Here is a 72,089-nt window from a genome sequence, read left to right as displayed (position 1 = left end):
GCGAGGGACAGGAGGTGATCTCCATAAAAAAAAGAGCCGACTCGAGTACCGAGAAAGTAAGGAATCGCCATAGTTAGACTCCCAAGCTTCACCATTGTCGTTGAAGAAGTTGTTGGAGAGAGAGAAGTTAAAGTGAGAAAATGAAAGGGGAAGGGGGGGAGAAAAAGGTATGTAAGTAATTTTATAATAGGTGGTCAACTTTTGACTTTTTGATCGGTTAAACTGTTGACGTGTCATGTTGACTTCATGTTGACCGATCATTTTTACCTGTTGTATACCAAAGTGGGAGGTCACATATAAGTTCGTACATATTAGTGAGACAAATTGAAGGTTGTACACCAAAGTGTGAAATGAGACAAAGGTTGTACACCATTGATGAAATTTACCCTAAATATTAATATACTTAATAGTTATTAGTTAATACATAATAGATGTGACATAAATATAATATGTAATAAACATAATATATAAATATAAACATAAACATAAGCACAAGCATATAAATATAAATATAGTAGTTGTGATATAAATATAATATATAAACCGACTTTTTCTGATTTTTCGCCTAACCCGACTTGTCCGACTTTTCTGTCTTATCCGATTTGTCTGATTTATTCCGATTTGAACCGCCTATGCGGAAGAAAATTAGGCTCCCAACTTATTTTGACCATTTATATAAAATTGGGCGGTGTTGTAAAAATCAACGATATATCGGTTGACTAGTCACCGACTTGACCGATTTGTACAATACTGTTTGAGAAGGACTAAGGATATGTTGCTCATGTATGAAGGTGGAGAACTTAAAATTGAAGGATTTTCAGATGCTAGTCATCTAATAGATGAGAATGATTACAAATCCCAAACAGAATACATGTTTATCCTAAATGGGGGTTCAGTCAGTTGGAAGAGTTCCAAATAAGGAAGCGTTGCTTTCTCATCGACCGAATCAGAGTACATCGCAGCTAGAGAAGCAGCAAAAGAGGTGGTTTTGATTAGGAAGTTCGTGATAGAACAAGGAGTGGTGTCTGACATTATGAATCTCATTACTCTGTACTGTGATAATGATAAGTGCATAATTCAACAATAAATAACCCCGTTTTTGTGCTTTATTATTATCGTGTTTTGTTATTTTTGCGGGTTTTATTGTTTGTTTTTGGTATTTCCATCTCTACAGGCCAATGATGACTAAAGGGAGATGAATTGGGCTTAATTTGGGCCAAGCTGATGTCGGGTCGTGATCCGGAGCTGATTGGGCAAATATTGGTCAGAGTCAGAGTTAGTCTTGCACAAGACTAAGGCAGTTACGGGCTGACAGTTTCCTGGTTCGAATAGGATTGCTTTCCTGATCCGGATTGGACAATTTGAGGACAAGATTTTCAGCTAAAGCACGAAATTGTAGGAGACAAATGAGGAGGCAATTAATTTCAAATTGGAAGAAAGATTGGGGAGCTAATTGGAAGGAATTCTAATTCCTTATTTTGAGGAATCGTGATAGACTTAAGTAGGGCAGATTTTCCAAGTCTAGGACATCAGTTTTTCATTTATTTTTCCAGCAGAAGAACACATACGTTCCATGGCTATTGATAGCTAATTTCTTAATTTCGGTTAAGGGTTAATTCAAGGGATTTTTCTCCGTTATCGTGAGATCGTTATATTTCACTTTTCTCAATTTATTAAACCGTTTATTTGTTCATCATGTTTAGAGAATTATTCTCAATTGATTGTTTGTTCTATGAATGATAACCGCGGGTTGTTTGTCGAATCAAATAATCGTATGGCTGATTTGGTTTATTAGAGTTTCACCTAAGATAGCCAAACAAAGTAGCTATTGACTTTTTAAATCAAGCTAGCTTCGTGTTTGGAAGAACGAACTCAAGTTTGACAAACCTGAGTTTGTATTCCGCGTGACATTAACACGAATCAAGCTGGGTTTATCTGAGTCAAATGAACAGATAAGTTAGTTTATAATCGCCGATGCTAAGAGACGATTAACTAAGATCAGGTTCTTCTAACTTCTAAAGCTGTCAATAAATTAAATCTTAGGCGCTGAGATAGGATTGTTTATTGATTAGGAACGAGTTATTTGCCGTGCTTGACTAGTTCGTTATTAAGGAAGAATACTCAAACTGATCCGGTGAAAACATGAGAATATAATCTTATCTGTCAATGATCGTTAACGTATGAATTATCCTGCGATTCCCCTTAACCGAATTCATCAAAATATTATTCACAATCCGTCTTTAATTTCTGTTTTGTTTTTGTTACGATCTTTTACTTATTGCATTTAAATTTAACAAGCTTCACAATTCTAAACCCCCCGTTTAATTATTTGGTTAGGTCGTAAGAGATATGAGTCAATATTATTCCCTTGGGTTCGACCTCTACTTGCTCTATTACAATTTATTCGTTTAGGGAAAGTTGGGATTATTTTTGGTGGATTCGGCACTCATCAGATAACAATGGAGCCATTACACAAGCAAAGGAACCATGGTCTCATAATGGATCCAAGCATTATCTCAAGCGACATCACTTCATCAGAGAGATTATAGACATGAGAGATGTGAGAATAGAAAGAGTACCCACAAAGGACAATGTTGCAGATCCGTTGATGAAGGCCTTAACCCAAAGAGTTCATGATCGTCATTTTAATTCTTTTGGGATTAGTTTCAGAAACAATTGGCTTTAGTCCAAGTGGGAGATGTTGGGGTTTAGTGTCCTATAGACAATTGTTGTAGGATATAAACTATTTGTAAATGAATTGTTGATTATCGTTTGTTTTTATAAGATATAGTATGTTTAACTATATAAAGGCATTAATCTTTTATCAGAACTAATTAAGTTAATTAAAAGAAATCCCAAGTTTATTTAAGTGATCATAAAGTGTTCACACAAGCATGAAGTGAGACTAAACTTTATAATAAACCAATAAAACTTAAAACAACCCCACGTTAAATAATATATTTATGAGATTAACATAGTGCTGTTGAGACTTATACGTAATAATGTCTTCTATTGTGAATAGAGAGCTGATCTCACAAGCTTTAGATATGGAGATATCTAGACAATTACATGGATCCGGTGAAGGAGTTCATTAGGATTAGGGACCTGACTTGAGATAACATGATGGATGGATTTATCCGAATGTCACCTATTTCATCTCAAATGGTATTAGTAGGTATAAGTAATCATCAGACTCAAAAAAATAAAATTAATTAGTGATTCTAGTTTCTAGAGTGTGGTGCTTTGACTCTGTTCAAATACGATCCACTACAGAGGGAATAAAGTAATAGTAGGATAGTTAATGTTAGATGGAGCATTCGTCACTCTTGATAGATAAGAGATATATCCATGGCCTCTTGTGTAGAATTAACTGAAAATCCTTGCAAAGTGACTGGGTTAAGAGTAGAAATGAAGATTTCACTTAACCTATCTATTTAGAGTTAATTCTACTTGAACAAGTAAAACAAACATCTCATTATATGTAACTTGACATATTCCATAGTTACAGATGCGTCTAAGGCTATAGCTGATGAAGGATCGCATTACACTGGACCTAATACGGAAAGGTAAATATCAGTATCAACCTGGCTTCTTATCGCTCTGGGGGAATGTTTACGGTTCTGCTAGTAATAGTTATCGAACTCATTCCGTTATATATTTAGTTAAAATTAATCAGGTTGAATTAATTTCAATAAATATATATAGCTAGCAGCGGTAAAAACCTAATGGGTTTTACATGGGACATGGAATCGGATGACGAAAATGTAATTGGGGGAGATGAAGTGTATGTCCAAATTTTATGTGTATTAAGAATGAAATAGTTTAATTGATAATTATAATTAGATTATGGTTATAATTAAATTATTTGATTATGTGATAATATTAATTAGAAGGTTTCATGTGATTAAATATCTAACATAAATAAATTTCTAATTTTTTTTTTGGTAGGAAAAGAAAGAAAACAAAGAAAAACAAAGAAAGCCGCCTAGTCCGGGATCAGCCTGGGAAAACTGACCCTCCCTAAATCATCCAGGATCAGAGACGAAATGGATATCGGAGGAGAAGAAAAGGTTGAAAGACCCAACATCCTTGAATGACCTTCAACCGCAAGACGGTCTGCTACACGATTTTGCTCCCTATAAATATGAGTGAAGCTAAGAAAATCAAAGGAGGAGCCAATCCTTCTAATACCTTTGATTAAATTTTGGCTACTCAGGCAAAACGCATTGTTTTCTGGAATCATTTTGACCGCTTCAAAGTTATCAGACTCCACCAGAAGGTTCTTCACCCCCAGATTTTTAGCTAGCTTCAGACCAGAAAAAAAACCCCCAAAGCTCAGCCGAGAAAGATGAACCTAAACCCAAATTCTGAGAGAAACCAGAAACCCAATCACCACCATCATCTCTCAGAACCCCTCCTGCGGAAATTTTCCCGTCCTTTAGACAAGAACCATTAGTGTTAAGCTTAAGCACACCTTTTCTAGGCTTAACCCAGCCTAAGAGATGGGCCTCCTTCCTCTAAATAGCCCTAGCCAAGGGATCCTCAACGAAGCTATCCCCCAAGGTGCAAATTTTCTCGGAAAAGTAATCCAAGACATTAGGCAAAACAACCTTTTCTCCTCCAAAAATCTCTTCATTTCTCCATTTCCAAATCTGATGGCATACCACCACAAAAAAGAGAACACCCTGATTCAACTCAGCCAAAAGATTCTCATTAATCCCATCCACAAACCAATCATGCTCAGAGTGGGCTAAAAAAGAAGATAGCACATTTCTAGGGAGAACTTTCCTCCAAACCTCTTTACTTTTCTCACAGTCTCTAAGAGCATGGCATAAAGTTTCTTCATTACCTCTGCATCTACCACAGGCTCCAGACTCCATCAAATGCCTCCTTTTCCTATCAGAATTAGTAAGCAACCTATTTTTAACTCCTAGCCACAGGAAGCTTCTAATATGGTACGGTACTTTCAAGGCCCAAATCATCTTCCACACCCCTTGGGTGCGAAGTGTCCAATTCCTAACAGAAAGCCTGAAAAGCCGATTTGCAAGAATAGGCCCCGTTGTTCGTAAAAGACCAACAGTAACTATCCTTGTCTTCCAAATTACTACTAATCTGAACTCCTCTAATTCTCAGGAGCAATTCCAGAATAAGGTAAGAATCAAATTTTGACCAGATCCAATCACCCTCAGAATCCACCACATCTGCAATCCTCCAGTTCTGAACTTCTAAAGGCAGAAGAGACTCACAAACTTCCAGAAGAGACTTCTTACCAATCCAAATATCATTCCAAAAGATGATGGATCTACCATTCCCTACATTCCACACAATCCCTGAACAAAACTCAGCAAAAACCGCACTAATGCCTTTCCAAAGAAAGGAACAATTAACCACTATATCCTTAGGCCCCCCCCAAAGACCTTATCCTTTTGATATTTCCCGCATAAAAGTTGAACCCAACGAGCAGAAGGAGTTTGCCACATACGCCACAAAAGTTTCATTAATAAAACTTTATTATTATCTCTGGCTTTCCTAATACCCAGACCTCCCCTATCTTTAGGTTGACAAACCTCATTCCAAGGAACAAGGTGAATCTTCCTCCCTTCCTCAGCTTCTTCCCACGGGAAACGACGATTAATTTTATCAAGGTCCTTGAGAACAGGCTCAGGGAGATGACAAGCCTGCATAATGTGATTGGGGAGTCGCACAATTGACAGATTGAACCTAAGTAAGGTGCCCAGCGAGAGATAGAGACTTAGCTTTCCAAGTGGCACACTTCTATTGGCTTTATCCAAAGTATCCTTAAAAGAAACTTTCGACACTCTCTCACTGTGGAGGGGCCCCAGATACTTCCCAAGAGAACTAGTCAGAGAGGAATTCCAGACAACTCACCCAACCTTTTGCAGGCTCTTTGGTTTATATTCTTAGAGCACATCATCCTGGATGTCTGGATATTGAGCTTCTGACTAGAGGCAGAACATATACACTCAAGAATCTCCATAATAACACTTAATTGCTCCTCATTCCCTTCCAGAAAGATCAGAACATCATCTGCAAAGAACAAATGAGTAACCTGGGGACATAACTTATTGATGGCCACCGGGTGGAAATTCCCCTTCTCAACAGCATCTTGGATCAGGTGAGACAATCTCTCTATAGCAATAACAAATAAGAAAGGGCTCATTGATCAACACTTGTCCCCTTGATGGATACCTCGGAAAGGAGAAAATTCCTCAGACATATCCCCATTGATCAACACTTGAAAAACAGGATAAGAGATACACACCTTAATTAACCTCCTCCAATAATCCGGGATCCTTGCTCTCTCCATACTCTCAAGAAGGAAACTCCAGTAAATGCGATCATAGGCTTTCTCCAGAGCCAGCTTAAGAGCCACAATACCTTTCTTCCCCCTTTTGCTTTTCATAGTGTGGACCATCTCTTGGGCAATAACCACATTATCCATCATTATTATCTATTTATATTAAGATAAAAATAAAGAGATATATATATATATATATAGTAATCCATCAAGCACTTATTACTGAGACATAATAAACGCTTCAGGGAAAAACGGTACATTAATGGAGGAAGTCATAATGACATCATTACTGTTAGAAGTAACGATGACATTAAAATGATTGAAGAAGCCCTAAGGACATTGCAAAAAACTCTTTGAGGGGGAGGGCTCCTAATATAGTATCAAATAATGCTATGGGCTTAAACAAATAAGCCCAAACCCATTATTTGTTATATCCGGCGAGCCCATCCATCAAGAAGGTCCTTTCCGGAATAAATGCAGGTAAGGAGTTTCGAAACTCAAGAAATACGCTCAATTCAATACATTGTGGAATTATAGGTTCCGAACTAATGATGAGCTAACACGTGTACCAAGGCACAAAGAAAGATACAAACGATTGTCTATAAATAGCATGGAAATCATAATCTCATGTACATAATTATATACTACTCATTTCTACAAAATAGCTTTCAAGTTATGTATTTTTCATACTGACTTAAGCATTTGAGAGAGTTTGCGAGTCTCCGGCCCCCTGTTTGACAGTTTTTTTCCTTCTCAAATAATGGTGAAACCATATTTTTTAAGGCTTAATACATCATTTGCTCTCTGAGCTTATGAAAAAAGATTGATTGGCCTTTTGAACTTTCAAAGTGTCCTATTAGTTCCATCAACTTTTATAAAATGTTCAGTTAATGCCCTGAACTTGCACAAAATATAATCAATTGATCACTCGATTGTAAAAAAGTAAGTTAAATGTGAAGGATGATGTGGCACTTTGACTAGGTTTTTGACTAGGAGCAAAACCGTACTAAAAATAAATTGCAATTGAACAGGGGTGGTTGCAAAACAACACTCTTCTTTCCGTCGTTCCAACGTCGTCGCGGTCAATGCCCTCAACAAATCTCTTCTTCCACTCTTCTGCTCTTCTCCATTGCACGATACTTAAACTCATTATCACTTTTCTTGGACTGAGATTTCCCAATTTTCCAAGTCGTCGGTACAAAAACAGACATGAGACTATATGATTGTTCTTCTTCATATAAGGATTTGTGCCCGCACGGTCTGCAATCTTCATCAACGATAACACTAACGGGGTAAAATCGGACGCTCCTTTTAACTCCATCGCGACATTTCTCCGATTTACTTAAGCATGATCTTGAAAATAATGAAGTTGAAGAACAAATCGATGTCTATCCTGAATTAAACTTCCACTCTTGGTCTATGGAAGGAGGATTTTTGGATTTTTTTTGAATTTGTATTAGGGAAGATTGAATTGATGAAATTGGAAAGCTTACCACCGAGGGAAATTGGTTGTTTTAACTTCTTGAGATCGTTGTGGATCTTTAATGCTCTTGATTTTGACTTGAATATACTCTCATTGATCTTAGGAGTTTCGCCAGTAGAAGAAGTGTAAAGATAATCACCAAACAGACTAGTCTCTGTTTTGTGTGTGGCGGAGCAGACGCGGTTGTTCTAACAGGCTTAGGCCTAATTGGTAGAGCAGAAGAACATGATTTTGATTTTGAAGTGTAGATGGAATCTGTATCAGAGGATGAGAAACCGCCGGAGCTAGAATCGGAAGAGAAATAAGTGGAGCTGAAGAAGATAGCATCATATTCTAGATCATAACGCGATTTGGGAATGTTGTGTTGTGTGGTGAAGTTGTAATCAATCCATTTGTCAAAATTTAAATTAGGAAGGTTGGTTTTATTAGGCATTGTGTGTGTAGAATTTGGGATCGTGATGGTTATTAGTGCCGATTTCAGAGATAGAACGGTTGATGGGAAAGATGAGTTATTATGCATCATTTGATTTGGAGAAGAGACTACAAAGATGGATAAAATCCCTAATACGGTTTCGCCCTTGGTAAAAAACTTAGTCAAAGTGCCACATCATCTCAAAGTAACGGTGTTAGCAAAAAAATCCATTTTTTTTTCTAACGATGTTTAACGCATACCTCTGTTTGTAAAAAAAACCACAGGTTCGCGTTTGCAAATCAGTAAAACCATAAGCATTTTTTTTTTGTACTTATCCCTAAAAAAATGATATTTATATATTATATATATATAATTAATTTAAATATATTTTTATAAATTATATATATATATATATATATATATCATATAAAAAAGTCAATTTAAAGTGATTTAATATACTCATTATACTCATTATAGAGATTAATATATTGGCTCTCTATTTGGCGATGACTAAAGCGATAAAAGAAAGGGAACGTACGGAGGATAAATCGACGGCACGGTTGGGCGGCGTAGGCGGCCAGTCGTCGTAGGGGAGGTTGGATCGCACGGGAGGGATGGCGAGGGCGTCGGATCTCGCACCGGATGGTAAAGGGGATGAGGGATTGGGCGGTTCTCTAAGGAGGAGGCGGGAGAACGGGGTGCGGCTGCGTGATCGATCCAGGGAGAGTGGGCGGCTGGGACTCCAGGGGGGTGAAGGGCCGGATCTGGCAGGAGAGACCATCGGCGAGGGGGTTAGGGAAGTTACCGGATCTGGGGTTGAGCCTGGGGAAGAAGGGCGTTTAGGAGAGTATTCACCGGGGCTGCGGAATCCATCCATGGCCACACAGGTCGTGCTTGCCATGCGGGCTTCGCTCCCAGTGCCTGGCTCTTCCACGATGCAGATCGCGCAGGCCGCCCTTGTCGAGCAGGCCGCTCCTGCCGCGTGGCCGCGCAAGCCATTCGGGCCCCATAGGACGTGCAAACCAATTTCGTTTCGCATGCCGCACAATCTACACAGGTTGTGCATGCCGTGCAGGCCGAGCAAAGCCGCGGGAAAACCAATTTCAGGCCTTGCTTCCGGGGAATTGGGCAATCTGCGCCCAGGGGATGGTGCGAATGAGGGATTTGTTGCCATAGGGATACCAGCAGTTTCTATGGAAGGTCAAGTTAGGGATCGGGCTTGGACCCCCTGCCCTAGTGCTATCCCAGGCCCGAAACAAATTACGAATTCAATGGATAGTCGTGTTTTTAAGAATGGTTGGGGAAATTCCTCTTGGAGGGATAAGGTGTTGGGGGTGATTGAGATGAACCCATGATGGAGGAGGATAATATCGAGGATGAGTCTGAGGATTTCTTTTCCGACTCCGATATTGAGGATGGAGAGCCAGAGGACCCGCTGTGTCCTAGGATCCGTCTTTCATCTAAAGACAAGCGCGTCCTAAGATTTAAGTGGAAATTGGCGTTAATTGTCACTGTTCTGGGGAAAATGATTAGCTTCAATTATTTGCCTAGAGGATCCAGGCTCAATGGGCGAAGAAAGGAAAGGTCACCATTACAGACCTTGAAAATGACTATTATGTCATTAAATTTACAAGGGCTGGGGATTTAAATGTTGTTGTTAATGGTGGACCTTATATTATCTCCAATCATGTTTTGCGCTGAGACCATGGGTCCCAAATTTCAATCCTCATGATTGCTCTGTAAACAGGATCCTTACTTGGGTTAGGTTCCTAGGCTTACCTATTGAATACTACAGTGATAGATTCTTGAATAAGATTGGTAGCCTAGTCGGGAAAGTCCACCATGTTGATAAGACTATCGGTGGGGCAGTAAGGGGCAAGTTTGTTAGGGTTTGTATTGACATTGATCTCGCTAAGCCTCTTCTGTCCAAATTCTGTGTTCAAGATAAGGTCTTTCATATTGAATATGAAGGTATACACAATATCTGCTATGAGTGTGGCATGTTTGGCCATACCTTTGATGGATGTCCTAAAAAGAGGAAGGTGGTGGAGGAGATGGTGGAACCTATCATAGGCAGAGCTGAGGAGAGTCAAGGTGATCGAAGGAATTTTGGCCCATGGATGCTTGCCAAAAGGTCGGTTAGAAGGAAGCCACGTGCTAATGCTGCTAGGAGTCATTCTCCAGATACCAGTAAAGAGATGACATCTCTCCATATTGCTCCTAAGATCAAGGTCAGGCCCCCTGATATCAAGAGGGGTGGTGATGCTGGTGTGGATTCAGCATCCGATTCGGGGTCAAGGTTCGGTGTCTTGTCTATGGTGGAAGGATAGGACTCGGATCCTTCCAATGAGCATATGGATTTAAGCATGCCTGGACTGGAATCGACCGAGCCTGCCTCCATTCTAGGTGATTCTATTAATCCTCTCTTTGTCTCTAAAGCTGATGCCAAAGGGAGTTCCCAGACATTCCTCTCAGCAGGGAAAGTGTTGAATAATGAGGTTAGTAATTTGAATCCTCTTGTTGATGTTCCAATTGGAAAAGCTATGGGAATTAATAAGTTGAATATGAAGAAACCCAAAGCTAAACCTAAAAAGAACCATAATGGGTTGGATTCTTGGATAAAAGGGGGCCTTCTGGCACCTCTTCTAGGCTCTCTGGAGCCCCAAATAAATTCCTGATCTAGGGTATGGGCTTGTGTCAGTAGTCTTCCTTTCTGATGGACTTTTTTGTTTGGAATGTTAGAGGTGCGGCGAGCAAGGCAACCCGCATCCATGTTAATGATCTTATTAAACAATTTAATCCTTCTTGTTTTTCTCTTCTGGAGACTAAGGTTAGTGGTTCCAAAGTAGATGAGGTGGTTAGAAAGTTTAAGAATTGGAGTTGTGTCAGATCGGAGGCTACTGGTCGGGTAGGGGGGGATTTGGCTCTTTTGGAAGCCAGGTCAAGTCAATATTGACATTGTTAGTATGGATAGTCAATTCATCCATAGTAAGGTGTGTTACCCTAGTAATAAACCTTTCTTTGTCACCTTTGTTTATGTCGATCTGTTTTGACTAACCGGAGAAGCCTGTGGGAGATCCTGCACTCTATTAGTTCTAGCATGGTGGATGCTTGGTTGGTGGCTGGGGACTTTAATGACATTTCCCTTATGAGTGATCAGAGAGGAGGGGGTAATCATTATATGAACCGGTGCCTTAATCACAAGCAGATATGGATTTATGCGGGCTGTCGGACCTGGGAGCCGCTGGTCACAAGTTTACCTAGAAAAGGAATAGTGTGTTTGTTCGGTTGGACAAGGTTTACGCTAATGTTGTTGCAATCTATAGATTTCCCGAGGTCAATGTGCTTAATCTCCCTTTCCGTCATTCTGACCATTGCCCTATCCTCATTAAGATGGTTAAATGTAATCGGCTTAAAGGGAATAGACCTTTTAGGTATCTTGTTGCTTGGGATTCACATCCCGAGTTTAAGAATTTTGTTAAAAACAATTGGCAACCTCACTCTGATGTTCTCCTTGCCACTGAGGGGTCCAAGAGGAATGTGGTAGGATGGAATAAAAACATCTTTGGCCACATTATCAGAAGGAAAAACAAACTTTTGATAAGGATGGAAGGCATTCAACGTTGTTTGGAGGTCCGATTCGACCACAGTCTGAATGGTCATCTTAGATCTCTCCAAAACGAGTTGGAAGCAGTGCTCAGACAGGAAGAGCTTCATTGGTTCCAGAAATCTAGGAAGGCTTAGATAAAGGACGGGGACCGGAACACCAGGTTCTTCCACCTTTCAACGATTATTAGGAGACAGAGGAATAGGATCGATGCTATCAAAGACTCTAATGGTGATTGGACATTTGAGGAGGAAGACATTCGACGCCTTGCCCTTGATTTCTACAAAGAGCTTTTTAAAGAGGTAGCGGTGGACTTGAATAGTGCCCACTCTGGGATCTCCTTTCCTAGGTTGGGGGAGGATGCTATTAAGGAAGCTTTCCATCCTATTGACCTGAAAGAAATTGATCTGGCTTTCTCCAGTATTGGTTCTACTAATGCTCCAGGGATCGATGGTATCCCTGCTAGTTTCTACCATAAACACTGGGATACTGTGAAAGAGGGTATTTACAGTTTTGTGTTAGGTGTTTTTGGTGGTTCTAATGATATTAGGCTGATTAATAAAAACCCTCCTAGTTCTGATCCCTAAAGTTGATAAGCCTTCCTCCTTTCTTCAGATGAGGCCTATCAGTCTTTGCAATGTGATGTACAAAGCTATCACTAAGATTGTGGCTAATAGAATCCGGCGGATCCTTCTGAATATTATAAGCCAGAATCAAGGGAGCTTTGTTCCTGGCAGGAAAATGATGGATAATGTTGTTATTGCCCAGGAGGTGGTCCATCCCATGAAGATGAAGAAAGGTAGGAAAGGGATCGTGGCTCTCAAACTAGATCTGGAGAAAGCTTATGATCGACTAAACTAGAGCTTTCTTCTAGATAGTTTAATGAAAGCTGGTATCCCGGAGAACTGGAGGAAATTAATTGAGAATTGCATCTCCTCTCCTGTTTTCCAGGTTATGATCAATGGAGACATGTCTGATGAGTTCTCTCCCTCCAGGGGAATTCGCCAAGGAGATCCTATGAGCCCCTTCCTTTTTGTTATTGCTATGGAAAGACTGCCGCACCTGATCCAAGAGGCAGTGAGCAAGGGGATTCTCCACCCTGTTTCCATCAACAAACATTGTCCTCCTATTACCCATTTGTTCTTCGCTGATGATGTGATGCTTTTCGTGGAAGGTAATGAGGAGCAAATTAGTGTGGTGATGGATATCCTTAATTGCTTCTGTGATGCTTCTAGACAGAAGATTAATATCCAAAAATCTCGGTTGCTTTGTTCTAAGAACATGGACAATGGCTTGTGTATAAGGCTTAGTGATCTCTCCGACATCCCCCTGACTCACTCTTTGGGGAAGTATATTGGGGTCCCTCTTCACAGCGACAGGGTCTCCAAAGCCTCTTTTAAAGATACTTTGGACAAAACTAACAGTTTGTGTGCTAGTTGGAAAGCTAATTCTCTTTCCCCAGCAGGCCATCTTACTTTAATCCAGTCTGTCAACTGCACGGCTCCGAACCATATCATGCAAGCCTATAGACTCCCTGAGCCAGTTCTCAACGAGCTTGATAAGATTAACCGGCGTTTCCTTTGGGGAGAGTCTGGAGAAGGGAAAAAGATTCACCTGGTCCCTTGGAAGGAGGTCTGCCAGCCGAAAAGCAGGGGGGTCTTGGTATAAGGCAAGCTAAGGACAACAATAAAGTCCTTTTTATGAAGCTTCTCTGGAGAATGTGGCAATGCCCATCCTCTCTTTGGGTTCGTCTTCTTTGTGGCAAGTATCGGAAAGACAAAAATTTTGGTGGCCCTAAGGTGAGAGTTGTCAGCTGTTCCTTCCTCTGGAAAGGGCTTAACACTGTGTTTGCTGAGTTCTGCATGGGGATTGGCCTGGAGGTGGGTAATGGTAAGTCCTTTAGTTTCTAGTATGACACTTGGATTGGTGACAAACCGCTTATAGAAGTGTGTAGTCCCCCCCCCCCCGCCTAGTAACATCCGTCACTGGAAAGTTGCCGATATGGTGGACTCGGAGGGAGACTGGATCTGGTCTTAGTTTGACACCTTCTTTAGCCTGGAGACCCTCCTTAGATTTAGAGGAGTGAAGATTAGTAATCAAGAGGAAGATAAGGACAGGCATTGCTGGGCCCTGACTAACAATGACGCTTATTCTTGTAAGTCAGCCGATGAAGCTTTTTCCCCTAATAGGGCCGATCCTCTCTCGGACATTTGGAAATCCATTTAGGCCCTTAAAATCCCTTACCGTATTAGGAGTTTCCTGTGGCTGGGAGTCAAGAACAGGTTGCTCACTAACTCGGATAGGCACAGACGGCACTTAGCGTATTCAGGAGCCTGTAGTAGATGCAGAGGCCATGTGGAAACCTTGTGCCATGCTCTGAGGGATTGCCCTAAAAGTAAAGAGGTTTGGGAAAAAATTTCTCCCTCACCACACTCTCCCTTCCTTCATGACTCATTCTGAGGTTGACTGGTTCTCTGATGGTGCTAGTGGGAAATTATTGGCCAACATGGAGCACAGTGACATTTTCTTTGCTATTATCTGTCACCAAATTTGGAAGTGGAGGAACGAGGAGTTATTTGCTGATAAAATTGTCCTTATTCCTGACTTACTTGATTTCTTCTCGAAAAAACTCTCTATTATTACATAGAGCTTCAAAGTGGATCACCTTGTCAGATCTACCCGGGAAAAAGAGGTCCACCTAGTTGGTTGGAGCAAGCCTAGAGAAGGGGTAGTGAAGTTTAATACGGATGGTTCCTGCCTTAGCAATGGCAGAATTGCTGCCGGAGGAGTTCTTCGTGATGCAGGTGGCGCCTGGCTGGCTGGGTTTACCCATAACCTGGGGATGGGCTTGCCATTAGCCTGGGTGTTAAGAGGTTATCTGTGGAATCTGATAACTTGGAGGCGATCAACAAGATTTCAGATAACCAGGCTATTTTTCTTAACAGCCAAAATCTTATCAAAGCTATTTTAAGGCTTCGCCCTTCCTTTGAGTTCTTAAAGTTCAGCCATATCTACAGGGAACAGAACCGGGTTACGGATCGCTTGGCGGCAACTGGGCATGAGGGGATGTTAGGTGTTTCTACCATTTCTGTTCCTCCCATTTTCTTTTGTCTATTCTTCTAGAGGATAGGATTGGGATCAGCCTGCCTAGACTGATCTCGGGTTAGTCTTCTTTGTTTGTTTGTTTTCCTTTCCTGTTTCTACCAAAAAAAAAATATACTCATTATTTTCAATTTAAAAACAAAAATAAACAAACAAAAAAGAGAAATTCAACTAATAACCAAATATATATTGAAAAATATGTATTAGAATTACAATTTTGGTTTTCTTTCCCAACTGGAGGTTTAAATATATCATAGATTAATGGATTTTAAAATCATTTGAAATATGTGAACGTATTCTATGTCATGCAATATTTTGAACGATATATTATAAACTCAAAACGGAGAAGTGATGAATGAAAAATTGATGCTTAAAGTGAACTAATTGAAATAGTTTTGAAGAGGATAAAAGAAAAATAAACTTCTCCATCTCACATAGGAAAAAACCGAGAATTTTCACTAGTTTATAAGTAAAAGGGTCTTATACGCAAAGATGCAGTTGAAACACCACCAGATTAGGGGCACACCCACATAGTGTGGGCGACGGGAATGCTATACCAAAATGAGGGCCTTTGCACCAAGATGGCCGGACCGTCGATCCTCGATATATTTCAAGATACTAAGTATAGATTATTGACTTTATTTAGCCGGACCGTCGATCCTTATCAATATCATTTTTTTTAAGGAAGTATAGATTAACGGTAATATATGAAATTGTAAATTTTGCCCCTAACTTAATATGCATGATCAATTTTATCCATATTTGATAGAAAATTTGAACAAAAAAGTATATAATTATTTGACTTGTTATTTAAATATTACATACAAGTTTCTGAACATCAATTGTGTAAAATGCTTGTTGTATTAAACATGTCAAAATGTAAAAAATATTAAGTTTATAATGTATAAGTTAATAAAAAAATTACTAAATTATTAATACAGTTACAAAAGATATGAAAAAATGGAAAAAAACCGTTTCAATTCATCGACAAATTTACTTAATATTCGATATGATAGTCAAATAACGGTGAAACCATATTTTCTAAGGCTTAATACATCATTTGGTCCCTGACCTTATGAAAAAAGCTTGATTTACCTTTTGAACTTTCAAAGTGTCCCAATAGCCCCATCAATTTTCATAAAATATTCAGTTAGTACCCTGAACTTGCACAAAATATAATCAATTGATCAATCGATTGTAAAAAAAAAAGTTAAATATGGAAGATGTATTTACACGCATCTTTATAAGAAAATAGACTTTTATTTATTTGTAAGAAAAAAAAATCAAAACTCAAAAATTAATTGGAATTTTTTAACTTTTCCAAATACATGTAGACGCCCCAACCTGACCTATAATAGGTGGTCTGATCGGTCAAACTGCTGACGTGTCATGTTGACGGATCATTTTTACCTGTTGTACACCAAAGTGGGAGGTCACATATAAGTTCGTACATATTAGTGAGACAAATTGAAGATTGTACACCAAAGTGCGAAATGAGACAAAGGTTGTACACCATTGATGAAATTTACCCTAAATATTAATATACTTAATAGTTATTTTTTTAGAGCATATACTTAATAGTTATTAGTTAATACATAATAGATGTGACATTATTCAAAAAAAAAAAAATAGATGTGACATAAATATAATATGTAATAAACATAAACATAAACATATAATATAAATATAGTAGTTGTGGTATAAATATAATATATAAACCGACTTTTTCTGATTTTTCGCCTAACCCGACTTGTCCGACTTTTCTGCCTTATCCGATTTGTCTGATTTATTCCGATTTGAACCGCCTATGCGGAAGAAAATTAGGCTCCCAACTTATTTCGACCATTTATATAAAATTGGGCGGTGTTGTAAAAATCAACGATATATCGGCTGATTAGTCGCCGACTTGACCGATTTTTACAATACTGCTTGAGAAGGACTAAGGACATGTTGCTCATGTATGGAGGTGGAGAACTTAAAATTGAAGGATTTTCAGATGCTAGTCATCTAATAGATGAGAATGATTACAAATCCCAAACATAATACATGTTTATCCTAAATGGGAGTTCAGTCAATTGGAAGAGTTCCAAATAAGAAAGCGTTGCTTTCTCATCGACCGAATCAGAGTACATCGCAGCTAGAGAAGCAGCAAAAGAGGTGGTTTTGATTAGGACGTTCGTGAAAGAACAAGGAGTGGTGTCTGACATTATGAATCTCATTACTCTGTACTGTGATAACAATGGAGCCATTACACAAGCAAAGGAACCATGGTCTCATAATGGATCCAAGCATTATCTCAAGCGACATCACTTCATCAGAGAGATTATAGACATGAGAGATGTGAGAATAGAAAGAGTACCCACAAAGGACAACGTTGCAGATCCGTTGACGAAGGCCTTAACCAAAGAGTTTATGATTGTCATTTTAATTCTTTTGGGATTAGTTTCAGAAACAATTAGCTTTAGTCCAAGTGGGAGATGTTGGGGTTTAGTGTCCTATAAACAATTGTTGTAGGATATAAACTATTTGCAAATGAATTGTTGATTATCGTTTGTTTTTATAAGATATAGTATGTTTAACTATATAAAAGCATTAATCTTTTATCAGAACTAATTAAGTTAATTAAAAGAAATCCCAAGTTTATTTAAGTGATCATAAAGTGTTCACACAAGCATGAAGTGAGACTAATTAAACTTTATAATAAACCAATAAAACTTAAAACAACCCCACGTTAAATAATATATTTATGAGATTAACATAGTGCTGTTGAGACTTGTACGTAATAATGTCTTCTATTGTGAACAGAGAGCTGATCTCACAAGCTTTAGATATGGAGATATCTAGACAATTACATGGATCCGGTGAAGGAGTTCATTAGGATTAAGGACCTGACTTGAGATAACAGGATGGATGGATTTATTTGAATGTCACCTATTTCATCTCAAATGGATATATAGTAATCCATCAAGCACTTATTACTGAGAAATAATAAACGCTTCAGGGAAAAACGGTACATTAATGGAGGAAGTCATAATGACATCATTACTGTTAGAAGTAACGATGACATTAAAATGATTGAAGAAGCCCTAAGGACATTGCAAAAAACTCTTTGAGGGGGAGGGCTCCTAATATAGTATCAAATAATGCTATGGGCTTAAACAAATAAGCCCAAACCCATTATTTGTTATATCCGGCGAGCCCATCCATCAAGAAGGTCCTTTCCGGAATAAATGCAGGTAAGGAGTTTCGAAACTCAAGAAATACGCTCAATTCAATACATTGTGGAATTATAGGTTCCGAACCAATGATGAGCTAACACGTGTACCAAGGCACAAAGAAAGATACAAACGATTGTCTATAAATAGCATGGAAATCATAATCTCATGTACATAATTATATACTACTCATTTCTACAAAATAGCTTTCAAGTTATGTATTTTTCATACTGACTTAAGCATTTGAGAGAGTTTGCGAGTCTCCGGCCCCCTGTTTGACAGTTTTTTTTCCTTCTCAAATAATGGTGAAACCATATTTTTTAAGGCTTAATACATCATTTGCTCTCTGAGCTTATGAAAAAAGATTGATTGGCCTTTTGAAAGTGTCCTATTAGTTCCATCAACTTTTATAAAATGTTCAGTTAATGCCCTGAACTTGCACAAAATATAATCAATTGATCACTCGATTGTAAAAAAGTAAGTTAAATGTGAAGGATGATGTGGCACTTTGACTAGGTTTTTGACCAGGAGCAAAACCGTACTAAAAATAAATTGCAATTGAACAGGGGTGGTTGCAAAACAACACTCTTCTTTCCTTCGTTCCAACGTCGTCGCGGCCAATGCCCTCAACAAATCTCTGCTTCTTCCACTCTTCTGCTCTTCTCCATTGCACGATACTTAAACTCATTATCACTTTTCTTGGACTGAGATTTCCCAATTTTCCAAGTCGTCGGTACAAAAACAGACATGAGATTATATGATTGTTCTTCTTTATATAAGGATTTGTGCCCGCACGGTCTGCAATCTTCATCAACGATAACACTAACGGGGTAAAATCGGACGCTCCTTTTAACTCCATCGCGACATTTCTCCGATTTACTTAAGCATGATCTTGAAAATAATGAAGTTGAAGAACAAATCGATGTCTATCCTGAATTAAACTTCCACTCTTGGTCTATGGAAGGAGGATTTTTGGATTTTTTTTGAATTTGTATTAGGGAAGATTGAATTGATGAAATTGGAAAGCTTACCACCGAGGGAAATTGGTTGTTTTAACTTCTTGAGATTGTTGTGGATCTTTAATGCTCTTGATTTTGACTTGAATATACTCTCATTGATCTTAGGAGTTTCGCCAGTAGAAGAAGTGTAAAGATAATCACCAAACAGACTAGTCTCTGTTTTGTGTGTGGCGGAGCAGACGCGGTTGTTCTAACAGGCTTAGGCCTAATTGGTAGAGCAGAAGAAGATGATTTTGATTTTGAAGTGTAGATGGAATCTGTATCAGAGGATGAGAAACCGCCGGAGCTAGAATCGGAAGAGAAATAAGTGGAGCTGAAGAAGATAGCATCATATTCTAGATCATAACGCGATTTGGGAATGTTGTGTTGTGTGGTGAAGTTGTAATCAATCCATTTGTCAAAATTTAAATTAGGAAGGTTGGTTTTATTAGGCATTGTGTGTGTAGAATTTGGGATCGTGATGGTTATTAGTGCCGATTTCAGAGATAGAACGGTTGATTTGATCAAGGAGAGTAGATGGGAAAGATGGGTTATTATGCATCATTTGATTTGGAGAAGAGACTAGAAAGATGGATAAAATCCCTAATATGGTTTCGCCCCTGGTAAAAAACTTAGTCAAAGTGTCACATCATCTCAAAGTAACGGTGTTAGCAAAAAAATCCGTTTTTTTGCTAACGACGTTTAACACATACCTCTGTTTGTAAAAACAAAACCACAGGTTTGCGTTTGCAAATCAGTAAAATCACAAGCATTTTTTTGTACTTATCCCTAAAAATAATATTTATAATTTAAATATATTTTTATAAATTATATAAAAAATCAATTTAAAGTGATTTAATAACCTCATTATTTTCAATTTAAAAATAAAAATAAACAAACAAAAAAGAGAAATTCAACTAATAACCAAATATATATTGAAAATCTGTATTAGAATTACAATTTTGGTTTTTTTCCCCAACTGGAGGTTTAAATATGATAACATTGAGATATTATCCGAGGACCAAAGAAGATATTTACCACGAGACGCGCCATGTTCGGCGTATCAAAGAGCTCCGCTAAAGGCTGATCACATAGACAGGATCCCCTAAGATCCGTGGCGGATCGCCAAGGGCGAATCTCCTTATAAAAGGTCAGGTTAGACGCAGGAATAAAGATTAATAAATGCGCATTAGTTTCCCTTAACAGCCATCTTAAAAGAAACCTGTAATCCGCCATTAATGAAGCATTAATGGAACTAAGCTGTTATAACTCATCAACCCTATAAATAGCCTACAGCTAGGGCTATCAAAGGTACACATAATTTCTATATTCTCTAAGCTTTGTCAATTCAGTTTATTCTCCAAATCTCTACTGACTTTGGCATCGGAGCTTCCCCCCGTCGATCCCAACGACGCCCCCCATAGGGACGAACTCCGATCAGAATTTCTCCACTTGTTATCAATTGGTGCGGTGATCGTGGAACCTTAATCAAATCAAGGTTTCTACAAGAATATTTCGAGGAATATGACAAGTGCAGAACAAAATCCCACATCTAGGGAGGAAACTCCATCGGTAACACCCTCCAGTCAACCGGTGACCAGCACTATTCAGGTTGATCAAACAGAAGAGAATAGGCCGCCTGCGGCAGTACTTGACATGTGGGCAGGTGCAATTGAGCGGGCATACGGAGTTGAAATGGGTAATCGTATGCGGTCATATATGATTATCCCTCCTATTGGAAGTTTGGCAACGTCAACACCGGCATCTACACCATGGCCGCATCAAATGTTCCTGGGCCCACAGGCACAAAACTCCTCGTTTCTTCAAGCATCCGCAACGGATTCGGTGATCACCACTACCATGCCATCTGGCGTACCACCAATAAACAGAGAGTTGTTTCCGAGTGTCCCCCCGGCGGGTAAGATTTGGGCTCCCGGAAAAGGGTTCAGGTTCGCACAAGCATAAGAAACGGCGGACAGATAGGCACAATAAAACCTCTCCATCACGTAAGCCAGGTTCTTCTCGCAGAGGTCGGTCACCTCCATCTCTAGTGCACCGGCATAGTAAAGGGCCTACTGGCGCAACTCGAAATACTGTCCCACCAGTATCATCCTCACGTCCAGCGAACGTTGGGCACGTTCCTGTAGGACACCCCAGAGGTCCAGATTGCTTGAATATAGGTGGATCTAGAGCCAGTGGATCAGGAGCTGGCGGATCAGGAGGAGGTGGTGGATCAGGTCGAGGCGGACGCGGTAATGGAGGCGGATCGGGAGGTAGAGGTGGACGTTCTCCATCAGATCCCTCTTCTGGATCAAGCAGTTCAACTTCTCCAAGCAGATCTCCAACTAGATCACCAAGGCGTAGACCTCGAAGGTGAGAACCAGATAACTTTGAAGAACGAGTTATGGCAACCGTAAATCAGATGAATGAGGAGAATGCTAGACATAATCCCTTCGCCAACATGGATTCGCCCTTTACAGCTTGGATCGAGGCAGAGGAAACTACTCGGCACCAAAAAATTCCTAACATTCCTCTTTATGTAGGTACAGATAACCCCGAAGCTCATGCCAGGAAATATCGGATGTTGATAGGCCTTAACCGAGTTAGCGAAGCTGTCTTGTGCCGGATGTTCATCACAACCCTGGGTGGGCCTGCTTATGATTGGTTTCAGTCTTTGCCTCCGGGATCAGTCGACAGCTGGGACCAGCTAAGTAGGGAATTTTGTGCAAAATTCGACGGGTGCATCCCGCCAGTCATCAAATCTCGCAAGCTTTTTGAGTTAAAGTAGAAGGCTAATGAACCTCTTAGGGAGTATGTTGATAATTTCAACAAGCTGTGCATCCGTATTGTCGATGTGGACGTTTCTATAGCCACTGAAGCGTTGGCTCAGAATACGCTATGCAAGAGTTTACAGGAGGAATTGATCAGACGAAAGCCCCACAATATGGCGGATCTAATTGAACGCTGCAAGGCCTTTATGAAGGTAGATGACATCCGCCGTGAAAAATCCTCTCCATCCCGTAGATCAAAAAGCGACTCTCATAATCGTGACAATGAGAAGGATAAGAATCGGGATTCTTCTTCCAGAAACAAGAATAAAGGCTCTCGGCATAAATCAACATTTGTTCCTAATTTTACTCCACTCAATGCTTCTAAGAGTGAGATCCTCATGTGGGTGGAGAATAGCCAACACAAGCGGAGCATTTCATACCCTGAACCAAAGGGGGGGGAGTTCGTCAATATTGGTAAGAATCCTAAAAAATATTGCAAATATCATAGGGCAAATGGACACGATACAGATGCATGCTGGGAATTGGCTAGAGAGATCGAAAGACTTATCGAAAAAGGAAAGTTGGACCGGTTCGTCCAAGGTGACGGAAAGAAGGGAGATAATGATAGAAACAGGGATGACTCAAAAAAGAATGCCAAGGGCACCATCCATGTCATTGCAGGCGGACTCGACTATCAACCTGCGCAAAAGAAAGCAAAGCTCGCAGCTCTGGATAAAACATCTTTGAATCGCCCGTTTGCAGAGAGTGGTCCTGAGATCCCACCACACGCGGATGCTCTGGTCATTACAATGATGATAGAGGGTTGGGAGATGAAGAGAGTGATGATTGATATGGGGAGTTCCTGCAACGTCATCACCAAGGGTGTTTTCGCTAAATTGATGATCGATCCCATTCAGGTAGAAACAACAGCAGTAGACATCCTGGGAGTAACTGGGCACACTATCCGAACAAAGGGCCAGGTAACTTTGGATTGTGAATTGTCAGATGAGGATCAAAACTGGAGAGGTGACTTGGAGTTTTCTATCCTGGACGGACAATTGGCGTACAATGTTATTCTGGGTCGACCTTTTATCTCCGAAGCTGCAGCTCTTATCTCTATACGCCATTTAACACTTTATATCCCAACGGTCAAGGGAGGTGTAATGGTCAAAGGAAGTCAGAAGGTAGCCCAAGAGACGTATACTGCATCTCTGGCTATTCGCCCGCAATCGCCAAAAGAAGACGAAGAAGATCTCACAACAATGGCCTTAGGCGAGACAGAAATGTACCTCCTGGCGGATGAGAAACAGGTACGACTGGCAAAAGGTCTAAAAGGGGAAGTCAAGGATGCTATCACTAGAGTTCTCCTAGATGCTGAAGGAGTATTTTCTTGGAAGGATGCGATTCTCCCAGGAATTAATCCTGATATAATCACACACAAGCTTAACATTGACAGTAGTGCAACCCCTGTAGCTCAGAAAAGAAGAACGCATGGCCCTGAAAGGCAGAAGGTAATTGAGGAAGAAATCGCCAAACTCAAGCGAGCAGATGCAATTGAAGAGGTATTGTATACTCAGTGGTTGGCAAATGTGGTCCTTGTCAAAAAACCTGGCAGATCGTATCGAATGTGTATTGACTTTACAGATCTCAACAAAGCTTGTCCCAAAGATAATTATCCTCTACCATGCATTGATGTTCTCGTAGATGCAACCGCTGGGCATGCCATGTACTCATTTACCGATGTGAAGTCGAGTTATCATCAGATCCCAATGGAGCCTTCAGATAGAATCAAGACTTCATTTGTGACTCACCAAGCTACTTATTGTTTTAAAGTCATGCCTTTTGGCTTGAAAAATGCAGGAGCTACATATCAGCGGATGATGAACAAGATATTCGCGGATAGCCAGGGTGATAACTTCTCTGTCTATGTGGATGCCGTGATCATTAAAAGCACCACGGTGGAAAAACACGCTGAAGATATAAAGGAGGTACTGGGCGTACTCCAACATCATAATATCAAGTTGAATCCCGAGAAGTGTACTTTTGGAGCCACATCAGGAAAGTTTTTAGGATACATGATCAGTCAGAAAGGAGTAAGCCCTAACCCGGACAAAATCAAAGCCGTGTTGAATATGCAAGTACCTCAGAACATGAGAGAAGTGCAACGCCTTAATGGGCGAATCATTGCCTTAGGAAAATTCATCTCCTGCTCGGCGCGTAGATGTCAACCCTTCTATGACGTTATCAAGAAGCAAAAAGCATTTGAATGGAATGAAGATTGTCAAAAAGCATTTGAGGGAATCAAGCGATTCTTAACAGAGCCGCCATTGATGAGTCGACCAATAAAAGGTGAAACTCTTTATATGTATGTTTCAGTTACTGATAGGGCCATATGTACGGTTATGATCAGGGAAGAAGATGGGCAACATTATCCCATCTATTACGTAAGCAAAGTGTTGAAAGATGCTGAAACAAGATACTCCAGACTGGACAAAATGGCTTTAGCTGTTGTCACAACCGCTGTCCGCCTCAGACCCTATTTTCAGGCTCATACTATTGTGGTGCGAACGCATATACCCATGAGGAAGGTGTTGCAAAAACCAGATACCTCAGGACGCCTGATGGGATGGGCAATCCGCCTAGGCGAATTTGATGTACGCTATGAGGGTCGATCCGTATTAAAAAGTCAAGTCCTGGCGGATTTCATAAACGAATTTACTGATGAAGGGAAGAATCTCTCAAAAGTTCCCGAAGAAGAATGGACAATGTATACAGACGGAGCTTCTTCATCAGAGGGTGCAGGAATCGGGATTGTGATCCAAGGCCCTCAATACATAAAACTACGGTACGCGGCTAAACTTGATTTTCTGGCAACAAATAATGCTGCGGAATATGAGGCTTTGATATTGGGGTTACGTTTGTTAAAAGAAATTACTCCCGAAAAGATCGTCATTTATAGTGATTCCAAATTAATGGTCAATCAAGTGATCAAAAAAAGGATGAGATTTTGGCCAAATACGCCTCTGAGGTAAATAAGCTGCTAGATCACCTAGAAACCAAGGATACAAAGTGGGAGCTGGTTCATGTACCTAGAGGATCAAACACTGAAGCTGACCATCTGGCTAAACTGGCTTGCAATAGTGCCAATTGGACTGATCCTCAGTGTCCCTTTGAAGTCAAAATGTCACTTGCCTTCGACTTAGAGGAGATAACTTTATTGGCGGCAGTAGAGGATGATTGGCGAACCTCAATGCGCCATTACTTGTCCAATGGCGCCTTACCCACAGATCAGGAAGAGGCTAAGAAGATAGTTCGAAAAGCAGCATATTTCTCCGTGATAAATGATCATCTATACAGAAAATCCTTTAATCATCCATGGCTAAAGTGTATCCTACCAGAGGAAGGACGCGGCATCCTTCGAGAGTTACATGAGGGATCTTGTGGAGCTCTTGAGGCATCCGCCTCAATGGTCAGGAAAGCTAGATTAATGGGATTCTATTGGCCCACAGCCGAGCTGGACGCACAAAAATTGGTGGAGACCTGCCATAATTGCCAAATTCATGCCAATGACTCACATGTTGCTCAAAATCTCCAAAGACCAATTATGGAGGGACGGCCATTCGCCGTCTGGGGCATAGACATCGTGGGACCTTTTCCAACCACTCGTAAACAGAGGAGATATGTGGTAGTAGCGGTAGACCATTTCACCAAATGGGTAAAAGCAGAAGCTGTATCATCAATCACCGCAGAGAGAATAGTGGAGTTTGTTAAGGACAACATAGTGGGAAGGTACGGAGTTCCACACACCATTATATCTGACAATGGTACACAGTTTAATTGTGCAGAGTTTAAAACTTTCTGTGAGGGGTTGGGCATCCTAAACAGATTCTCCTCGGTTTATTACCCTCAATCTAACGGCATGACCGAAGTCACAAATCAGACAATTGTGAAGGGGATAAAGAAAAGGCTAGGGGAACATGACAAAAAATGGACGGATCAGTTGATGAATGTCTTATGGGCGTATCGAACTACTCCAAGAACGGCCACAGGAGAGACGCCATTCGCCCTATCTCATGGTATAGAAGCGGTCATCCCCATTGAAATAATGATTCCAAGTGACAGAGTAGCATTTTACTGCGAAGAAGAAAATCAGCTACGCCTGCGAGAAAGTCTTGATAATGTTGAGGATAAGCGGGAAAGAGCGTATGTTAAGCTGGCCGCTTACAAACAACGAATTGCAGCATATCATGATAAACATGCCAAGTTGGTGGATCTTAATGAAGGGGACTTAGTACTCCGCAAAGCTGATAAAATCCAATCTCAAGAAGGGAAGGGAAAGTTAGGGATCAACTGGACATGTCCTTATCGTATTATTGAGAAAATCGGATCCGCCACCTTCAAGTTACAAGACATGGAAGGACATACATTGCCAAGAACTTGGAATCTCCATAACCTCAAGAGATATTACGCCAAGGAATGAAAACGCGATAAACAGGTCTTGAGCACTCTTTTTCCTTTGATAAGCTTTTTTCCCAAGTGGTTTTTCTTGTTAAAGGTTTTAATGAGGCTCACATGTAAGATCTATTCTATGTAAATCTCCTATCAATTAATAAAAATTGTTGAAATATTTATGTTATCTTCTTTTATTAAAGCTTCAGTACAAGTAATATAAATATTCCTATGGTCAAATTTAGGGGGGGTATAACAAAATATCACCACCCTTGGTCGGACACCAAATGAGTTAAAACATTCCTTGGACGCAAGGTTTTTACACTCTCCAACTCTTCCAAACAAGAGTTTCAATCAGAAGCCCTACGGGCGGATCACTTCACCTCAAAGATAGGAAGTATGCTGATCCCCTAGGCAAGCTTTACTTCCTTTTTAAGGAATACAACAGCTTAAACTAAACCTTCACAAAGGTTTTCCATACAAAGGGTATGGCTAGCTACCCACTCTAAGTTATATTCTACAAAGCACTTGTACGAATAATGCCGATACTTAAAAAGTAAAAAAGCAAATTGTACTATTTACAGTTAAAACACAAGTAAATTACACAGGAGCGGGTGTATCCCCCTCTACATTCTTCTCGCCAGACACACTTGCCTGGGAGTTTCCTACTTCAGCTATAGGGGGTACGTCCACAGGAATATTCTCCTTCTCCAAGGGTATAACCCCTTGGTCAGAAACTGGATCACTGGCAATGTCATCCGCCACCTCGCCCTCTTCAGCTTCTTTCTCGAGGGACTTCCGAACTTGTGCACGAAGAAAGCTCCTGGAATCCTCTATCTGGTTAAGCTTTTGAACTTCAACAGGGCTGGGAATGTCAAATAAAGGATCTTTAAAATTCAGATCCGGATTTGTCTCCAGGAAATAGGCTATCAACATTTCGCCATAGTAAAAAGCTTGTTCTCCTGCTGTGGACTCCGCTGCCTCTAGAGCCTCCTTCTGCTTCTTCTTGTCCTCCTCGATCTTCTCTTGAAGTTGTTTTATTTCAGCCTCTTTCTGGGCGAGGGCGGACGCAGCGGATGCCGCCTCACTTTCCAACCTTGCAATAGTGGCCTTATCCGCCACTCCTTGAAGAATCTCAGATTCAACCGAACGAAGTCGGGTGAACGCCTGTTAAGAAAGAAATACATTAAGCATCAGAACGTATGATGAATTAGATTCAAAACACCCTTTCTATCACAAAGCTTACCTCAATAAGATCCATCCTAGTCTTTTGGATGTGAGTGGAGGCCGGGATCTTGCTGAATTTGCTCTGGACTAAGCTCAACTGGCTAAAAGCCTCATCCAGGTCATTGATGAGGGACTCGTTCCTCAAGGTCCCATAGCCCCCATATTTGGAAGCCCAGTATTGGCCTAGATCAGACTTCGGCACCTGAACAAAATGATGTATTGTCAGAATATCATAACAATGTAACTACTCAAGCTGAATATGGCGTATCAGCTTTACCTGATCATCTTCCCTCACTACCGAAGTGGCGGACTTTTGGGCATCCGCCATAAGCTTTGAGGCGGGAAGAGTTTTGTGTCTCCTCACTTGCGTATCATCTGAGGCATTCGCCTTACGCTTGCCAGTATTCACCGCAGGATTCGCCGCCTCGGCCTTTCTTTGAGCTGCCAGCTCCATCAGCTTTTTTCGCCTCTCTGCAAGAGCGGCACTGGCCTTAGAAACACCCCTGCCAAGTAAAATCCAACAATTAAAAAAGAAGAAACTCTATACCTTGATCAAATTGTGCAATGCGGGAATAAACAAAAGTGTCCTCCTCCTGGCGGATCAGAGGGACATCGCTCAGCATGAAGGTCAAAGCATCAGTGTATGACCAGGAACCCGCCTTCACCGCTCATAGAGTTTCAATATAAACTTCATCAGTCTCCGTCAGAATGCGCATATCTCCCGTCATATGTTGAGGCCTGGGATTCCAGCAGGAAGGGAAACCTAGAGGTTCGCCCTCCTTTATCTTCACGAAGAAGAACTTTTCGTCCCAGCAATGAACATTGGACATCTTGCCGTAAAAGGGGGCGTAAGGCCCAAACTTGGAAAAAGTATAAAAAGACTCTGAAGCTCGTTTGCCGGGTTTGTGAAGAGCACGGAAGACACGGGGTGTACAGACTACCCCAAGATTTGACGCTAAGTAGCAATCGAGAGCTAGATCAAGCCAACCATTGGGGTGCAGTTGACATACGGTGATATCAAAATAGGAAAGTATATCCGCCATCATCTTCGATAGAGGCAGATGAAATCCTCTCTCCACATGACTATAGTATACAGTTAAGTAACCGCTTGGCGGATCGGCTGGTCTATGGTTCGCCTCAGCTAGCAAAGTCTCATAGTTCTTTATCCAAGGGAATGTATCCGTCAGATACGCCAGATCCGCATAACTCATATGTGACGAAGTAGAAGAAGCTCGAGGAGCTTTTCTCCTAACAGGGACAGATGAAGAAGCATCCATCCCTGAAAATCTCCTAGAATGATCTAAACGAGTTTGACTCCTATTACACACCGAGTTTCGCAACTCGGTTAAATCTACGCTATTTGTATGGTCAGAAGAAAGAATTTTCTCTGACGAGGAAGACGACGAAGTCCAACTGAACTCAACGTCTGAAGCAGATGGTAAGTTAAACAGATCAACGGTTGCTTCGGAAGAGGAGGAACAACTCCTAAACATTCAAAGAAAATAGAAATAGATCAAGAACAGGGAGAACTTACATGAAAAAAGGATGAAGAAAAGCTGGAATTCCGAAGAGAGAGCTCTGAAGCAGGAAAAAGGTTTCTGTAGAAAGAGTAGGAATAATGAAAGAAAGAAGGACGAAGGAAAAAGATGTCGAAAAGACATCTCTACTCTCACTCCTAGAACAGAACGCCATCACCACGTGTCACCGATCGGATGGTCTCAAAAAGGGTGCACATTAAATGATCGTAATGATGACGGCGTATGGCACATCAAAAGCCCTAAAGGACTTTTAGGCATTTTTCGGGGGCTTCTGATAACATTGAGATATTATCCGAGGACCAAAGAAGATATTTACCACGAGATGCGCCATGTTCGGCGTATCAAAAAGCTCCGCTAAAGGCTGATCACAGAGACAGGATCCCCTAAGATCCGTGGCAGATCGCCAAGGGCGAATCTCCTTATAAACGGTCAGGTTAGACGCAGGAATAAAGATTAAGAAATGCGCATTAGTTTCCCTTAATAGCCATCTTAAAGGAAACCTGTAACCCGCCATTAATGAAACATTAATGGAACTAAGCTATTATAACTCATCAACCCTATAAATAGCCTACAGCTAGGGCTATCAAAGGTACACATACTTTCTATATTCTCTAAGCTTTGTCAATTCAGTTTATTCTCCAAATCTCTACTGACTTTGGCATCGGAGCTTCCCCCCGTCGATCCCAACGACGCCCCCCGCAGGGACGAACTCCGATCAGAATTTCTCCACTTGTTATCAAAATATATAATAGATTAATGGATTTTTAAATCATTTGAAATACGTGAACCTATTATATGTCATGCAATATTTTGAACGATATATTATAAACTCAAAACGGAGAAGTGATGAATGAAAAATTGATGCTTAAAGTGAACCAATTGAAATAGTTTTGAAGAGGATAAAAGAAAAATAAACTTCTCCATCTCACATAGAAAAAAAACCGAGAATTTACGCAAAGATGCAGTTGAAACACCACCGGAATAGGGGTACACCCACATAGTGTAGGCGACGGAAATGCTATACCAAAATGAGGGCCTTTGCACCAAGATGGCCGGACCGTCGATCCTCGATATATTTCAAGATACTAAGTATAGATTATTGACTTTATTTAGCTTTAAGCCGACATGTATTTCTTTTAAACCCAAAAATCAATATCAATTTTTTTTAAAGAAGTATAGATTAACCGGTAATATATGAAATTGTAAATTTTGCCCCTAACTTAATATGCATGATCAATTTTATCCATATTTGATAGAAAATTTGAACAAAAGGTATATAATTATTTGACTTGTTATTTAAATATTACATACAACTTTCTGAACATCAATCGTGTAAAATGTTTGTTATATTAAACATGTCAAAATGTAAAAAATATTAAGTTTATAATGTATAAGTTAAATAAAATGGGTAAAACCGTTTCAATTCATCAAATAACGTTGAAACCATATTTTCTAAGGCTTAATACATCATTTGGTCCCTAAACTTGTGAAAAAAGCTTGATTTACCTTTTGAACTTTCAAAGTGTCTCAATAGCTCCAGTACGCTGAACTTGCACAAAATATAATCAATTGATTGTAAAAAAATAATTGGAATTTAATTGATCAAAACTCAAAAATTAATTGTAATTTTTTAACTTTTCCAAATACATGTAGACGCCCCAACCTAACCTATATACAGTCACAGTCATTTAGGACTATAGAGAATATCGTTCATTGTTTGTTTGCTTAAATTCGAAGGAAACTAGGGATCATCGATCGATATCGATGGAAGGAGGTGTATCTGAAGAACTGAAATCGTATGGACTATAGTGTTTTCAAAAGCTTTCATTATCTTCTATGTCTGCTTATTATTAAATTAATTTGCGTTTTTTTTCTTTTTTGCTTAAAGACGAGCTGCTGCATCACAAGGAAGCTCCAAGCGTCGTCGAGTCAAGAAGAAGCTTGCCTCTAGGTAACGTTTCTAATTTACGATTAATTTCTTCACCGATTCTTAGAGTTTGTTTGTTTTGGGGTTAGAGGAGGCTAACCTTGTTTAGTTTAACTAAGTGGCTTCACCGAATCAAATACACACTGTATTGTTGGGGGTTTAGATTTTTTTGCAAAACAAATACCACTCTCTGATTGATAACATTGTGGGTTTGGTGTTTTCTTCTTATTGCTATGTTCTGAAAAGCTTCATAACATCTTTTAGGGTTTTGATTACAGATTAAATCCTGATTAGTTAATAATATTGATTGATAACATTGTGAACAAATGACTCCATCTCCTTGTCCTTGTTCCTGCCCCATCTCCTTGCCTCTGCTTTAGTTCAGAGTCTCCATGGTTTAGTTCCTTGTATAAGGAAAAACAAAAGCAAGTAACAAAAATGGTCGAAAAAAATGAAATATACCTTCATTTTGGCAGCCTTCTGTGTGGAAGAACTGATACTTTCGTATGGAATCGTCTCACTCCAATAACGGATGTATGGACAAATAGGATTTGGTGACAAACTTCATGATTAGTTGATAGATAATACTGTTTTCTTTGATAAATATGTGAAAGGTATTGTAAATTCATGTCTTGTGGACTTTTAGCATGGATTGGTTGTTGGCTTTGACATTTTCTTCTTTATTGCTCTGTTCCGAAAAGTTTTCACATCACATGTTTATGTTTGCACTTTCACTTATTTTTTTGTTTTGCATATGAAGGATGCAATGTGGAGGTGATGCCTCTCATGGACAGATGGGTGTGGGCTCGGAGAGTCACCTAGTCAAGTGTAAGAGGATCAAGAAGAAGCGAGTGTCTAGGTAAAGTTTATAATTAACAATTAATTTCTTCACTCATTGTTAGGTTATGGTCCTTATGGATTCTTGTTGAATCAAATAGATGAAATCCGCATTAGTTGATAATATTGATCAATAACATTGTGAAATATTACTGCAGAAGGTAGTAGGCCTTGTTGTTGTGACTTGGTTATAGGGTTTGATGTCTTCTTCTTATTGGTATGTTCTGAAAAGCTTCCGCTTTACAATTTTTAACACGAGTCTGTGCTTCATTTTGTTTGTTCTTCAATTAAAGGTTGCAAAGAGGACCTGATGCCTCCAAAGGGAATATGGCTGGAGGCTCCGACGGTCACCAGGTCAACCGTAAGAGAGTCGAGGAGGAGTCTTTCTCTTGGTAAAGTTTCTAATTTATAACTAATTGCTTCACCTTATTTTTAGGGTTTGGAATTTTGGTGAATCAAATACCACAGACTGATTACAGACGAAATCCTGATTAGTTAATAATATTGATTGATAACATTGTGAAAAGTTGGTGCACAAGGTCTACTTGACATGAATTCATGTCAAGTAGACCTTGTTGTTGTGACATTTAGCATGACTTGGTTGTCGGGTTTCATGTTTTCTTCTTGTTGCTCTGCTCTGAAAAGCTTTCACATTACATGTTTATCATTAGACCCTGCTTTTCGTTTTGTTTGTACTGCAATTAAAGGTTTCAAAGAAGAACTAATGCCTCCCAAGGAGGCTCCGAGCGTCACCAAGTTAAGCGTAAGAAAGTCAAGAAGGAGAGTGTCTGTTGTTAAAGTTTCTAACTTGTAACTAATTGCTTCACCTTGTTCTTAGGCTTTTTATTTGTGGCAAATCAAATACCACGGCCTAATTACAGATGAAATCCTGATTACTTAATAATATAAAATTGTGAAAAATTACTGCAGAAGGTAGTAGGCCTTGTTGTTGTGACTTGGTTGTAGGGTTTGATGTTTTCTTCTTATTGCTCTGTTCTGAAAAGCTTTCGCATTACATGTTTAAACATAAGTCTGTTCTTTTCATTTCGTTTGTTCTGCAATTCAAGGTTTCAAAGAGGTGCCTCCGAAGGAGATACAGCTGGAGGCTCCAACTGTCACCAGGTCAAGCGTAAGAGACTCAAGGATGGGTCCTTCTCTGGGTAAAGTTTCTCATTTATAATTAATTGCTTCACCTTATTTTTAGGGTTTGGATTTTTGGCGAATCAAATTCCACAGAGACGAAATCCTGATCAGTGTAATATTGATTGATAACATTGTGAAACGTTGAGGTTTCATGAATTCATGTCAAGTTGTGACATTTAGCATGACTTAGTCTGTGCTTTTCATTTCGTTTCTTCTGCAATTAAAGGTTGCCAAGAGCAATTGACGCCACTCAACGACAGATCGATGGAGGCTCCGCCCGTGGCCGTTTGAGGGGTACTACAGTCACGAGCCCTAGGTGATGATTAATTTCCTCATTAATTGTTAGGGTTTCAAATATTGGTCTGTGAGTAGTTGATCTGTCATATTTGGCGAGTCAAATAGCATGGTTCGAGAATGAACCAAATCATTAATAGTTGATAGATAACTCTGCAAAAGATTTATCTGTCTATATATTTTTTAGTTATTGCTAGCTTCTGTTCAGCTATTAGTATGACTATAATACTAATTTTTAACATGATTCTTGAGCAAAACAGTTTAGTCGCAATCTTGAAGGAAGTGAATCTTGGATATGCGAAGATGGCTTTGGAATTTTATGAAAAGAACCAGGTTTCCTGTCTGCTCTCTTTCATATTTATTTTAACCACTTGTGCTGCAGCATTTCTAATTTTACACAATGTTGGTTAGGATGCTGAGTTTGAAGTTTTAGAAGTCCTGGATGTAAGTGGTTCGAGATTACAACTCCCTGAATCTGAGGACGATCAATATTGGATTCATATCAGCTTCATTGCTAAACGCAAGAATGCTGACTGCAGTGATGTCTCTCCAAAACACTTCTTTGGTGAATTGCTTAAAGATGATTGTTCAGGGAAATTTCATGCCACGTGCTGTTCTACATTTGAGCCTAGTGATGACCCTGGTAATGCGCATATTATCCTTTGTTGCATTTGTTTTGTTTAATTTAGGTTTAAAACATCTTGTATTTGTCCCCATTTACTTTCCCCATTATGTGGGGATGGGGAGAAAAAAAACCCCGGGGGCGGAGATGGGGAACTCTCTCCCACGTCCCCAAGGGGATTCTTAAATGTTCTTTTTACTTTGGACAATTTGTAGATTAGGCTTAATACATAAATGCACCCTCAAACTTGACAAGTTTGTTCCCTTGGCACCCTGAACTTTCACATATACGTATTACACACTCATACTTGACTAAACTAAACCTCATCCACACTAAATTGCAATATAACATTTATATTTAGTCAAGTATAGGTGCGTGATAGGTCCATGTTAAAGTTTAGGGTGCCAAGAGAAGAAACTTGTCAAGTTTAAGTGTTTATTTATGTATTAAGCCTTGTAGATTATGTTTGGGAACTCTCTCACCTTGATTGGAATGCTATTGACTATGCAGGATTCGACCACGGTTGTATATTTTGCTTGCCTGATCAGAAATTTCATCCTACCGATGGATATTGTGTTGGTCGTCCACCCTGGTATATACCGAAAGTGGTATATGGTCATCCGCCATGGCTTTATGACGAAAATGGTACATGTTTAATCAAGTGACTGGTATCTATAGGCCCGAACAAGATTAGAAGCTAACTTCGGTGACTTGTCGTCTGTGTGACAATTGATAAACTTAACTTATATATGCCTATTAAGAGTTTAAGTTTTGTCTTTTATTATATTTGTATTTTGAAATTCAATACAAAAATTATATTAGAGTAATTTAAGGGATTTGAAAGATATATATTTAAACAAAAGGTTGGGCTTGTGTTATTAGGTGAATGATAAAATGGCAACCTATAACAAAATGGTTCAATTGGGATGGGATGTTTAATCTGTTAAGTAGTACTATTTATCTAAACTTAGCTCAACTACTATTTTCACAAAAGGCTTGGGTTGTGCAAGCTAACGGAACTAATTTCCAATGGTCATTTTCACATTTTTTTTATGCAATCATTGAGCTATATAATATAATTAAAACTTGTTAAATTCAATAAGTAATAATTTTGTTAAATTCAGAAAATCGTGAATATGTTTGAATAAAAGAACTATAAAATTTATTCCTTAATCGTTTGGATTAGTTTTCTTGAATCCAGGTAATGCTATATAGAATATATTGAACAATTAATTTTAGACTGAATTAACATAATTTCCCCGTAATTTATCAAATCAGAGTTTAACGGAGTAATATCAATGACGTGTTCCGTTTCGTTATGGAGGCCTAAATTGGTACTATTTTTTAAACGTTAAACCTATATTGGTGCTATTTTGTACGTAGAGTCTAAAAATCATAGGTCTATTTTGGTATCTTACCCCTATAATTAATTTAGGGTCTAATTTAGGATTTCTTGGGATTTATAAAAATAACATGGGCTGGTTTAACCCGACATGTAGCATCTAGCCCATCCCGTAGCATTTAAAATTTTTTTTGTTGACGGGCTAGCCCCCCGACCAATAGGTCCTGGCTCTACCACTGTTTATTAGCCTTTTAAAAATGGTATCTTTTGCTTATTAAAAAGTTGCTCAATAATATTAATTTGCATCCTTATACAAATATTTGCGGAATCAGATAAATGTGTAAATTAAGTACTTATTGTTGTCTTTAAAACCTTTTTAAGTAAATATGATAAAAGTTATCTTAATGAAATATTTGCAATCAAAATATAAAGACAATAAATAAAGAGAATAGAGATAGAAAGTTTCAGCCACACGATTTATCCTGGTTCGGCAACTACGACTTACGTCATATCCTCGAGAGAACCTTTCGAGACTTTCTATTGTGATTCTTTTCCACTGTGATTTATATTAGGGATCATAAGCTCAATGATTGTTTATAAAAATAAATGAAAGCTTAAAAAATTACAAAACCTTTGCACTCACAAATTAAGCTAAGTAACTCTAAGCATTTATAAATTGATATTATAATTATTACGTTACGTTAGGTGACATAACGTTATAATTATTACGTTACGTTATTGTTAAAGGTATAATGTAAATAATTTGAAACAATAATAGATCTTTGTAATTATATGTATTTTTGTGTCATATCTTATACAATTAGTTCCAAATCTTAACAATAATTGTTCTTAGTTCATTTGTTAAAACAACTCCTCTCAAATCCTTATATCAGATATTCGAGTCCTATTGTTTAGGGCTGTAAACGAACTGGGCCGAGCTTTGGTCTGCTCGAGCTCGGCTCAACAACTTCTTATCGAGCTCGAGCTTCGAGCTCGGTTCGATCTCAATTTGTTGTTCAATTTCGGCTCATTTAGCAGCTCGATTGTTCACCAGCTGAGCTCGTTTATCGAGCTTGCTCACAACCAGCTCGTTTTATTTGTTCGTGAGCAGGTCATCCGTTGTGCTCGCGAACTTTGCTCATGAGCAGCTCGTTTATAATGCTGGTTCTTGAAAATGGTGCTCATGAGCGGCTCTATAAAAAATCGAGTCGAGTCGAGCTGAGCTTTTGTCGAGCCAAACACAGAGCCGCTCATGAGCGGCTCGTCTCATTTACAGCCCTACCATTGTTATCAAATTTTGTTTCTAATATTCTATTTTAATTTGAATAAGCAAATGTTAAAGGTCCTGTTTTTTTTATCCTACCGATAATAGATTTTGAATTGGAAACAACATAGAAGACGACTTCGTGTTGTATTTGTGTATAGGGGTGAGCATGGTCCAGTTCGGTCCAAAAACCGAACCGAATAAAACCGAACCAAATTGTCAGTATTTTTTGGAACCAAACCAAACAGAATTGTAATTTGGTTTGATCCGGGCCGAACCAAAATATTTCAATTCATTCTGGTTCGGTTTCATATTATAACCGAACAACAATCAAATTTGTTAAGTATTTTTCTTTTGTTAACACTTACAAATATTATTAAAATAAAGCTTATATGCAATGTGTTGATCGGCGAAACACAGTGTTTCGAGATTTCTTGAAAAAAAAATAAAAAATAAAAATATAACGCAGATATACATCATAATATCTTCTTAAAATAAAATACGTAAGATATTGATATAACCTCTCAGGGGGGTTTTGGACTTCAGAATTTACTGAGGGACCAAGTTTTTGGCTCGATTGGTCGAATCACACGAAAAACCATGCTCATACCTATTGAGACCGTTTTTCCTTGTTGAAATTAAGGATGTTGTGTTCTCTATACACCTGAACAAGAATCCTGGCATTGATGGATTTAATCCATACTTTTATCAAAAATTTTGGGATGTTATAGGTGACCATATTACAACTTCTTGTTTGAACTCGCATAGGATTTATTGAGATAGATAAACCGGAAAGACTCCCCCTTCCGATAACCGTATATGAGAATTTCATCTCGTATAGCTCAAACAGAACCACCAAAATACTAGTTCAAACAAATATGTGTAATATAAACTTTTTAATCATGTGATTCAATGATGTAAGTCTCTATTTTTGTATGCCAATATTATACAAATTCCAATATCGAAGCCATCTTTTAGATTTATATCCCTATTTTACATCAAAAACACTTCACTCTAACTCGAATTATGATGAACAAGAAAACAGTAGAAGTTTGGGACTCATTGGCTGCTCCTGATACTCCAATATTTCATTCAAGATTGATTACTGAAATTGTAAGTTTTATTTGTTTTTTTGAATATGATGTCGGTTCAAAAAAAAATTGTATACCATGAAATATGAACAAATGTAATTACGCGCGTTAGACATGGGCTTTGAGTAACAACTCAAAAGCAGACCCGCGTTATGACGCTACAGTATTGTTTAGACTCGGAGTACAATTGAAAAATGACAGCTCGACGGGACCTGTGTCGAAGAAAGATTCGCCACCCAGATTTTAGGTCAGAGAAGGTTAATGAGATTCCTTGTGAGAAGCAAGTGGATTCGGGAAGTTAGGTACGCTTGGAGAAGGTTAATATTCATTCGAAAAGAAATATTAAACACTTCCAAAGTCGCCCAGTGAACCCACCTCATACAAGCAGACAATTAATAACTCTTTTGTTTTTTAAATTCATTTTGTTTGAAAAAATCAATTTTAATGGAATATTACACATGTACACACAAAATAAATAAATATCAAAATATTATCATCCCAAAAGCAATGAAATAATTACAAATTAAATACAATTACGTTCGGGCATTCCTGAATATTTATTCCTAACCAAAATAACGTTCTCACATATTTCTACTAACTCAAAGTAAAAGGTTAGAACCAAATAACATAGCTATACAATTAACTATGATGCATAAATGGACTAAGGACTAAAATGAATAAACTTAAATTGTTTATTCTGGGACCTGATTGAAAGAAAGAGAAGACTTCAAATTAAGGACTAAAGTGAATAAAATAAAATTACTAAATTTTGAATTAAAACGGTAAAATATAAGTTTGTTAAAACATGGATTAAAATGAACAAAAAGGAAAGTTATTAGATTGAGGATTAAAATGAATAAAAATAATGTTAATAAAATGAATAAATAAGAAAGTTATTAAATTAGGGATTAAAGTAAAGAAAAAATAAAGTTATTTGATTATGGATTAAAATAAATAAAAATAAAGTTCTTACATTAGGGATTAAAATGAATAAATATAAAGTTGTTATATTGCGTGCTGAATAAATATTTTTTAAAACACAAAACAAACAAACTCTGCCTAATATTTGTCATTGATGGCATATGTTAAGTATATACTAAGTAAACGTCAGTATCAATCTGGCTTCTTATCATTCTGGGGGAATGTCTACGGTTCTGCTAGTAACGGTCCTTGAATTCATTCTATTATATATTTAGTTGAATTAATTCTAATAAATATATACGACTAACATCGATAAGAACCTATTGGATCGCATATGAGACTTAGAATCGGATGACGAAATTGTAATTAAGGGACATGAAGTGTATGGACCGATTTTTGTATATATTATGGATAGAATAATTTAATTGATAATTATAATTTAAATTATATGATTATGTGATAATATTGATTAGAAGGTTTAATATTATTATATCTCTAGTTGAGGATGTGAAGTTCAACGGACGAGTTCCAGGTAGTACCAATTCCAAACGTGGAAGACTCTCTGATTGCATTGCCATAACCTGTACATGGAATGCGATATGTTAGGTATCTCCCCTTCAAATATGACTCTGTTCCTAGTATCCCAAATTACCCATACGACATTAATTACACCAGCGGGCCATAACGCAACGATTTGACTGCTAAACCGATGCTCCGAGGTGAGTAGAACAGTTTCTTCCAATTACAACATAAAACGAATCCGTCGGCCAAACAAAGCACCCAGTGCTCGCCAAATCTCCTCAGAAAACGGACAGGTCATGAAAAGATGATAACTGGTTTCATAATCAGCTTCACAAAGGCAGCAGCGCGATGTGAGGGCGAGACCCCGAGCCCTTAATCGATCATGTGTTGGCAATTTCTGGTGAATTTCTCTCCAACGGACCAGAGATCTAGCTGGTGGTATATTCCTAGCCCAGACAAAATGATGCCATTTGACAGTTGGGGCAGGCTGATTCAACTAAGCGTAAAACAGTCTGGTACTGAACCCGCCATTCACTGCCGGTTTCCACACGCAGAAATCATAATCCTCAGCACTCCTAATGATATTTGCAATATCCGCCATCAAGCTAGGCGGGAGCGTCGGGAGATTGTTCCATCCCTCATTAGTGAGGAACTCATCTACAGTCGAAGTAAGTTGCCTCCGCTCCGTTGCAGAAATCCCGATCTGCTCTGCGATAGGAGGGTTTATCCATGGGCTATTCCAGAAGTTTAGTGCCGAAATTCTTCCTATTCACCAGCAGCAGTGCCCAATCAATGTGTGATAGGATTGTTTTATTAAACACCAAACTGTAGAGTTAACCACCACTGCCCGTGAGAAATCCACAAGCAAAATCCGCGATCTCAAGAGACGAAAACAATATTCCTAACCTTGAATGAACCCCCATGCCATTTTCCCCAACATTGCAGTATTCAGTTTCATGAGATTCTTTAGTCCTAGCCCTCCCTCACAAATCGGCTTACAACAAATGCGCCAAGGGACCACGACTAGCTTCCTATCGACGGTCGATCCAGACCAGACAAAATTCCTGATGCTCCTGCAGAGCTGCTTGAGAAGCGCGACTGGCCACCTATACACAAGGAAAGAATGGATAAAGCTGCCATGAATCATCGAATTAACCAGTGCAATACGGCCTGCCATTGATAGGTTTCTCCCTTTCCATTTTGAAAATTTTGCAACCAGTTTATCCTTTAGACATACAAGGTACCTGGCCCTCGGAGCCCCAATGAACAGAGGAACTCCTAGATACCTAAAAGGCAATTCACCTCTCCGAATATTGATTGAGTTAGCCAGCCACAGCGCCCTCCTAGGGGTAATGCTAGACCCAAGGTAGAGTTCAGATTTAGTCCAGTTAACCTCCTGACCAGATAAAGCACCATAGAGAGAAAAGGCATTTCTGATACTCTTAATGTCCCCAATAGAAGCTTTGCATAAAACAAGCACATCATCTGCATACAAAAGAGGTGTGGGAAACACATGTGTTTTGGAGTATCCCATCGATTGCAGTTTGTCAGAAACGTTGAGCCTGGAGATCCATCGACTCAGGAAATCTTCCGCGATCCCAAACAAGAGAGGCTATATGGGGTCCCCTTGACGGACGCCTCTTGAACACCCAAAATATCTTGTAGTTCCAAATCCAGATAATACCAAGATCCTAGCTGAGGAAAGAATATTCAGAATCCAGTCCCTGTACTTAAAAGAGAACCCAAAAGCCTCTAGAACTTCAAGCAAAAAGTTCTAGTTTAGCGTATCAAACGCTTTCCGAATATCAATTTTCAGAGCCATGTTTCCTCCAAAACATCGCTTGTTGAGCATATTCGTGCCTTCAGACTCAATAGCTATACACTGATGAATGCTTCTGCCAGGTATGAAACCATATTGGTTGGGGGAGACTATCCTAGAAGCAATTTTCGCGAGCCGTCGAGCCAATAGTTTAGCAATAACCTTGTAGCCAAAATTACTCATAGCCACAGGACGATACTGGTCAAGGGATATTGCTCCATCAATTTTTGGCAAGAGCGCCATTATGCTCGAATTGAGTCCGGGAGTGATATAGCCCGTGTTGAAGAATCCACGAACCATTGCCGTCACATCCTCACCGACAATGTCCCAGAAAAACTGAAAAAATTCCCCCGTGAACCATCTGGTCCCGGTGCACTGTTCCTGTCCATTGAGAGTATGACTCCGCAGATTTATTCCATGTCAAGACAGCTCACAAGATCTTCATTTTCAGTATCAGTTACAAGCCGGCGAATTACTTCAAAGACCTCTTCAAAGGAACACCACCTCTCCGTATCATTACGGAACAACGACACATAGAATTCTCTTACATGATTCGCAATTTGCTCCTTTTCAGTTGTAAGGTTACCACTGATCTGAAGAGCTTGTATTCCATTGGACGCTTTCCGGACAGTAGCCATTCGGTGGTAAAAAGTCGAGTTCCTATCCCCATCCCGTAGCCAGGTAATACGGCTTTTATCCCGGAGATATGTTTCCTTCCTCAGCAGCGCTAAATCCAGACAAGCATGTGCTTCCAACTCTTTTTTGTGCAGCTGATCAGAATACCCTATCCTTGCAATATCCAATTGAATCCCAGTCAGGGTGTTGTTCGAATCAGAAATCTCCATATCAAGATTACCAAATGTCTCCTTATTCCACTTTCGCAGAATCTTCCTGAGGTGTTTAAGTTTCCCACTAAGGTGCTGCATTGGAGGAAGCCGTTGTTGAGGACTGTTCTAGAAATCCCGAATAACCTCCTTGAGCCCTGGGTGGCCGATCCACATATACTGGAACCAGAATCTAAATGGCACCCTATTAGAATTATTGCACTGGAGAATGATTGGGTTGTGGTCTGATTGATGCCTTGCCAAGGCGGTGCTGTTAAAAGTGTCCCAAAAATCTGCAAATTCCATCAAAAACATCGTTCTGTCAAGTCTGCTCTCTACCCTCGAGTTCCCACGCCTACCATTGCTCCAGGTATAGAATAGACCAGAAGCCGCAGTGTCCATGAGATCCCCTGTATCCAAAAATTTACGGAAATCCCTGCAAGGCCGTGGCGCAGACGCACGCCCTGTTTTTTCATGAGAGCCAAGTACAGTGTTGAAGTCCCCTAGAATGGCCCATCTTCCCTTCAACAATGCTAACTAAACTAGTATGTTGTCAAACATAATTGCCCGTCTGTTAGCCCAGACACTACCATAGACAAAGCAGAGATAGTTTGAGCCTCCGAAGCACTGCAAATTAACCAAAATATATTGATCGCTCTTCTGACAAATACTGACTGAAGAAGCGAATCTAGAAACAACAAAGACCCAGAGGGTTGGCTTATCTTTTGAGTTCATGGCAACTAGCTGTAGTCCTAAACGAGACCAAAAATTTGAATTAATTGTTTCATATTCCACCATAGGTTCTGCTAAACATACAAAATTCTGCTTATGCAAAAAACATAAATTAACAAGGTGACGCTGGGTATCCTTATTCTGGATACCCCTACAATTCCAATAAAGGACATTCATTTAAACCTTACTAGTACCTTAGTTGTCCATCTAGGTCGGACTGTGGATCCATCTGCTTGTTTACGCCTTTCTTTCTGTTTGACACCCTTCTTTTGCACTGTCTCCCATTCCTCAGTGTTTTCCTCATCTACTATATCGGCCCACGGCTTGTAACTCAATTGCAAAGGGGTGACAGCGGCATCGTTTTCTTTTTTAAGATCATCCCCTTCATATACTGTTATCTCCAAACTAGTTGCAGCAGGTTTCGTAAACTCGCATCCGTACAAATTGTCGTTTCCTGGGGAAGGAAACCTATCTGGCATTTCTTCACAATCACTGCCATGCCCGTGCGGGCTATTCGGGAGTTTGGATTCAGCTGAGATGTTAGCTTCATGCTGCGTGTCCTCGAGGATGCGCTGGATTATGCTAGTAACCGGCACCTCTTGCCGAATAATTTTGTTTCTTCTCTAAAACCCAATTAGCATCCGCTTCTTTCCTTCCATCTGACTGAGGCGGTTTATAGTTGCATCGACAGTCATATTCCATATGTCCTATCGAGGAGCACACTTTACAAAAATTGGGAAGTTTTTCATAAACAACTTCAATCCATAGCTGTTTTCCATTCCTTTCTATACCTAGCTTCACTGGCAATTCCGAAGCCAAATCGACATCCACCAACATTCAAGCGAAGTGCCCAAAATCCCCTTCAATCGTAGCTCTGTCGAAACGGAGCAATCCTCCGATACCTTTAGCTATGTCTGACAATATTTGTGCATCCTAGTACTCCCAGGGAAGGGAGTATAGACGTACCTAAACCTATGCATTTGTAGATTTCTCGGCTAGAGGATCAAAGGCTGGTACCCAGGGTTGAAGGCGGAACGTACCCGGCTTTGTATTAATGATGCCTTTGGCAAAAATACTGGATTTAGCTCCGGTCGTATTAAGGATTACGTGAAAATAACCTCTCCCAATCGAGATTAAACGCCAATCCTCCTATAAACCCCAAATATGTGTGAGGTTTCTTTTCAAATCTGCGACTTTCCAAGGATTGTCTCCTTTATTTAGAATCAATCGATCGATCCACGAGTTTGCACACAACTCAATTCTTCTGCCATATGCCGATTGTGATATCTTGATCGATTTAATGCCCCATATGTCTAAGATTGTCGCAAAGGATGGGGGTGTGTCGACCATGTTTTTCTTAAGAGCTCCTGCGAACGATTTAGGGGCAAAAGCTTTTACGTTGAAATGCAATTTTGGATTGAAGAGAGTTCTGATGCTAAGATAATCATCCATATGAGAGGTAGCGGGCCCTAGAACGGTAGCCATTGCGGTGGAAATCGATGGCCGATGGAGGCGGCGACAGAGGAATCGGCGGCTAGGTCATCATAGACTTACGCCCAAAATGTATCTAATTAGTAATCATATTCCGAAAGGAATTGATTGTTTAAATCAAATATAACTAGGGTTATGAATTGAGAAGACTGTAAAAAGTCCCTCCCCCCTACGCTTGTATTTCGGCCAAACAAGCTCAAGTGGCTAGGGATTTCGTCCGAATTCATCTCGTCTTAATTACTCTTTCGTTTACTCTCTCTTTGATCTCGTGTCGATTCTTTTAGAGGCAATCAATTTAGAATGTTATTCATTGGTTGATTTCTAATTGTTTTCTTTTATATTGATTTCGTTGTACCTGAAATACGATTGAGAAGTTGTGGACACTTCCTGCAACGTCATCACCAAGGGTGTTTTCGCTAAATTGATGATCGATCCCATTCAGGTAGAAACAACAGCAGTAGACATCCTGGGAGTAACTGGGCACACTATCCGAACAAAGGGCCAGGTAACTTTGGATTGTGAATTGTCAGATGAGGATCAAAACTGGAGAGGTGACTTGGAGTTTTCTATCCTGGACGGACAATTGGCGTACAATGTTATTCTGGGTCGACCTTTTATCTCCGAAGCTGCAGCTCTTATCTCTATACGCCATTTAACACTTTATATCCCAACGGTCAAGGGAGGTGTAATGGTCAAAGGAAGTCAGAAGGTAGCCCAAGAGACGTATACTGCATCTCTGGCTATTCGCCCGCAATCGCCAAAAGAAGACGAAGAAGATCTCACAACAATGGCCTTAGGCGAGACAGAAATGTACCTCCTGGCGGATGAGAAACAGGTACGACTGGCAAAAGGTCTAAAAGGGGAAGTCAAGGATGCTATCACTAGAGTTCTCCTAGATGCTGAAGGAGTATTTTCTTGGAAGGATGCGATTCTCCCAGGAATTAATCCTGATATAATCACACACAAGCTTAACATTGACAGTAGTGCAACCCCTGTAGCTCAGAAAAGAAGAACGCATGGCCCTGAAAGGCAGAAGGTAATTGAGGAAGAAATCGCCAAACTCAAGCGAGCAGATGCAATTGAAGAGGTATTGTATACTCAGTGGTTGGCAAATGTGGTCCTTGTCAAAAAACCTGGCAGATCGTATCGAATGTGTATTGACTTTACAGATCTCAACAAAGCTTGTCCCAAAGATAATTATCCTCTACCATGCATTGATGTTCTCGTAGATGCAACCGCTGGGCATGCCATGTACTCATTTACCGATGTGAAGTCGAGTTATCATCAGATCCCAATGGAGCCTTCAGATAGAATCAAGACTTCATTTGTGACTCACCAAGCTACTTATTGTTTTAAAGTCATGCCTTTTGGCTTGAAAAATGCAGGAGCTACATATCAGCGGATGATGAACAAGATATTCGCGGATAGCCAGGGTGATAACTTCTCTGTCTATGTGGATGCCGTGATCATTAAAAGCACCACGGTGGAAAAACACGCTGAAGATATAAAGGAGGTACTGGGCGTACTCCAACATCATAATATCAAGTTGAATCCCGAGAAGTGTACTTTTGGAGCCACATCAGGAAAGTTTTTAGGATACATGATCAGTCAGAAAGGAGTAAGCCCTAACCCGGACAAAATCAAAGCCGTGTTGAATATGCAAGTACCTCAGAACATGAGAGAAGTGCAACGCCTTAATGGGCGAATCATTGCCTTAGGAAAATTCATCTCCTGCTCGGCGCGTAGATGTCAACCCTTCTATGACGTTATCAAGAAGCAAAAAGCATTTGAATGGAATGAAGATTGTCAAAAAGCATTTGAGGGAATCAAGCGATTCTTAACAGAGCCGCCATTGATGAGTCGACCAATAAAAGGTGAAACTCTTTATATGTATGTTTCAGTTACTGATAGGGCCATATGTACGGTTATGATCAGGGAAGAAGATGGGCAACATTATCCCATCTATTACGTAAGCAAAGTGTTGAAAGATGCTGAAACAAGATACTCCAGACTGGACAAAATGGCTTTAGCTGTTGTCACAACCGCTGTCCGCCTCAGACCCTATTTTCAGGCTCATACTATTGTGGTGCGAACGCATATACCCATGAGGAAGGTGTTGCAAAAACCAGATACCTCAGGACGCCTGATGGGATGGGCAATCCGCCTAGGCGAATTTGATGTACGCTATGAGGGTCGATCCGTATTAAAAAGTCAAGTCCTGGCGGATTTCATAAACGAATTTACTGATGAAGGGAAGAATCTCTCAAAAGTTCCCGAAGAAGAATGGACAATGTATACAGACGGAGCTTCTTCATCAGAGGGTGCAGGAATCGGGATTGTGATCCAAGGCCCTCAATACATAAAACTACGGTACGCGGCTAAACTTGATTTTCTGGCAACAAATAATGCTGCGGAATATGAGGCTTTGATATTGGGGTTACGTTTGTTAAAAGAAATTACTCCCGAAAAGATCGTCATTTATAGTGATTCCAAATTAATGGTCAATCAAGTGATCAAAAAAAGGATGAGATTTTGGCCAAATACGCCTCTGAGGTAAATAAGCTGCTAGATCACCTAGAAACCAAGGATACAAAGTGGGAGCTGGTTCATGTACCTAGAGGATCAAACACTGAAGCTGACCATCTGGCTAAACTGGCTTGCAATAGTGCCAATTGGACTGATCCTCAGTGTCCCTTTGAAGTCAAAATGTCACTTGCCTTCGACTTAGAGGAGATAACTTTATTGGCGGCAGTAGAGGATGATTGGCGAACCTCAATGCGCCATTACTTGTCCAATGGCGCCTTACCCACAGATCAGGAAGAGGCTAAGAAGATAGTTCGAAAAGCAGCATATTTCTCCGTGATAAATGATCATCTATACAGAAAATCCTTTAATCATCCATGGCTAAAGTGTATCCTACCAGAGGAAGGACGCGGCATCCTTCGAGAGTTACATGAGGGATCTTGTGGAGCTCTTGAGGCATCCGCCTCAATGGTCAGGAAAGCTAGATTAATGGGATTCTATTGGCCCACAGCCGAGCTGGACGCACAAAAATTGGTGGAGACCTGCCATAATTGCCAAATTCATGCCAATGACTCACATGTTGCTCAAAATCTCCAAAGACCAATTATGGAGGGACGGCCATTCGCCGTCTGGGGCATAGACATCGTGGGACCTTTTCCAACCACTCGTAAACAGAGGAGATATGTGGTAGTAGCGGTAGACCATTTCACCAAATGGGTAAAAGCAGAAGCTGTATCATCAATCACCGCAGAGAGAATAGTGGAGTTTGTTAAGGACAACATAGTGGGAAGGTACGGAGTTCCACACACCATTATATCTGACAATGGTACACAGTTTAATTGTGCAGAGTTTAAAACTTTCTGTGAGGGGTTGGGCATCCTAAACAGATTCTCCTCGGTTTATTACCCTCAATCTAACGGCATGACCGAAGTCACAAATCAGACAATTGTGAAGGGGATAAAGAAAAGGCTAGGGGAACATGACAAAAAATGGACGGATCAGTTGATGAATGTCTTATGGGCGTATCGAACTACTCCAAGAACGGCCACAGGAGAGACGCCATTCGCCCTATCTCATGGTATAGAAGCGGTCATCCCCATTGAAATAATGATTCCAAGTGACAGAGTAGCATTTTACTGCGAAGAAGAAAATCAGCTACGCCTGCGAGAAAGTCTTGATAATGTTGAGGATAAGCGGGAAAGAGCGTATGTTAAGCTGGCCGCTTACAAACAACGAATTGCAGCATATCATGATAAACATGCCAAGTTGGTGGATCTTAATGAAGGGGACTTAGTACTCCGCAAAGCTGATAAAATCCAATCTCAAGAAGGGAAGGGAAAGTTAGGGATCAACTGGACATGTCCTTATCGTATTATTGAGAAAATCGGATCCGCCACCTTCAAGTTACAAGACATGGAAGGACATACATTGCCAAGAACTTGGAATCTCCATAACCTCAAGAGATATTACGCCAAGGAATGAAAACGCGATAAACAGGTCTTGAGCACTCTTTTTCCTTTGATAAGCTTTTTTCCCAAGTGGTTTTTCTTGTTAAAGGTTTTAATGAGGCTCACATGTAAGATCTATTCTATGTAAATCTCCTATCAATTAATAAAAATTGTTGAAATATTTATGTTATCTTCTTTTATTAAAGCTTCAGTACAAGTAATATAAATATTCCTATGGTCAAATTTAGGGGGGGTATAACAAAATATCACCACCCTTGGTCGGACACCAAATGAGTTAAAACATTCCTTGGACGCAAGGTTTTTACACTCTCCAACTCTTCCAAACAAGAGTTTCAATCAGAAGCCCTACGGGCGGATCACTTCACCTCAAAGATAGGAAGTATGCTGATCCCCTAGGCAAGCTTTACTTCCTTTTTAAGGAATACAACAGCTTAAACTAAACCTTCACAAAGGTTTTCCATACAAAGGGTATGGCTAGCTACCCACTCTAAGTTATATTCTACAAAGCACTTGTACGAATAATGCCGATACTTAAAAAGTAAAAAAGCAAATTGTACTATTTACAGTTAAAACACAAGTAAATTACACAGGAGCGGGTGTATCCCCCTCTACATTCTTCTCGCCAGACACACTTGCCTGGGAGTTTCCTACTTCAGCTATAGGGGGTACGTCCACAGGAATATTCTCCTTCTCCAAGGGTATAACCCCTTGGTCAGAAACTGGATCACTGGCAATGTCATCCGCCACCTCGCCCTCTTCAGCTTCTTTCTCGAGGGACTTCCGAACTTGTGCACGAAGAAAGCTCCTGGAATCCTCTATCTGGTTAAGCTTTTGAACTTCAACAGGGCTGGGAATGTCAAATAAAGGATCTTTAAAATTCAGATCCGGATTTGTCTCCAGGAAATAGGCTATCAACATTTCGCCATAGTAAAAAGCTTGTTCTCCTGCTGTGGACTCCGCTGCCTCTAGAGCCTCCTTCTGCTTCTTCTTGTCCTCCTCGATCTTCTCTTGAAGTTGTTTTATTTCAGCCTCTTTCTGGGCGAGGGCGGACGCAGCGGATGCCGCCTCACTTTCCAACCTTGCAATAGTGGCCTTATCCGCCACTCCTTGAAGAATCTCAGATTCAACCGAACGAAGTCGGGTGAACGCCTGTTAAGAAAGAAATACATTAAGCATCAGAACGTATGATGAATTAGATTCAAAACACCCTTTCTATCACAAAGCTTACCTCAATAAGATCCATCCTAGTCTTTTGGATGTGAGTGGAGGCCGGGATCTTGCTGAATTTGCTCTGGACTAAGCTCAACTGGCTAAAAGCCTCATCCAGGTCATTGATGAGGGACTCGTTCCTCAAGGTCCCATAGCCCCCATATTTGGAAGCCCAGTATTGGCCTAGATCAGACTTCGGCACCTGAACAAAATGATGTATTGTCAGAATATCATAACAATGTAACTACTCAAGCTGAATATGGCGTATCAGCTTTACCTGATCATCTTCCCTCACTACCGAAGTGGCGGACTTTTGGGCATCCGCCATAAGCTTTGAGGCGGGAAGAGTTTTGTGTCTCCTCACTTGCGTATCATCTGAGGCATTCGCCTTACGCTTGCCAGTATTCACCGCAGGATTCGCCGCCTCGGCCTTTCTTTGAGCTGCCAGCTCCATCAGCTTTTTTCGCCTCTCTGCAAGAGCGGCACTGGCCTTAGAAACACCCCTGCCAAGTAAAATCCAACAATTAAAAAAGAAGAAACTCTATACCTTGATCAAATTGTGCAATGCGGGAATAAACAAAAGTGTCCTCCTCCTGGCGGATCAGAGGGACATCGCTCAGCATGAAGGTCAAAGCATCAGTGTATGACCAGGAACCCGCCTTCACCGCTCATAGAGTTTCAATATAAACTTCATCAGTCTCCGTCAGAATGCGCATATCTCCCGTCATATGTTGAGGCCTGGGATTCCAGCAGGAAGGGAAACCTAGAGGTTCGCCCTCCTTTATCTTCACGAAGAAGAACTTTTCGTCCCAGCAATGAACATTGGACATCTTGCCGTAAAAGGGGGCGTAAGGCCCAAACTTGGAAAAAGTATAAAAAGACTCTGAAGCTCGTTTGCCGGGTTTGTGAAGAGCACGGAAGACACGGGGTGTACAGACTACCCCAAGATTTGACGCTAAGTAGCAATCGAGAGCTAGATCAAGCCAACCATTGGGGTGCAGTTGACATACGGTGATATCAAAATAGGAAAGTATATCCGCCATCATCTTCGATAGAGGCAGATGAAATCCTCTCTCCACATGACTATAGTATACAGTTAAGTAACCGCTTGGCGGATCGGCTGGTCTATGGTTCGCCTCAGCTAGCAAAGTCTCATAGTTCTTTATCCAAGGGAATGTATCCGTCAGATACGCCAGATCCGCATAACTCATATGTGACGAAGTAGAAGAAGCTCGAGGAGCTTTTCTCCTAACAGGGACAGATGAAGAAGCATCCATCCCTGAAAATCTCCTAGAATGATCTAAACGAGTTTGACTCCTATTACACACCGAGTTTCGCAACTCGGTTAAATCTACGCTATTTGTATGGTCAGAAGAAAGAATTTTCTCTGACGAGGAAGACGACGAAGTCCAACTGAACTCAACGTCTGAAGCAGATGGTAAGTTAAACAGATCAACGGTTGCTTCGGAAGAGGAGGAACAACTCCTAAACATTCAAAGAAAATAGAAATAGATCAAGAACAGGGAGAACTTACATGAAAAAAGGATGAAGAAAAGCTGGAATTCCGAAGAGAGAGCTCTGAAGCAGGAAAAAGGTTTCTGTAGAAAGAGTAGGAATAATGAAAGAAAGAAGGACGAAGGAAAAAGATGTCGAAAAGACATCTCTACTCTCACTCCTAGAACAGAACGCCATCACCACGTGTCACCGATCGGATGGTCTCAAAAAGGGTGCACATTAAATGATCGTAATGATGACGGCGTATGGCACATCAAAAGCCCTAAAGGACTTTTAGGCATTTTTCGGGGGCTTCTGATAACATTGAGATATTATCCGAGGACCAAAGAAGATATTTACCACGAGATGCGCCATGTTCGGCGTATCAAAAAGCTCCGCTAAAGGCTGATCACAGAGACAGGATCCCCTAAGATCCGTGGCAGATCGCCAAGGGCGAATCTCCTTATAAACGGTCAGGTTAGACGCAGGAATAAAGATTAAGAAATGCGCATTAGTTTCCCTTAATAGCCATCTTAAAGGAAACCTGTAACCCGCCATTAATGAAACATTAATGGAACTAAGCTATTATAACTCATCAACCCTATAAATAGCCTACAGCTAGGGCTATCAAAGGTACACATACTTTCTATATTCTCTAAGCTTTGTCAATTCAGTTTATTCTCCAAATCTCTACTGACTTTGGCATCGGAGCTTCCCCCCGTCGATCCCAACGACGCCCCCCGCAGGGACGAACTCCGATCAGAATTTCTCCACTTGTTATCAAAATATATAATAGATTAATGGATTTTTAAATCATTTGAAATACGTGAACCTATTATATGTCATGCAATATTTTGAACGATATATTATAAACTCAAAACGGAGAAGTGATGAATGAAAAATTGATGCTTAAAGTGAACCAATTGAAATAGTTTTGAAGAGGATAAAAGAAAAATAAACTTCTCCATCTCACATAGAAAAAAAACCGAGAATTTACGCAAAGATGCAGTTGAAACACCACCGGAATAGGGGTACACCCACATAGTGTAGGCGACGGAAATGCTATACCAAAATGAGGGCCTTTGCACCAAGATGGCCGGACCGTCGATCCTCGATATATTTCAAGATACTAAGTATAGATTATTGACTTTATTTAGCTTTAAGCCGACATGTATTTCTTTTAAACCCAAAAATCAATATCAATTTTTTTTAAAGAAGTATAGATTAACCGGTAATATATGAAATTGTAAATTTTGCCCCTAACTTAATATGCATGATCAATTTTATCCATATTTGATAGAAAATTTGAACAAAAGGTATATAATTATTTGACTTGTTATTTAAATATTACATACAACTTTCTGAACATCAATCGTGTAAAATGTTTGTTATATTAAACATGTCAAAATGTAAAAAATATTAAGTTTATAATGTATAAGTTAAATAAAATGGGTAAAACCGTTTCAATTCATCAAATAACGTTGAAACCATATTTTCTAAGGCTTAATACATCATTTGGTCCCTAAACTTGTGAAAAAAGCTTGATTTACCTTTTGAACTTTCAAAGTGTCTCAATAGCTCCAGTACGCTGAACTTGCACAAAATATAATCAATTGATTGTAAAAAAATAATTGGAATTTAATTGATCAAAACTCAAAAATTAATTGTAATTTTTTAACTTTTCCAAATACATGTAGACGCCCCAACCTAACCTATATACAGTCACAGTCATTTAGGACTATAGAGAATATCGTTCATTGTTTGTTTGCTTAAATTCGAAGGAAACTAGGGATCATCGATCGATATCGATGGAAGGAGGTGTATCTGAAGAACTGAAATCGTATGGACTATAGTGTTTTCAAAAGCTTTCATTATCTTCTATGTCTGCTTATTATTAAATTAATTTGCGTTTTTTTTCTTTTTTGCTTAAAGACGAGCTGCTGCATCACAAGGAAGCTCCAAGCGTCGTCGAGTCAAGAAGAAGCTTGCCTCTAGGTAACGTTTCTAATTTACGATTAATTTCTTCACCGATTCTTAGAGTTTGTTTGTTTTGGGGTTAGAGGAGGCTAACCTTGTTTAGTTTAACTAAGTGGCTTCACCGAATCAAATACACACTGTATTGTTGGGGGTTTAGATTTTTTTGCAAAACAAATACCACTCTCTGATTGATAACATTGTGGGTTTGGTGTTTTCTTCTTATTGCTATGTTCTGAAAAGCTTCATAACATCTTTTAGGGTTTTGATTACAGATTAAATCCTGATTAGTTAATAATATTGATTGATAACATTGTGAACAAATGACTCCATCTCCTTGTCCTTGTTCCTGCCCCATCTCCTTGCCTCTGCTTTAGTTCAGAGTCTCCATGGTTTAGTTCCTTGTATAAGGAAAAACAAAAGCAAGTAACAAAAATGGTCGAAAAAAATGAAATATACCTTCATTTTGGCAGCCTTCTGTGTGGAAGAACTGATACTTTCGTATGGAATCGTCTCACTCCAATAACGGATGTATGGACAAATAGGATTTGGTGACAAACTTCATGATTAGTTGATAGATAATACTGTTTTCTTTGATAAATATGTGAAAGGTATTGTAAATTCATGTCTTGTGGACTTTTAGCATGGATTGGTTGTTGGCTTTGACATTTTCTTCTTTATTGCTCTGTTCCGAAAAGTTTTCACATCACATGTTTATGTTTGCACTTTCACTTATTTTTTTGTTTTGCATATGAAGGATGCAATGTGGAGGTGATGCCTCTCATGGACAGATGGGTGTGGGCTCGGAGAGTCACCTAGTCAAGTGTAAGAGGATCAAGAAGAAGCGAGTGTCTAGGTAAAGTTTATAATTAACAATTAATTTCTTCACTCATTGTTAGGTTATGGTCCTTATGGATTCTTGTTGAATCAAATAGATGAAATCCGCATTAGTTGATAATATTGATCAATAACATTGTGAAATATTACTGCAGAAGGTAGTAGGCCTTGTTGTTGTGACTTGGTTATAGGGTTTGATGTCTTCTTCTTATTGGTATGTTCTGAAAAGCTTCCGCTTTACAATTTTTAACACGAGTCTGTGCTTCATTTTGTTTGTTCTTCAATTAAAGGTTGCAAAGAGGACCTGATGCCTCCAAAGGGAATATGGCTGGAGGCTCCGACGGTCACCAGGTCAACCGTAAGAGAGTCGAGGAGGAGTCTTTCTCTTGGTAAAGTTTCTAATTTATAACTAATTGCTTCACCTTATTTTTAGGGTTTGGAATTTTGGTGAATCAAATACCACAGACTGATTACAGACGAAATCCTGATTAGTTAATAATATTGATTGATAACATTGTGAAAAGTTGGTGCACAAGGTCTACTTGACATGAATTCATGTCAAGTAGACCTTGTTGTTGTGACATTTAGCATGACTTGGTTGTCGGGTTTCATGTTTTCTTCTTGTTGCTCTGCTCTGAAAAGCTTTCACATTACATGTTTATCATTAGACCCTGCTTTTCGTTTTGTTTGTACTGCAATTAAAGGTTTCAAAGAAGAACTAATGCCTCCCAAGGAGGCTCCGAGCGTCACCAAGTTAAGCGTAAGAAAGTCAAGAAGGAGAGTGTCTGTTGTTAAAGTTTCTAACTTGTAACTAATTGCTTCACCTTGTTCTTAGGCTTTTTATTTGTGGCAAATCAAATACCACGGCCTAATTACAGATGAAATCCTGATTACTTAATAATATAAAATTGTGAAAAATTACTGCAGAAGGTAGTAGGCCTTGTTGTTGTGACTTGGTTGTAGGGTTTGATGTTTTCTTCTTATTGCTCTGTTCTGAAAAGCTTTCGCATTACATGTTTAAACATAAGTCTGTTCTTTTCATTTCGTTTGTTCTGCAATTCAAGGTTTCAAAGAGGTGCCTCCGAAGGAGATACAGCTGGAGGCTCCAACTGTCACCAGGTCAAGCGTAAGAGACTCAAGGATGGGTCCTTCTCTGGGTAAAGTTTCTCATTTATAATTAATTGCTTCACCTTATTTTTAGGGTTTGGATTTTTGGCGAATCAAATTCCACAGAGACGAAATCCTGATCAGTGTAATATTGATTGATAACATTGTGAAACGTTGAGGTTTCATGAATTCATGTCAAGTTGTGACATTTAGCATGACTTAGTCTGTGCTTTTCATTTCGTTTCTTCTGCAATTAAAGGTTGCCAAGAGCAATTGACGCCACTCAACGACAGATCGATGGAGGCTCCGCCCGTGGCCGTTTGAGGGGTACTACAGTCACGAGCCCTAGGTGATGATTAATTTCCTCATTAATTGTTAGGGTTTCAAATATTGGTCTGTGAGTAGTTGATCTGTCATATTTGGCGAGTCAAATAGCATGGTTCGAGAATGAACCAAATCATTAATAGTTGATAGATAACTCTGCAAAAGATTTATCTGTCTATATATTTTTTAGTTATTGCTAGCTTCTGTTCAGCTATTAGTATGACTATAATACTAATTTTTAACATGATTCTTGAGCAAAACAGTTTAGTCGCAATCTTGAAGGAAGTGAATCTTGGATATGCGAAGATGGCTTTGGAATTTTATGAAAAGAACCAGGTTTCCTGTCTGCTCTCTTTCATATTTATTTTAACCACTTGTGCTGCAGCATTTCTAATTTTACACAATGTTGGTTAGGATGCTGAGTTTGAAGTTTTAGAAGTCCTGGATGTAAGTGGTTCGAGATTACAACTCCCTGAATCTGAGGACGATCAATATTGGATTCATATCAGCTTCATTGCTAAACGCAAGAATGCTGACTGCAGTGATGTCTCTCCAAAACACTTCTTTGGTGAATTGCTTAAAGATGATTGTTCAGGGAAATTTCATGCCACGTGCTGTTCTACATTTGAGCCTAGTGATGACCCTGGTAATGCGCATATTATCCTTTGTTGCATTTGTTTTGTTTAATTTAGGTTTAAAACATCTTGTATTTGTCCCCATTTACTTTCCCCATTATGTGGGGATGGGGAGAAAAAAAACCCCGGGGGCGGAGATGGGGAACTCTCTCCCACGTCCCCAAGGGGATTCTTAAATGTTCTTTTTACTTTGGACAATTTGTAGATTAGGCTTAATACATAAATGCACCCTCAAACTTGACAAGTTTGTTCCCTTGGCACCCTGAACTTTCACATATACGTATTACACACTCATACTTGACTAAACTAAACCTCATCCACACTAAATTGCAATATAACATTTATATTTAGTCAAGTATAGGTGCGTGATAGGTCCATGTTAAAGTTTAGGGTGCCAAGAGAAGAAACTTGTCAAGTTTAAGTGTTTATTTATGTATTAAGCCTTGTAGATTATGTTTGGGAACTCTCTCACCTTGATTGGAATGCTATTGACTATGCAGGATTCGACCACGGTTGTATATTTTGCTTGCCTGATCAGAAATTTCATCCTACCGATGGATATTGTGTTGGTCGTCCACCCTGGTATATACCGAAAGTGGTATATGGTCATCCGCCATGGCTTTATGACGAAAATGGTACATGTTTAATCAAGTGACTGGTATCTATAGGCCCGAACAAGATTAGAAGCTAACTTCGGTGACTTGTCGTCTGTGTGACAATTGATAAACTTAACTTATATATGCCTATTAAGAGTTTAAGTTTTGTCTTTTATTATATTTGTATTTTGAAATTCAATACAAAAATTATATTAGAGTAATTTAAGGGATTTGAAAGATATATATTTAAACAAAAGGTTGGGCTTGTGTTATTAGGTGAATGATAAAATGGCAACCTATAACAAAATGGTTCAATTGGGATGGGATGTTTAATCTGTTAAGTAGTACTATTTATCTAAACTTAGCTCAACTACTATTTTCACAAAAGGCTTGGGTTGTGCAAGCTAACGGAACTAATTTCCAATGGTCATTTTCACATTTTTTTTATGCAATCATTGAGCTATATAATATAATTAAAACTTGTTAAATTCAATAAGTAATAATTTTGTTAAATTCAGAAAATCGTGAATATGTTTGAATAAAAGAACTATAAAATTTATTCCTTAATCGTTTGGATTAGTTTTCTTGAATCCAGGTAATGCTATATAGAATATATTGAACAATTAATTTTAGACTGAATTAACATAATTTCCCCGTAATTTATCAAATCAGAGTTTAACGGAGTAATATCAATGACGTGTTCCGTTTCGTTATGGAGGCCTAAATTGGTACTATTTTTTAAACGTTAAACCTATATTGGTGCTATTTTGTACGTAGAGTCTAAAAATCATAGGTCTATTTTGGTATCTTACCCCTATAATTAATTTAGGGTCTAATTTAGGATTTCTTGGGATTTATAAAAATAACATGGGCTGGTTTAACCCGACATGTAGCATCTAGCCCATCCCGTAGCATTTAAAATTTTTTTTGTTGACGGGCTAGCCCCCCGACCAATAGGTCCTGGCTCTACCACTGTTTATTAGCCTTTTAAAAATGGTATCTTTTGCTTATTAAAAAGTTGCTCAATAATATTAATTTGCATCCTTATACAAATATTTGCGGAATCAGATAAATGTGTAAATTAAGTACTTATTGTTGTCTTTAAAACCTTTTTAAGTAAATATGATAAAAGTTATCTTAATGAAATATTTGCAATCAAAATATAAAGACAATAAATAAAGAGAATAGAGATAGAAAGTTTCAGCCACACGATTTATCCTGGTTCGGCAACTACGACTTACGTCATATCCTCGAGAGAACCTTTCGAGACTTTCTATTGTGATTCTTTTCCACTGTGATTTATATTAGGGATCATAAGCTCAATGATTGTTTATAAAAATAAATGAAAGCTTAAAAAATTACAAAACCTTTGCACTCACAAATTAAGCTAAGTAACTCTAAGCATTTATAAATTGATATTATAATTATTACGTTACGTTAGGTGACATAACGTTATAATTATTACGTTACGTTATTGTTAAAGGTATAATGTAAATAATTTGAAACAATAATAGATCTTTGTAATTATATGTATTTTTGTGTCATATCTTATACAATTAGTTCCAAATCTTAACAATAATTGTTCTTAGTTCATTTGTTAAAACAACTCCTCTCAAATCCTTATATCAGATATTCGAGTCCTATTGTTTAGGGCTGTAAACGAACTGGGCCGAGCTTTGGTCTGCTCGAGCTCGGCTCAACAACTTCTTATCGAGCTCGAGCTTCGAGCTCGGTTCGATCTCAATTTGTTGTTCAATTTCGGCTCATTTAGCAGCTCGATTGTTCACCAGCTGAGCTCGTTTATCGAGCTTGCTCACAACCAGCTCGTTTTATTTGTTCGTGAGCAGGTCATCCGTTGTGCTCGCGAACTTTGCTCATGAGCAGCTCGTTTATAATGCTGGTTCTTGAAAATGGTGCTCATGAGCGGCTCTATAAAAAATCGAGTCGAGTCGAGCTGAGCTTTTGTCGAGCCAAACACAGAGCCGCTCATGAGCGGCTCGTCTCATTTACAGCCCTACCATTGTTATCAAATTTTGTTTCTAATATTCTATTTTAATTTGAATAAGCAAATGTTAAAGGTCCTGTTTTTTTTATCCTACCGATAATAGATTTTGAATTGGAAACAACATAGAAGACGACTTCGTGTTGTATTTGTGTATAGGGGTGAGCATGGTCCAGTTCGGTCCAAAAACCGAACCGAATAAAACCGAACCAAATTGTCAGTATTTTTTGGAACCAAACCAAACAGAATTGTAATTTGGTTTGATCCGGGCCGAACCAAAATATTTCAATTCATTCTGGTTCGGTTTCATATTATAACCGAACAACAATCAAATTTGTTAAGTATTTTTCTTTTGTTAACACTTACAAATATTATTAAAATAAAGCTTATATGCAATGTGTTGATCGGCGAAACACAGTGTTTCGAGATTTCTTGAAAAAAAAATAAAAAATAAAAATATAACGCAGATATACATCATAATATCTTCTTAAAATAAAATACGTAAGATATTGATATAACCTCTCAGGGGGGTTTTGGACTTCAGAATTTACTGAGGGACCAAGTTTTTGGCTCGATTGGTCGAATCACACGAAAAACCATGCTCATACCTATTGAGACCGTTTTTCCTTGTTGAAATTAAGGATGTTGTGTTCTCTATACACCTGAACAAGAATCCTGGCATTGATGGATTTAATCCATACTTTTATCAAAAATTTTGGGATGTTATAGGTGACCATATTACAACTTCTTGTTTGAACTCGCATAGGATTTATTGAGATAGATAAACCGGAAAGACTCCCCCTTCCGATAACCGTATATGAGAATTTCATCTCGTATAGCTCAAACAGAACCACCAAAATACTAGTTCAAACAAATATGTGTAATATAAACTTTTTAATCATGTGATTCAATGATGTAAGTCTCTATTTTTGTATGCCAATATTATACAAATTCCAATATCGAAGCCATCTTTTAGATTTATATCCCTATTTTACATCAAAAACACTTCACTCTAACTCGAATTATGATGAACAAGAAAACAGTAGAAGTTTGGGACTCATTGGCTGCTCCTGATACTCCAATATTTCATTCAAGATTGATTACTGAAATTGTAAGTTTTATTTGTTTTTTTGAATATGATGTCGGTTCAAAAAAAAATTGTATACCATGAAATATGAACAAATGTAATTACGCGCGTTAGACATGGGCTTTGAGTAACAACTCAAAAGCAGACCCGCGTTATGACGCTACAGTATTGTTTAGACTCGGAGTACAATTGAAAAATGACAGCTCGACGGGACCTGTGTCGAAGAAAGATTCGCCACCCAGATTTTAGGTCAGAGAAGGTTAATGAGATTCCTTGTGAGAAGCAAGTGGATTCGGGAAGTTAGGTACGCTTGGAGAAGGTTAATATTCATTCGAAAAGAAATATTAAACACTTCCAAAGTCGCCCAGTGAACCCACCTCATACAAGCAGACAATTAATAACTCTTTTGTTTTTTAAATTCATTTTGTTTGAAAAAATCAATTTTAATGGAATATTACACATGTACACACAAAATAAATAAATATCAAAATATTATCATCCCAAAAGCAATGAAATAATTACAAATTAAATACAATTACGTTCGGGCATTCCTGAATATTTATTCCTAACCAAAATAACGTTCTCACATATTTCTACTAACTCAAAGTAAAAGGTTAGAACCAAATAACATAGCTATACAATTAACTATGATGCATAAATGGACTAAGGACTAAAATGAATAAACTTAAATTGTTTATTCTGGGACCTGATTGAAAGAAAGAGAAGACTTCAAATTAAGGACTAAAGTGAATAAAATAAAATTACTAAATTTTGAATTAAAACGGTAAAATATAAGTTTGTTAAAACATGGATTAAAATGAACAAAAAGGAAAGTTATTAGATTGAGGATTAAAATGAATAAAAATAATGTTAATAAAATGAATAAATAAGAAAGTTATTAAATTAGGGATTAAAGTAAAGAAAAAATAAAGTTATTTGATTATGGATTAAAATAAATAAAAATAAAGTTCTTACATTAGGGATTAAAATGAATAAATATAAAGTTGTTATATTGCGTGCTGAATAAATATTTTTTAAAACACAAAACAAACAAACTCTGCCTAATATTTGTCATTGATGGCATATGTTAAGTATATACTAAGTAAACGTCAGTATCAATCTGGCTTCTTATCATTCTGGGGGAATGTCTACGGTTCTGCTAGTAACGGTCCTTGAATTCATTCTATTATATATTTAGTTGAATTAATTCTAATAAATATATACGACTAACATCGATAAGAACCTATTGGATCGCATATGAGACTTAGAATCGGATGACGAAATTGTAATTAAGGGACATGAAGTGTATGGACCGATTTTTGTATATATTATGGATAGAATAATTTAATTGATAATTATAATTTAAATTATATGATTATGTGATAATATTGATTAGAAGGTTTAATATTATTATATCTCTAGTTGAGGATGTGAAGTTCAACGGACGAGTTCCAGGTAGTACCAATTCCAAACGTGGAAGACTCTCTGATTGCATTGCCATAACCTGTACATGGAATGCGATATGTTAGGTATCTCCCCTTCAAATATGACTCTGTTCCTAGTATCCCAAATTACCCATACGACATTAATTACACCAGCGGGCCATAACGCAACGATTTGACTGCTAAACCGATGCTCCGAGGTGAGTAGAACAGTTTCTTCCAATTACAACATAAAACGAATCCGTCGGCCAAACAAAGCACCCAGTGCTCGCCAAATCTCCTCAGAAAACGGACAGGTCATGAAAAGATGATAACTGGTTTCATAATCAGCTTCACAAAGGCAGCAGCGCGATGTGAGGGCGAGACCCCGAGCCCTTAATCGATCATGTGTTGGCAATTTCTGGTGAATTTCTCTCCAACGGACCAGAGATCTAGCTGGTGGTATATTCCTAGCCCAGACAAAATGATGCCATTTGACAGTTGGGGCAGGCTGATTCAACTAAGCGTAAAACAGTCTGGTACTGAACCCGCCATTCACTGCCGGTTTCCACACGCAGAAATCATAATCCTCAGCACTCCTAATGATATTTGCAATATCCGCCATCAAGCTAGGCGGGAGCGTCGGGAGATTGTTCCATCCCTCATTAGTGAGGAACTCATCTACAGTCGAAGTAAGTTGCCTCCGCTCCGTTGCAGAAATCCCGATCTGCTCTGCGATAGGAGGGTTTATCCATGGGCTATTCCAGAAGTTTAGTGCCGAAATTCTTCCTATTCACCAGCAGCAGTGCCCAATCAATGTGTGATAGGATTGTTTTATTAAACACCAAACTGTAGAGTTAACCACCACTGCCCGTGAGAAATCCACAAGCAAAATCCGCGATCTCAAGAGACGAAAACAATATTCCTAACCTTGAATGAACCCCCATGCCATTTTCCCCAACATTGCAGTATTCAGTTTCATGAGATTCTTTAGTCCTAGCCCTCCCTCACAAATCGGCTTACAACAAATGCGCCAAGGGACCACGACTAGCTTCCTATCGACGGTCGATCCAGACCAGACAAAATTCCTGATGCTCCTGCAGAGCTGCTTGAGAAGCGCGACTGGCCACCTATACACAAGGAAAGAATGGATAAAGCTGCCATGAATCATCGAATTAACCAGTGCAATACGGCCTGCCATTGATAGGTTTCTCCCTTTCCATTTTGAAAATTTTGCAACCAGTTTATCCTTTAGACATACAAGGTACCTGGCCCTCGGAGCCCCAATGAACAGAGGAACTCCTAGATACCTAAAAGGCAATTCACCTCTCCGAATATTGATTGAGTTAGCCAGCCACAGCGCCCTCCTAGGGGTAATGCTAGACCCAAGGTAGAGTTCAGATTTAGTCCAGTTAACCTCCTGACCAGATAAAGCACCATAGAGAGAAAAGGCATTTCTGATACTCTTAATGTCCCCAATAGAAGCTTTGCATAAAACAAGCACATCATCTGCATACAAAAGAGGTGTGGGAAACACATGTGTTTTGGAGTATCCCATCGATTGCAGTTTGTCAGAAACGTTGAGCCTGGAGATCCATCGACTCAGGAAATCTTCCGCGATCCCAAACAAGAGAGGCTATATGGGGTCCCCTTGACGGACGCCTCTTGAACACCCAAAATATCTTGTAGTTCCAAATCCAGATAATACCAAGATCCTAGCTGAGGAAAGAATATTCAGAATCCAGTCCCTGTACTTAAAAGAGAACCCAAAAGCCTCTAGAACTTCAAGCAAAAAGTTCTAGTTTAGCGTATCAAACGCTTTCCGAATATCAATTTTCAGAGCCATGTTTCCTCCAAAACATCGCTTGTTGAGCATATTCGTGCCTTCAGACTCAATAGCTATACACTGATGAATGCTTCTGCCAGGTATGAAACCATATTGGTTGGGGGAGACTATCCTAGAAGCAATTTTCGCGAGCCGTCGAGCCAATAGTTTAGCAATAACCTTGTAGCCAAAATTACTCATAGCCACAGGACGATACTGGTCAAGGGATATTGCTCCATCAATTTTTGGCAAGAGCGCCATTATGCTCGAATTGAGTCCGGGAGTGATATAGCCCGTGTTGAAGAATCCACGAACCATTGCCGTCACATCCTCACCGACAATGTCCCAGAAAAACTGAAAAAATTCCCCCGTGAACCATCTGGTCCCGGTGCACTGTTCCTGTCCATTGAGAGTATGACTCCGCAGATTTATTCCATGTCAAGACAGCTCACAAGATCTTCATTTTCAGTATCAGTTACAAGCCGGCGAATTACTTCAAAGACCTCTTCAAAGGAACACCACCTCTCCGTATCATTACGGAACAACGACACATAGAATTCTCTTACATGATTCGCAATTTGCTCCTTTTCAGTTGTAAGGTTACCACTGATCTGAAGAGCTTGTATTCCATTGGACGCTTTCCGGACAGTAGCCATTCGGTGGTAAAAAGTCGAGTTCCTATCCCCATCCCGTAGCCAGGTAATACGGCTTTTATCCCGGAGATATGTTTCCTTCCTCAGCAGCGCTAAATCCAGACAAGCATGTGCTTCCAACTCTTTTTTGTGCAGCTGATCAGAATACCCTATCCTTGCAATATCCAATTGAATCCCAGTCAGGGTGTTGTTCGAATCAGAAATCTCCATATCAAGATTACCAAATGTCTCCTTATTCCACTTTCGCAGAATCTTCCTGAGGTGTTTAAGTTTCCCACTAAGGTGCTGCATTGGAGGAAGCCGTTGTTGAGGACTGTTCTAGAAATCCCGAATAACCTCCTTGAGCCCTGGGTGGCCGATCCACATATACTGGAACCAGAATCTAAATGGCACCCTATTAGAATTATTGCACTGGAGAATGATTGGGTTGTGGTCTGATTGATGCCTTGCCAAGGCGGTGCTGTTAAAAGTGTCCCAAAAATCTGCAAATTCCATCAAAAACATCGTTCTGTCAAGTCTGCTCTCTACCCTCGAGTTCCCACGCCTACCATTGCTCCAGGTATAGAATAGACCAGAAGCCGCAGTGTCCATGAGATCCCCTGTATCCAAAAATTTACGGAAATCCCTGCAAGGCCGTGGCGCAGACGCACGCCCTGTTTTTTCATGAGAGCCAAGTACAGTGTTGAAGTCCCCTAGAATGGCCCATCTTCCCTTCAACAATGCTAACTAAACTAGTATGTTGTCAAACATAATTGCCCGTCTGTTAGCCCAGACACTACCATAGACAAAGCAGAGATAGTTTGAGCCTCCGAAGCACTGCAAATTAACCAAAATATATTGATCGCTCTTCTGACAAATACTGACTGAAGAAGCGAATCTAGAAACAACAAAGACCCAGAGGGTTGGCTTATCTTTTGAGTTCATGGCAACTAGCTGTAGTCCTAAACGAGACCAAAAATTTGAATTAATTGTTTCATATTCCACCATAGGTTCTGCTAAACATACAAAATTCTGCTTATGCAAAAAACATAAATTAACAAGGTGACGCTGGGTATCCTTATTCTGGATACCCCTACAATTCCAATAAAGGACATTCATTTAAACCTTACTAGTACCTTAGTTGTCCATCTAGGTCGGACTGTGGATCCATCTGCTTGTTTACGCCTTTCTTTCTGTTTGACACCCTTCTTTTGCACTGTCTCCCATTCCTCAGTGTTTTCCTCATCTACTATATCGGCCCACGGCTTGTAACTCAATTGCAAAGGGGTGACAGCGGCATCGTTTTCTTTTTTAAGATCATCCCCTTCATATACTGTTATCTCCAAACTAGTTGCAGCAGGTTTCGTAAACTCGCATCCGTACAAATTGTCGTTTCCTGGGGAAGGAAACCTATCTGGCATTTCTTCACAATCACTGCCATGCCCGTGCGGGCTATTCGGGAGTTTGGATTCAGCTGAGATGTTAGCTTCATGCTGCGTGTCCTCGAGGATGCGCTGGATTATGCTAGTAACCGGCACCTCTTGCCGAATAATTTTGTTTCTTCTCTAAAACCCAATTAGCATCCGCTTCTTTCCTTCCATCTGACTGAGGCGGTTTATAGTTGCATCGACAGTCATATTCCATATGTCCTATCGAGGAGCACACTTTACAAAAATTGGGAAGTTTTTCATAAACAACTTCAATCCATAGCTGTTTTCCATTCCTTTCTATACCTAGCTTCACTGGCAATTCCGAAGCCAAATCGACATCCACCAACATTCAAGCGAAGTGCCCAAAATCCCCTTCAATCGTAGCTCTGTCGAAACGGAGCAATCCTCCGATACCTTTAGCTATGTCTGACAATATTTGTGCATCCTAGTACTCCCAGGGAAGGGAGTATAGACGTACCTAAACCTATGCATTTGTAGATTTCTCGGCTAGAGGATCAAAGGCTGGTACCCAGGGTTGAAGGCGGAACGTACCCGGCTTTGTATTAATGATGCCTTTGGCAAAAATACTGGATTTAGCTCCGGTCGTATTAAGGATTACGTGAAAATAACCTCTCCCAATCGAGATTAAACGCCAATCCTCCTATAAACCCCAAATATGTGTGAGGTTTCTTTTCAAATCTGCGACTTTCCAAGGATTGTCTCCTTTATTTAGAATCAATCGATCGATCCACGAGTTTGCACACAACTCAATTCTTCTGCCATATGCCGATTGTGATATCTTGATCGATTTAATGCCCCATATGTCTAAGATTGTCGCAAAGGATGGGGGTGTGTCGACCATGTTTTTCTTAAGAGCTCCTGCGAACGATTTAGGGGCAAAAGCTTTTACGTTGAAATGCAATTTTGGATTGAAGAGAGTTCTGATGCTAAGATAATCATCCATATGAGAGGTAGCGGGCCCTAGAACGGTAGCCATTGCGGTGGAAATCGATGGCCGATGGAGGCGGCGACAGAGGAATCGGCGGCTAGGTCATCATAGACTTACGCCCAAAATGTATCTAATTAGTAATCATATTCCGAAAGGAATTGATTGTTTAAATCAAATATAACTAGGGTTATGAATTGAGAAGACTGTAAAAAGTCCCTCCCCCCTACGCTTGTATTTCGGCCAAACAAGCTCAAGTGGCTAGGGATTTCGTCCGAATTCATCTCGTCTTAATTACTCTTTCGTTTACTCTCTCTTTGATCTCGTGTCGATTCTTTTAGAGGCAATCAATTTAGAATGTTATTCATTGGTTGATTTCTAATTGTTTTCTTTTATATTGATTTCGTTGTACCTGAAATACGATTGAGAAGTTGTGGACACTTCCTTTACAACGGTAGATAGATCTTCTGAAAAGGTACACTTGTTAAATCCTTCTTTATATATGAAATAACGATTAACATATCTTGGAAATAGGGAAATAGATAAAAAATTTATATTTCTGCTACGCCTAGGCTTGTCTATTTTTCTTCATTGGTATCAGCACAAGCGTTAAATCTGTTATTTCATATATGAAAATATAAACGTTGAATGAGATTTAATTAATTTTGATAAATTAATCAATAAATTTGATTTAGTTAATTAATCTAAGAAGATAAATTAATGATTTTAATTATTTGATAATTAATTAAAGATTCTGGAATTTAATTTTAATTGGGATTAAACTTAGCAATTAATTTAATTAGGTAAAATAAATAGATAAATAAAAATTTATATATGGGTTGGCAGGAGCACTCTATTACTGCTGCACATGGCAGCAGCTACGTGCTACTACTTTGCGACAGTTGCCCCTTGGGCCGAGCTGTCCCGAGATGGCTCGGTTCGCCCTAAGCCCGAAATGTCAAAATTGTTTTGACGATTATTTAAAAAAAGGTTAATTCAATTTCTAAAATATGTCATTTTGAATATTAACATTTAATTGTTTTGAAAATTTGTTTACAACTTTGACTTCACTACATAAGATATATTTAAATTAAAAGGTTAAATAAAGTTTTATAAAATAATTAAATGTAAATAATCGATTTTTGTATAAGTTATATTTCATCTAAATAAATTGATATAGTTTGATTAGAATGCAATATAAAGGATACAAAACTAATTAAAGGAGTAAATTGATAATAAAATTAAATTAAGGATTAATTTGATTAACTAAAATATTACATAAACAGTTTATGTAATCAACCAATTAAATTTTTCAAGGGATAAGGTACCAAAATAGAGCCAAGGTTTTTGGAGAAGTACCAATTTAGGATCAACGTTCAAAATAGCACCAATATAGACTTAACGTTTACAACATAATATCAATTTAGGCATTACCGTTTACAAAAATATATACAATTTAAGCTAAACGTTATATTTAGATTAATCATATTATATTATTTCTGCTGCAGACAGCCACTTTACCTCGGAACCAGACTCTGTGACTGTTACTTGGGTCCCTCCGCCGGTTAACTGGCTAAAGGTTAATACGGATGGAGCGTCGAGCTATTTGGGAAGTGCCGGGGCGGGAGGAATATTCAGAAATTGCAGAAGTTTCACTCTTGGCTGCTTTGCCTTCCCCATACAGAGCTGCCCAGCACACATTGCAGAACTTACAGCCATCATCTTCGCTGTTAAAGCAGCGAAAGAAAGAAACTGGAAAAACCTCTAGATAGAATCAGACTCTGCTTATGCAGTTAATTTACTTAATAACTCTCAGGCACAGGTTCCTTGGAAAATTAGAAGGGATTGGCAAAATTGTCTTCACCAGCTGTCTCAGATGAACTGGAGAGCTACTCATATCTACAGAGAAGGAAACCAAGCTGCGGATAGACTAGCAGATCATGGACAGTCGGCTCCTTCCTCTTGTTGGTGGCACTCGGCACCCCACTTCTGTCAGGACTTGGTGTTTGATGACATGTGTAAAATAGCGCATATTAGAATCATGTAATTCTTTTATTCTTCTTCTTTTCTCTTCTTATTTTTCCCCCTCCTGTATTCTTGTTTTCATTTCTTTTTAATAATAGGGTGATCGGTGCTGGGGTGCCAACATAGTTGGGATGTCCAGTCTCATGTCGAGGCCCAACCTTCATTAAAAAAAAAATAATACAACTAATTAGTATTCTTGTCTATTAAAATCTTATATTTGTTTTTCATCAATGATTTCATGACTACTAAATTTCATTGTTTATGTAATATATGGAAACTAAAAGTAATTGGATATCCACAATATTTCGAACGCTGACATGAGTAATAGAATTTAGGAGTCATGGAATTTTAACTAGTGTTCGAAATATTGTGGATATTCAATTGCTTTTAGTTTGCATATATTACCTGAGTCATGGAATTTAGGAGTCATGGAATGGTTTATCAAAAACAAATATAAGATCTTAATGGGCAAGAATACTAATTAATTGTATTATAATAAATAAGAAAATAGAATTAAATAAAAAAATAACATATAAAGAATATAATATGGTTAATTTAATCGTGACGTTTAGCTTAAATTGTATATATTTTGTAAACATTTAGCTTAAATTCGTATTATTTTGTAAACGTTAAGTCTATATTGGTGTTATTTTATACGTGAGGCCTAAATTGATGCTATATTGTAAACGTTAAACCTAAATTGATATTATGTTGTAAACGTTAAGCCTATATCGATGCTATTTTGAACGTTGAGCCTAAATTGGCAGTTCTCCAAAAACCTTAGACCTATTTTGATAACTTATCCCTTTATTTAATTGAGTCTTGGCATGGTTCACATTATGGACATTATTAGACCCTTCTATAATTGTTATGTTGTCTTTTGATATTTTTGGAAAATAGGACATGCTTTTATTTACTCTCTATTGTATTTCTCTTCTCACTTAAAATTCTCTTCAAACTATTTGAAGTATTCTAAGTAGTATAGAAATTAATGATGTTGTAAAATCAAGGAGCCAAACAAAAGACGGAGTACCTGAAGGATAAATATGTAATAGTTGATATTTACTCCAAGGTTAACCTTTTATTCCGTTTCTGGCTCAATGGAATAAATTTAGATAGTATGTCCATTGTCGCGCCCGTGCCCGTGCCCGCGGACTGCAAAATGTTTATCTTCGATTCGACGTGGCTCTTGCTCTACTGGTTTTCTAACGGTGCTAGACAGTCCCTCCAAGGAGCCTGGTCCAATGGGTTTTCGAGTCGCCACCAATCAGTTTGACAGTCTAATTGGACACCGATTTGATTCCAAATTGACCCATTCGGGTAAGTTCAGATAAGGTAATGGTCTGCGATGATTCTAAGCTCGGTTTCCGGTTACGTGTAGGGAAGAGACGTAATCTCACCCTACCTCGCCCGATAAATCGGTACTGTTGTACTTCTACGTGCTTGTTTTACGTGTTTGTGTTTACTATTGCTTTGAAGGGTCATTAATTGTATATATTCAAGCCATTGACAACGGTCGCAAGGCTTTTGTCGTATGTTTATCGAGATCACTATCTAGTGATCAACATGATATGGTCGTTATATAATCGCTATACAACGATCGAATATTAAACATAATAATGTATGATTTATCAATTATTTATCGTTTATTTATTTAAATCATTATTCAACGATTTAGATAATTGGATTTTATGATTACTATTCAGCAGGCCCGTCTTAGACATTTTGGGGGCCTGTGCAAAACGTAATAATAAACCAAAAATGGGAAGTATTATATATGAATCGACAATAACATTTCGATACAAGATCAAACAAATATATACTTTTTTATTTAAAAAGTGCTATCCTTCTAGCATTTAAAAAGTGCTATCCTTTTAGCATTAAAAAAAATACCGTTTTTTAACGTTAATAAATTAATAAAAGAATCCTTAAAAAACAAAACTCTTCATCTTCTTCTCTAACTTTAACTCTTTAAGTAAAAAAGGTATATATGGTTACTAACTTGGGCAATTGGGCTAGGCTACTAACTTATATATAATAAGTAAAAAAAAAAAAATTAGGCCCTCTCTAAATTAGGGGGCCCTGTGCTGTAGACCTGCTTGCACAGGCCCATCTACGGGCCTACTATTCAGCCATTAAACCCAATGAAATAATATCATTATATTTCATAAAAATGAATATATAAAGATTATTGTATAATATATGATCTTATTATTTATCCGGACCATTATTCAAAGTTTGGATAATCGAGTTAATTTGTAACCGTTATCCAGCAATTAAACCCGATATATACTAAAATTATCATATTTTATTAGAGTATGGTTTATTAATGGTTTATCGCGACCACTATCCAGTGATCCAAATAAACCGCTCATGTTATTATCGTATTATAAGTGTCATACAATAATTTAAATCCGATAAATGAGACTAAAACACAAATTATTAAATTATTTGAATAAAGATTATCATTGTCAAAAATAAATTAAAGACTAACTAATCTAATATTAAATTAAAATCTAATTCATTTGAGTTAACAATAATTAGCTAATTAAATTTACCGTATGAAATAAGAAAATGAAAGGAAATGGGCCTTTGGATTAATGCTATGGAATTGGATTAGGAAGAAACGTAATTGGGCTAGACACATTTTAATTGTGGAGACGTGAGTTAATTAGAGTAGGGAAAATTACACAGAAATTCATCTTTTAAAAACTAATTACAACTATTTAATTAAAAATAAAAATAATTACAACTATGTCAAGTCATAATTTTAGATTATATCAAACTAGTTAAAATCAGTACTTTTAATATATTTAAGGATTAGAATTTATAAATTAGAATTCTAAAATATATTTTCTATGGTTTATGATTCATGAATTGGAGTCTAGAATCTTTAAATTACGGCGTCTATGACCTCGCTTCGTCGTTCCGCTGTTGTCAGTTGACTCTGACGCCATCGTGACTCATCCACCGATCTCGTTTGTTCGTTTGCTGTCGTCCGTCTGCCGTCGTGACTCCACCTTGGTTTCTGACGTAGCGGAATTAAACAGACTTTCGTCCTAAATGGTTGTTCGCGCATGAACAATGTTTAAAACCCTCAACGATTGTTCAATCGCGCACGACTAACGAATTGAAAAGAAAGAGAATAAACTCTGAAATTTTATTAATTAATAAATTCCCTCCATAAGGTGGGGGTCGAGCCTTTACATAGGCCGACAAATAAAACCTAATCTGAAACCTAAAAGGAAAACAACAAAACAGGAAAATAACCGAAAGTGCGATAAAACACAAAAAGGCCGATTTGAGGCCCTAAACGACCTCGGATGGCTAAAAAACACGTCCATCATGGGTCTATAGATTGATGGGTTTGATTCAGTGGGCCGAATCTAATTAAATTTAGGGCCCGAAATCACTAAATTTCGAAAACCCCGTTTTAACTTCAAAATCTCAGTTTCGGGTCCGCTTTCTCCAAATAGTTCAAGGCCCGCTCCACTTCATCAGTTTCTCACACCGGCAGTCAACGTCTCCATCTTTGGTTCCGTGAAAGAAAGGAGCAGCAACCATCCGGCCGGCTACCGTTTTAGTTTGGGCTGTTGTTTCTGGTTTAGATCTTTGATTTGGAACCTTTTGTTTTTTTTTTTACTTTGTGTGGCTCTGAAGATACAATGGCAGATCCGGTGACGGTGAAATGGGTGAAGGGGAAATACGGTTTGGTGACTCGAAATCCGGTGATACCCCCCATGGTAAAATAGGTAAAAGATAAAAATATAGATCCTACTTGTTAACTCTGATTAATATGATTTTATGTCAATGTTAGTTTATTATATTTTCATAATTTTTAGTTATAGATTAAAATTTAGGTGAAATCTGTAGTTAAAAGAAAGAGTTTAAATCAAACATGTCATTTTTGTTAAAAGAGTTCCCAAAGAAAGGTAATGTTGAAACTAAGAACAGTTAAACTTCAGCGGTTAGTAAAGAATAAATATAAACATTGTATATATACAAATAGGAATATGAGAGATTATTAAATGAAGTTAGTAAGATTAGTAAATGGTTAGTAAAATTTTTTATAGATAGACATATATTCAATTAGCTGAAAACTAATAGGTTTTTATTCAGAGTTTACAAAATCAGTTCATTTCAAAAGCAAGATATATGTTTTTTATCACTGTTTTTATAAACTAAAAATAAAAACCCTTAGCTCAAAGCTTTGGAGATCAAGACCAAATGAATAAGAACTGATTTGTATTTGATTTATGGAAATAACAATTACAAAACTCTCTCTTTCTAACTAGGCAAAAAGCCTCTTAGATGTGTAATCTTTTATCTAAAACATGCTCTCTCCTTTTTTAAAATTGGCCTCTTTCTTCTATGCTCTCATGTAGTTGCTAATCCCCTCCTTCTTTCAGATGCTCAACCCTCTATTTATAGATGCTTAAAGACAATAGCTGGGATTGTCTTTTGCTGGAGCCTCTTCTGCTGCATTTTGTCCATTGTGACTGCAATGGCTGGCTGGTTTCAAGGTGCAGTGCACTTGGCTTTCTTGACAATGCCTCTTTTCAAGATGCAAGGCTGGTTTCAAGGTGCAGTGCCTTTGTCCCTT

The 72,089-nt window shown here is 38.9% G+C and overlaps 2 protein-coding genes and 2 pseudogenes across 2 annotated transcripts; 2 read left to right on the top strand and 2 right to left on the bottom strand.

The window, feature by feature from the left end:
- Positions 1–7,410: 7,410 nt before the first annotated feature.
- Positions 7,411–8,235, bottom strand: LOC136208017 (protein BIG GRAIN 1-like A; annotated as a pseudogene).
- Positions 8,236–18,764: 10,529 nt separating this feature from the next.
- On the bottom strand, positions 18,765–19,592 carry LOC136208016 (protein BIG GRAIN 1-like A; annotated as a pseudogene).
- An 11,196-nt stretch (positions 19,593–30,788) lies between these two features.
- On the top strand, positions 30,789–34,771 carry LOC136209920 (uncharacterized). The gene is made up of 9 exons (XM_066001555.1): positions 30,789–30,917; positions 31,010–31,072; positions 31,809–31,907; positions 32,179–32,277; positions 32,953–33,045; positions 33,255–33,344; positions 33,583–33,655; positions 33,734–33,965; positions 34,455–34,771. Exons 1-9 carry the CDS (start codon positions 30,886–30,888, stop codon positions 34,607–34,609), a joined length of 936 nt encoding a protein of 311 aa, XP_065857627.1. The 5' UTR covers positions 30,789–30,885; the 3' UTR covers positions 34,610–34,771.
- Positions 34,772–52,356: 17,585 nt separating this feature from the next.
- LOC136209900 (uncharacterized) lies at positions 52,357–56,339 on the top strand. The gene is made up of 9 exons (XM_066001529.1): positions 52,357–52,485; positions 52,578–52,640; positions 53,377–53,475; positions 53,747–53,845; positions 54,521–54,613; positions 54,823–54,912; positions 55,151–55,223; positions 55,302–55,533; positions 56,023–56,339. The coding sequence occupies exons 1-9, from the start codon at positions 52,454–52,456 to the stop codon at positions 56,175–56,177; spliced, it is 936 nt and encodes a 311-aa protein (XP_065857601.1). The 5' UTR covers positions 52,357–52,453; the 3' UTR covers positions 56,178–56,339.
- Positions 56,340–72,089: the final 15,750 nt, after the last annotated feature.

The sequence above is a fragment of the Euphorbia lathyris genome, chromosome 10 (genome assembly GCF_963576675.1).
Source record: "Euphorbia lathyris chromosome 10, ddEupLath1.1, whole genome shotgun sequence".
Lineage (NCBI taxonomy): Eukaryota > Viridiplantae > Streptophyta > Magnoliopsida > Malpighiales > Euphorbiaceae > Euphorbia > Euphorbia lathyris.
Note: the sequence above shows the minus strand (reverse complement) of the source record. Positions and strands in the feature narration are given on the sequence as shown.

Bases quoted from the DNA above. Each gene is read 5' to 3' on its own strand.
- LOC136209920 (XM_066001555.1), top strand. From the start codon at position 30,886: ATGGAAGGAGGTGTATCTGAAGAACTGAAATC. The intron at 31,908-32,178 runs GTAAAGTTTATA...CTTCAATTAAAG, and splicing joins AAGAAGAAGCGAGTGTCTAG to GTTGCAAAGAGGACCTGATG. The intron at 32,278-32,952 runs GTAAAGTTTCTA...CTGCAATTCAAG, and splicing joins GAGGAGGAGTCTTTCTCTTG to GTTTCAAAGAGGTGCCTCCG.
- LOC136209900 (XM_066001529.1), top strand. From the start codon at position 52,454: ATGGAAGGAGGTGTATCTGAAGAACTGAAATC. The intron at 53,476-53,746 runs GTAAAGTTTATA...CTTCAATTAAAG, and splicing joins AAGAAGAAGCGAGTGTCTAG to GTTGCAAAGAGGACCTGATG. The intron at 54,614-54,822 runs GTAAAGTTTCTC...CTGCAATTAAAG, and splicing joins AAGGATGGGTCCTTCTCTGG to GTTGCCAAGAGCAATTGACG.